Here is a 72,089-nt window from a genome sequence, read left to right as displayed (position 1 = left end):
GTGATTGGAGTAGCCAGCCGCTTCTTGGAACACTTTCCGATTCCCCTATATTACCATTGTACCAATAATAAGATTCTTTTGAGTATCACAAGTAAGGGCATGTGGCCTCCCTGGCTAAATATCCTGTTTCTGTCAATGCTGTCATCCTTATTAAGATAAATACTTCGTCTACATTTACTTCCAGGTCATAATTATAATTCATTGAACTAAAGGAATTATCTCAGGACATGTGTACATACCCAGTAATACCACACATCACGAGATTCATTTGATATATGGGAATTGCTGTTTCGAATTACCAGATTAATATGATTTTGTTTCTTTCAATTTAATCTTTCAGCACGACTGTGTGTGTGTGTGAGTGTGTGTGTGTGTTATAAACATTAGAAGGAGCGTGTACTTGTGTTTCTGGCTAAACCACTTGGAGTTTTCCATTATTTTCCACTGTTCTAGCATGTGATGCGACTGGTGTTAAGAAGAATAAAGAAAAAAACTATAGTAATGGGTTATTTTCTGGCGAATGTTGTCCTAAGTTCATAAACGCTGGAAAAGACAACACATTTGATGATAAACTGTTTGTCACAGACGGTGGTTTTCTCCCTATCCGTTTAAGATCCGTTTTTCTGCATATAGTTGTAGCACTTGCAAGCTTCATGTCATATAGCAACATATTGAGCAAATGAGGGAGCAACACATGCTACAGAGTAAGTGGGGAAATCTTCTGGTCTTTTAGTGAATGTAACTGCGCGAGGGTGCTTTCTGCAGCTAAACGTAATTGCCCTTTCATCTTTCCTATAACCCACCACGAAAAGAGGTAAAACATTCGAGTTAAGAGATACTATAGTCAACAGCTGTTCTTGGGATTGTATTTAGGTTGAATACTAACCTGAAATTGCTTACATCTTGACCTAAGTATAGCACCATCTCCAAATAACACCAAACCAAACATTTAACTTTTAGAGCAAACTCAGTTAAAAGTACAACTAAAACAAATAGTAAATACATTTAAAACTAAATAGGAAATGATGTAACGGAAAATGTATTCCCACTTCATTTCAAAAAGGTCTCCTTTTAGAGCTATTTTCTCAGAAAATATAAAAGTATAGGACGGAAACGAAATGTCAAATTTTATTCTATTGACAAGCTTTATTATTTGTACTGTACAGTAGAGTAATTTCTATTTATGAATTCTTATGCTTTTTCATTTTAAATAATTGTGATGCAAGGTAACAGTAAAAAAGTCAGAAACATATGTAGTAAGAAACACCTAAAATAGGGTCATATATTCTCGTTTTGATTTTATATTATGGGTAGTGCGGAAAAGATGCAATTGGTGGCACTAATGGATAAAAGTAGATCTGAAAAGGTAGGGGGACGCATTGACGTAACGCCGTTCTCTGTGCCTATTACTACACAATGTAATTTTGTAAGGGAGGAAGTAAGGGGACGCCATAGATATTTTCTCGAAGTGGGAGGACGACATTCCCGCGTGTTCCCCCTCACTTTTACACACAGAACTACAAGTATATCATAGGAAATCTGAAATATTTACGTGCATCAAATGGCGCGTTATTATGTATAAATTTCGTTTTTGTCACTGGGGGAGCAGCATTTACAACCCAAGAAAACGAACGAAAATAAAAACGAGTCATTTGAAACAGGTACATGCGTTGTACTTTAAGATTACTCTATTGAAACAGATTTCTGTATCTTTCTGATGCATTTCTTCTTCATGAGAGCGTCACTTGTGAAGGAGGTCTCCAGCTCTTTCTGAGCATGCTCGACTGGTTTTAGTGTTTTTGTGGAGCAGATTCTGATTTGTTATTGTGTGAGTGTGTTCGTTTCTTAACTATAGTGCTAATTGTTAAGAGAAACGGAGGTAAGTATATTAAAATATGACATTACTGTATTACGTAATTTGATTCTGATCTGAAATTTAGAAATGCTATTTATAATGATGAGTTAGTGTCAGGTAGTGGAAGTATATAGTTATTAAGACAAGTATCGTTAGCAAAACGAAAGTTGCAACAAGAAAAGAGATAAAGCCATAAGGGAAACGCAGAAGGAACTCGTTTCCTACACGAATCAACAAAGGACAAATATCTAGGTTAACTATAGTATATATATTCAAACGAAACTCACCTGCTTGTGATTCATTTTCAAGAATGAAAAAGATCACTTGACAATATCATCTTATCAATACACCAGTAATTCGTGGGCAGTGCATGCTAGTGACTCATGCTAGTTACTCATGTAATTTATATAAAAGTACGTATAAGTTTGAAAATAATATCAGCTTTAAAACAAAAATGGTGCTGGCTGCTAGGTTCTCACTAAAAATATCCAATGCATGCGTAATCTCCGGAGCATTGATAATAATAATAATAATAATATATAATAAATAATAATAATAATAATAATAATAATAATAATAATAATAATAATAATAATAATAATAAAAATAATACTTAATATTCTTATTAAGTGAAGGTTCATTATTTTTTAAAAATCTTCATTTAGCTAGCATAAGTTGGTATTCTGCAGCGTGGGCTCCGATTCTGGGTAGTTCAGTGGCCTGGGACCCCCAAAGTTAAAATGGCTCTCTAATGAGGACCCACAAATTGCTAAGTTGAAGTAGGTTCTCCTATTTGTACAGTACATGGTCATTCGTTTTTCTCTTCTACTAATGCATATCTTCCATAGGGCCCCCCAAAGGTATACATAAAACGGCGAACTTTTCCTGCAGATACTAATAATAGAGTACCTAAGGTCGTGGTATGGTCACGTAATTGTTATGTTTTTGGTAGAGTATCGGTCAAAAAAACCCGATTTCGTGGTATTGAAATAAGTATTGACAAAACATGGGTAAGCCTACTATTGAGCAAGAATAAATTGAAAGTTAACAACAGTAGCAGCATTAACCCTTATATATATCGTATATTTTTATACGTTAGGGTAGTATCTTCATTGTTCGATTAAAAAGTGCTAATAAAGCTTTTTATTTCGTTTTTTTTTTGTTTTGTTTTCTAAGCGTGAGAGCATTTTAAAACACGTTACGTATGGTTTCACACCTGTCTGATTCGGAACATAGAGTATGATGGCGTAGTAACTTAAAACAAAAGAATTTTTAGTTAGGCCTATTTTTATTATTTTTTTTGGGGGGGGGCTTATTTTGCACCTATTAAGATTGAAAATTTGCACACACATTCAGTACACCCTTTAGTATTTTTCAGATCTTGTCAGATCTCTGTATTAACACAGGGGGAGTCCAGAGATGCAACAATGTGTATATATATACGAATAGAATACAATACGAATACGATATACGGATGGTACCGTTTGAAAAGCTGTTCTATTCTGAAGAGAATGAGGTACTAACCATGATTCTAGAATAAATAAGGATGACTGATAAAATTTTTACCTCGCATCCTGTTGTATACGGGAATTTATGGCATTGTGGGCATATTCTTTTTTGGCGGGCTTACTTTTGCACCTAAAAGATTTAAATTTTGCACATGCATTCAGTGACGCGTTAGTATTTCGCAGATTTGTTTCAGATCTCTGTGCTGTCACGAGGGGGATAGAAAGGGGCAAAAAGGGTAAGAAAAAGGGATATTCTTAACAAATCCCTTTTTAGCGATTTGCCGCCTCAAATACACGATGAAGACATGTGAATGGTACCGTTAGAAAGTATCTTCAATTATGAAAAGAATGAGGTACGAACAATGATTCTAGGATAAACAGGGATGTCTCAGAAAATTTCCCGTTTTGTGCGGGATTTTGTGGTATTGTGGGGATATTCTTAGCACATAGGTTGATATTTTTGACCTTAGTTTTCTAAGTAGAAGCCTGAAATTTTATAGACATATTCAGTATGCCCTTAAAAGTTTTCAGTTGATTTTGTGATCTGTGCGTTAACACATGGAGGATGGGTCTAGAAGTGCTAAGAAAAACAAGGATATTTTTTTAAAACAAAAATCACATGTTTTGCGATTTTCCCCACCTCAGATACATGATGGAGACTTGCTACCGTTTGAAAGACTATTCTATTTTGAAGAGGATGAGGTATAGAACATGACCCTAGGATGTCTCAGAAAATTTTTATATTATATTCGGGTCTTTTTGAGTCATCTGGGCCACTGTAGGATTGTTCTTAGCTCATTGGTAAGTATTTTCTGCTGCCCTTACTATTCAAGATAAAAGCTTGAAATTTTGTACACACGTTTCGTACACCACTTAGAATTTTCAGTTGATTTTGAGATCTGTGTGTTAACACCGGATGTTCCAGAGGTTCCCAAAATAGAATAAAGGGATTTGTTCACTAAAAATCCTTATTTTCCCTCAAACTTTTCCTCTCATGATCATGATAGGGAAATGTGAATGATACCGTTTGAACACGGCGTATAGTAAGAAACGGAAATCTCACATGTAATTTCTGGCAACACTATCAGGTTAACTTTTCAGAAGCTAATAAGATTTTCTACTAGTGTTATGTTCTTCCAACAAATTCGATCTGATTATGAAATTTAAGCTGACTGATACTTCTTGTTAATTAAAATTCAGAGTTCCATGAATGGGAGATGAAAGAAACATGACCCAGCATGTCAGAAGACTACTGCTGATGTATCAGTAGAGACAAGATACAAACCCACAACAAAACATACTATAGGCTAAAATAGTAAGGTCTTAGTTATTGTTTCATTCTCAGATTTTCTTTATAGAACATGCATCGTGTACCTATGTAACATCCTATATTACTGAGAAAATAACCCTGATAGCGAAATTCTGATTTCAAATTTGAATTTAACATAGTGAATTACTATAGAATTACAGACGTTTATCCCAGAAGTAGCTATAACTTTTTTTTCAGAATATTGTAATTATACCAAATCACAAAACCACAGTTTCCTTATTTTTGTACCTAACTCTAAACGTTCACGTATTTGTCCGTTTGCAAAATATATCTTTAATAATTAAACATCGAAAAATGTAAGTGAACAATTCTTTCAAATGATTTTAAAATGAAACTTTGGGTGTCTTCCCGTTTAGCCTTTACCCGTTTCGCCTTATGCCTGTTTTCAGTACTTAAAGGAGCAGTTCGAGTTAAAAACAAGTTTGGTGCAATAGAAAGAGAAACAAAAAATAAGAGACCCATATTGTTTTATATCTTGATAGGCCGTCTCGTTCAGCTTCTGCAGGCATTTGTTTTTGATGAATCGTAAATGGTGACGTCATGGGTGGAATAGAAGAGACGTTGCAGTTGAGAATAAGATAAATCCTTTTTTTAAAAAAAACAGAAACAGAGTGAAATGTTCCTTGTATGTTATAAGGTCAAGACAGGTATAACAGGAAAAGAAGGTATAATAGGAAAAAAAACAAATAGGAATTCCCATTCCGCCTTAAGATAACATATTTATCGGTAGTCTATCAAAATGTTTTGAGCATATAAGGCGAAACAGGCATAAATTAGTATTCTAAAATACATTCATATAAAAACCAATAGAAAGATTCAGAGAACATAGACATACGAAGTTTGACTTATAATATAAAATAAAATCTAAGTTGGTAGCTTTCTATTTTATTTTTACGCTGTATAGTTTTTTGTTCCCTTCGGTATATTTGCTATCTGTAAGATTTTTCTAACTTTGACCCAAGCTCGTTTATTTTATCAAAGATAGTTTGGGGTTTTTGCTTTAGTAAAAATGGCAAAACTGCTCTTGTAGAGCAACCTATAAAAGAAAAACCTGTATAATAAATTGAGTTTTTTTCTCTTTTTTTTTGCCTTTTAAGAGCTATTGTTTGAAGGCCTTATATAATTTGTAACTACCTCGTAATTGTTGGAGAGTGTTTTACATGGATCTCATAAGTTGAGTGGCCTAAATTGTATATTGCACATCTGATATACAAAGTTGTCAAGGGTGTGAAAATGATAGAATAAGTTTAGAACACTACCAAAACTATGAAATTGAGGTTTATTGGTGTGATGCATGACAGAGTGAATATATTCCACTTTACATGAAAGCCTCTACTGCCATTTTGCAAGGTATCATGCTGAATTTTAATTAATTCAGTGAAATGGGAATTTTACGATCCGGTACTATTTTTGAAATATATTGTGATTTCGTAACGATAGTATGTGGTTTCCTCTTTGCTTCTTGCGTACTGAACGAAATTATGTTCATGAATTTACAATAACAAGTTTTTGTATATATTCTAGACATATGTGATCAAAATTTCGTTAAGAAAGAACATAGAAAACAATCTTGTTAATGTCTTTAGGAAATCACACTTTATTAAAAAAAAAATAGTAGCGTATCGTAAAATCCATATTTCCACCTTCCAATATGCCCTCAGAGGCTCTCATGAAATATTATAGAATATTTGCACTCTGTCGTACATCACACCAAAAAGCCTCGATTACAAAGGACCCCGCACTTTTCTTATGGAAAGTGGCTTTCGGCTAATGTTGTTGAAACTTCGCTGGTTGATAGTTCTTAACATGTGGATCAAAAGTCTCAATGGGCACAAAGACCGAAATCCACTCCTTCCCCCCAAAAAACCGCCTCCAAGTAGCTGGGGGGGATTGAACTGATTTCAGCATGTAAAACAGTTTGTTGTTTTAATCAACTCAACAAGGACCCCAAACAACCACATGTTAGACTATCAAACTACCCACTTGACACCGCCCTTTTCCCTCCACATCCCCCCCCGCGAATTACCTTACGGATGTTCCATATTACTGTAGTTTATAGTTGCGCGTATGTGTTGAAATATCTACAGTTTTGGTCTCACCGACGATATAATGAGTTTCACGTATCGCTGATTATGAATCTGAGGTGAGAGTTCTAGAATTCAAGATGGATGATCAATATGGCGGATCAAAAACACGAAACTCCTGAATGTAGCCACAAATAGCTGTTTACTAGGGTATTTTGGGTCGTTGGTTACGAATGTGAGGTCAAAATTCTTGAATTCAAGATTGCAGATCCAATATGGTGGATAAAAACTTCGAAGCCACAAATCGTAGTAGACTAGAGTGTTTTTAGATCGCTGTTTAAGTACGCAACATTCCTTGGTACTTCAGCCACCATGTAGAATTATTCTGCACCCTTGCCCTTTACTAAAACCCACCACAGATATCTTAATGCTGAACGGTGTTAAAATAATTAATCAATTATCTGTTCATTATTTTCATCATTTCGGTTTGCAGCATTTAATGTGGTACTTAGCAATGAGTCATCGGGATATCTAATATTCTGTAAATGTCGTGCATGGCCTAAATACCACAAGACACTTGCCACGTGCGCACATGTACCTAATGTACGAGCACCGCTTTGACATGTACAGTAGTAACCTTGAATAACATTTTGATCATAATCGTGGTCATTGTGTTAGTAGACAGAGGATACCGCGATGCAATTCCTTTACTGGAATATTTAGGAATTGATCATAGAATGCCCGCACTCCTACTACCACGTGAAAGACAACTATCAACAGAAGAAGCGAATACTTCTCGACTAGTTACTAAAAGTCGATGGATACTCGAGGCAAGAAAGGTGCATCTAAGATCTGTTTTTAAGCTTCTAGCACAAACGTTGAATCTGCAACATGCAAAGAAACTGAATAGTTTCTATCGCATAGCTGGAGCTATTTTGAACAGATACCATCCCGTTATTTTCATGCAAGATGCAACCATTGAATTAGCTAGAGAAATGAGAAATAGGTCAATCATTCCGAACGTTGTTAAAGCAAGAGCGGAGGTAGATAATCTTATTAGAAGGAACGGTCAATAGGTACCGCTGAATGATTAAGGCCTAATTGATTTCTCTGTACTTAACTTAAACTACTTACGAGATTTGACTGTAGGCACATATCAAGTAGATCTCTCATCCTCTTACGTCCAAGATAAACTAATACGAGATAAGGATGAGCAATTCCAGCTTGACGAAAACGTAACTGAACCGGGATTCCTGCGCATACGTCTCTACTCAATGTTCCGCAATGCAACTAAGCATCAAGTTTTCATAGCATATGTAGTCAATGATGAAGATGACCAGGATTATGATCAAAATGTTATTCAAGGTTACTACTGTACATGTCAAAGCGGTGCTTGTACATTAGGTACATGTGCGCACGTTGCAAGTGTCTTGTGGTATTTAGGCCATGCACGACATTTACAGAATATTAGATATCCCGATGACTCATTGCTAAGTACCACATTAAATGCTGCAAACCGAAATGATGAAAATAATGAACAGATAATTGATTAATTATTTTAACACCGTTCAGCATTAAGATATCTGTGGTGGGTTTTGGTAAAGGGCAAGGGTGCAGAATAATTCTACATGGTGGCTGAAGTACCAAGGAATGTTGCGTACTTAAACAGCGATCTAAAAACACTCTAGTCTACTACGATTTGTGGCTTCGACGTTTTTATCCACCATAACGACCCAAAATACCCTAGTAAACAGCTATTTGTGGCTACATTCAGGAGTTTCGTGTTTTTAATCCGCCATATTGATCATCCATCTTGAATTCTAGAACTCTCACCTCAGATTCGTAATCAGCGATACGTGAAACCCATTATATCGTCGGTGAGACCAAAACTGTAGGTATTTCAACACATACGCGCAACTATAAACTACAATAATATGGAACATCCGTAAGGTAATTCGCGGCGGGGGGATGTGGGGGTTGAGTTGATTTTGAGTTTAACGTCCCTTTTCAGCAGCGAGGCTATATGAGACGTGGACCTACTGATTAACGTGGAATCCGAACCACATGAGCTCCCGCCGGGAATCGAACCCGGGTCTCCCGCGCCAAAGGCGCGGGGAATGTGGGGGCAAAGGGCGGTGTCAAGTGGGGTAGTTTGATAGTCTAACATGTGGTTGTTTGGGGTCCTTGTTGAGTTGATTAAAGCAACAAATTGTTTTACATGCTGAAATCAGTTCAATCCCCCCAGCTACTTGGAGGCGTTTTTTTTTTGGGGGGGGGAAGGAGTGGATTTCGGTCTTTGTGCCCATTGAGACTTTTGATCCACATGTTAAGAACTATCAACCAGCGAAGTTTCAACAACATTAGCCGAAAGCCACTTTCCATAAGAAAAGTGCGGGGTCCTTTTTAGTGGTGTTCTAAGCTTCCACACCCTTGGAAATCCTGCACGTATTAAGGAATATGCAACCAGCGATACAAACCACTGTTTCAATTAATGTGAAGAGAAAGAAAAAATCGAGAGTGGGAAATGGAGATAGTCGCTCACTATTTTGAACTGAAACTTCAATTTAATAATTTTAGTAAATATGAAATAAAAAAATAAATAAATGAATTTTGGAAATTTTTGCTTCATATGTATGTTTTAGGATTAACTAATTTATATTGTACTCTCGAAGAGAAACACCAAAAGAAAAGTTAATGACCGTGTCTATAGCGACAAGTCCCAGTCACGACCCCTCTTCAGTTTTATTAGAAAGAGGAAAAGAAAGAGTGAGAAAGAAGAAAAGAAGGTAGGAGAAAGGAAGAGAAGAGGAAGAGGAAAAGGAAAAAGGAAGGAGGAACTAGAAATAAAGGATTACTGGATAATGATGGAAATATGGTAAAGAAAATTGAATAGTTATTAAAAAGGTGATTCATATTCGAATGTTATTACTTGAAGATCATTTCTAAAATAATTTTAAAGCTACACATGTTCCCTCATAGTACCCCGACCTGGATCTAGGCAACTGCACAAGTGGGAGTTACCCTAACCCAGCCCAGGTGACGGGAAGTTTTAATTTAATCGCTTACCTGTTATTTCCAAACGTTAAATAACCTTTTATCCAGTATCTAAATATCTATGGTAGAGATCAAACACACATTTGAACTAGCCAAGAAGAAAACATGTTAATGTATATATTTTCCACAAATAGAAGTTTCTGAGATTTCTGAAAAGGTTGTCGTTATTCAGGCTCATCCTGTTATTTTGGCTTTTCTCCCAGAGCCGATTTAGACTACTTTATAATTAGTTCCATCTTTCATGACTTCCATCATACATTAATACATACAACATGCTAATTCGCATTTATTATAAACACTATCATAGTAAATCAATATTAAATGCTACCACTTAAAGACTAAATTTATCATTCATTCACACACACGCACATACATACAGGACAGGGTATCGACATGGGTGAAAATAGTTCAAAGAAACCATCTAACTACAATGGGCGAACATTTATTACATCTCTGAAGAAATTAATTATAGTTTGTTTTACTAAAATAGTTAAAATATTTATGTACTGCATACAGTAGATAGACACTAATAAGTATTACTTTATATCTATTGTTTGTTTTCTAAGCACTTACAGTCTCTTAACCTTGATGCATATATTATGTGAGAAGTACGCAGATAATTTTAAAGAATAAAAATTCTAATGTTTTCCTAACCCCGTTTCCGAACCTATGGCACATGATTATACTCTACAATGGACAAAATAGCAGATGGACGTTTCTACGCCCCCGTGATAAAACAATGCATCTATGTCTGAATATATAAATAAAGTTATTATAATAATGGAAAAGACTTTAACAAAATATAACCTACTTGCTTAATACGGCGTTGGAACACCTTTATAGTGTATTCGTAGCGTGCGCAGTATTTGATCAAGGGGGCGCAACAAGCTCCTAAGTTCATGTCACTTCCGATGTTTGCATAGATAGTTTCATATGTTAAATATTTACTTTTGAGTTAATATCTTGCTTAAAAAGGGACGAGTTAAAAGTCAGAAATCACCATCTTCTCTACATCACTGCCTGTAGAAGCCCTACACTTTGTGTTTGTCGCAAAATTGAGGCATATAGCTCAGAAAATATTCCCATAGGATATTATGTCATACCTTATACAAGTCAGCACGCATGCAGTGAGGAAGATCTACACTGGAAGGAGATCTATACGAAAATTTTATTTCGTAGATTTTTAATAATGAAGATTGAAAAAGTTGGAAAGGTTTTCATGTTAATTTGTATATATCTGAAACAATGCGTAATAAATGTGTTTTAGCATGTTCACACATAGTCAGCTTATAATTGTACGTCGTTTCTTTCAAAAACATTTCTAGTATAGTGTGCACTTTGTCACTTAAAATGAACATACAATTTGAAAAACACCAACCTTAATATTGTGTCTCAAACCAGAATAGAACCCCAGTGGAAATAGTCAGTGTTAATAAAGGTACAATGTATTGCATAATAACTTTTCAACCCGAAATTTTTATTTTCGGGAGCTGATATAGGTAGACGTTGAACTTACAAGTTTTGATTGTTTTATATATTAAAAAATAGATTACATAAAATTCACAAAATGCTGGTACGTCGTCGGGTAACCTATTTTTACTTATTTGAGATTGTTACGAAATACAATTAAAGTACTTTAAGTAGTCAGTAATGAACAGTTGCCTTGAGGAGTGAAGAAATATTGCCTCCTTTAAAGTAAACTACTGACTAGTATACTCAGATGATCTAAATATAATACGCAAAAGAATAGAATCTGGTAAGAACCATATGTGAGTAAGAATAAAAAAATATCATTTCAATTCCTTTTCTGATACATAATACTGTGTTGTCACTAACAGATAAAAGATCCAAAGAGGAATGAAAGATGAAGGAGAATGTTGAATGGCAAAAATAGGCTTACTACATAAACATCTAGTTTGGTCAGTAATTAGCCACTAATCAACCAAAGCGGATCCGCTATACACATATAGATTCTGAAAAAAAAAAAAAACATCCTAATGGCAGAACAACGTACTTCTCTGCGGCCTATGCAGTTCGTAAGATCAAAAAACAATATTAATTCTTCAATAGTTTTCTAAGGATAAGATTTCTTAGAGTACTATTAAAAGAAGTACTCTTATAGGGCAATTTAAATACATCCCTAGATAGTAGAGCATGAGCACATAGATACCGATCTGAGGGATTCAAGTAAATTGTTTCAGATTTCTGGTCGTCTGTGAAAAGCTGCTGCATGATTTGCTCGTACAAGCGGCCAGAAGTTGTGATGATGAGCATCAGTTTCTTCACTTCGATATGTTTGATATTATCGAGTTTGCGAAGGTCGGACTGCTTGTGTAAAACACAAATAATGAATTCAGAGTTCGATCAACTCCTCTTCGTAGGATTTGTATTTTAAAGTAATGGCAGAAATAGTATTTGAAGTTTAAAATGTCGAAAAGCATTAAGGCGTTGCTTAAGGAAGCATAACTAGAGACATTATTAAACTAATCATGCCAATAAGTATTATAGGTTTTAATGAGAGGAGATGGCCTAGGTTGCTGCGGAACTAATAATAACAAATGTAACTAAAAACTAGTACTATAACTGTTATTATTATTATTAATTGTAGTTGTTGTTTATAAAGTTCTCTTGACAGTTGAAAGATGGGTAGTGACACGTTGTACGTTAATTAATTTTGAAATTGTTTATTTCAATGAATATTTTGTTTCTCAAGAAGTACCGTAGACCGTAGATCTGTGGTGATCCACGGCGTGGTTTCGGGTCTACGATAGGGAACATACTAATTTTCCAGTTACATCTAGAAGATATATATAAAATATATTCACTAGTAATGTAACTTTGTTTCGTTTCAAATAGTTTTTCAATGATCTTTTTATACTAGGGTACAAATGATTATTTCTTGAATGAATACTTTGTTTTAAACAGAAAATTATAAAGTAGTAGTATACAAAATTAGATTCTTTAGGTTTGTAAAGTCATTTGTGAGAAATTACTTCTATATCTCACATAACTTAATAATAAGATACGTATTGAAAAGGAATAGGAACACATCTATTGTTAAATATTCAACTTAGAGTATTTGGTGCTGAAAAAGTGATTTTGTTTAAAGTTTAGTGTCTTATGGTTATGTCCTTTAGCCTAAAATAGACAGATTATTATGAAAATGAATGATGGTGAATTTAATTTTCTATTTTCTTCTACCGGGAATCGAGTCCGGCGTCACATACACAAAGTACACACGTACTAGCAACTAAATCAACAGAGAAGGTTCATTATTGGGTATCAAATTCAAAGATAAAAATATATTATTTCTTTTCTCTCCCTCAGAAGTATGAAGTAAAGGACCGCTGTAGCGTAGTAGGTAAGATGTTCCGAGACACGAAGTTCTTATCCAACCCTCGTCCCAAGGCGAGCTCTAAGGTTCACTAACACTAAGTATTTGTGAAGTGAGTCCCTATAGCAACCTGGGTAAGTACCAAGAGAGTGATTCTAACATATCACCATGCACTGAAATGTACTGAAATTAAGAAAGGTGTACGCCTTAACATTCACATAACCCATTAGACCTGTTCCGTATGGGCTTATCCTTTACTTTTCACATGCAGAGTGGAAAGTATGAAATGGTCACCCAATAAAACGTTTGTACAATACTGACAGAGTTTCCAAATAATTATCCATGATAAAGCGGAATAGCTGTAATATGTGTTCTGTGCTGCAAATTTTCTTCTTGAAAAGGAGAATACAAACTCCAGACCGGCATGGATCAATATAAATCATGCACGTTGGTTCACTTAAAGTTTAGCACCGGTTTCAGCATCGATGCTATACTATACTTGGAACTATAACTTAACGTAAAATCCGAATCAGAATAATGCGCTCAAAGTTTCCAATGCTCTCCCACCAAGAATCGAACTCAAAACTCCGTGCGCCAATGGCACTAGCCACTGAATCACAATAGATAATAATAATAATAATAATAACAGTAATAGTAATGAGAACTTCTTAATTTTATTCTATTACCATATACCTTCGGTGTTAGCGGTCCTGGGTTTGATTCCTGGTGAGGTCACTCGATCGAAAAAGTGTAACACGCTTTTTCAGGCCAGACACCCTGAATGAGTTTTTTCTGGGTTTTCCTCATTCACACCTTTCAAATGCCGGGGTGGTACCTAACTTATATGTCTCAGGCCGCTACCTTCCTTCCCCAATCCTTTCTTTCTTCCCTTTCCCCGGATTGTGTGCTCGCCGAGGGACGTCATCTCTCAAATCGTGAAGGGCCAAATGGCCTTTGATGCTCAAAGCCCAGAAATCTAATATCCTATCCTTCTATTACCACATACATATCTTGGGATTCAAGTGTGCCCACTACATAATATTAAATCTTATCGCTACCTTTTCAATCATAGGCAACATTCAAGACAAAATGCAATATATATCCGTATAATAATTAAAAGATGGTAAACTTTATGTATATTTGAATTATTTATAGAGCTTCTTATCGATTATTATTTTTTGTAGAAAAAGTATGATTGTATGTAATTTCGTTTTTGCACTTTTAAGTTTCATATTCCTATAATACATTTACAACAAAAAAGTAACTCCATTAGCACATGTAATTGTAAAGCTTAACACTATAAAGCAATATCATTATTAATCCTGTCTTTCCATACGTTGTGCAGAGACTCTATGATTAAGCTTGTTTCTCAATCGATGGTCAGCAACTTCTTGGCACGTGATCAAAACTGCCGGAAGGACGGGCTAGAGGTCTGCACGGGCCGGAATTTTTTACTCTGGCCCGGCCCGGACAGTGAACTTATAATATGAGGCCCTACCCGATTCCGAAATATGTTTTAGCCTTTAGACCTTAGCCCGGGGCGAGCCTGTGTGATAATCAAATGAGCCCTAAATAAACTCGAATTACAGAAACTTAATAATTAACGCAAAGTCGTATCTTTATTTACAACAATTAGAAGTTTAATTTTGCAGTCCATTTTTGCAGTGCTTATTTTTCACTGATACTGTACATATTCTTCCTTTTGCAATTTTGTAATATTTTCGACATCCATTGTGTAGCAATTCAATTTCAGCAATACCGGTATTTGATTTCTCTTTTTACAAGAGAAAATGGAAATACTATATTTTTTGTGGAGAGTTTGTGAAAGAAATGTTTAAGATATCAGAAAAAGAAAGACATATTAACACAAAAACTAAAATGTTACTAACATTGTCTCAAAGAAAATGAAAAGTAAGACAACTTATTCTGAATGCTTTTGTTCCTTGAATTCAATGTAAGAAACTATTTTCACTCTTAGATAAGCTAAACTTTTGTTTTTTTTCTGTTACTTTTAGTTTTGCTCTCCACTGCACAATTAGTTTTATTCTCAATTGCAGATTGATAATCAGAATTTTAATATGGGCGTCTCAAGTTACAAATGTGGTTAAAATTGTCCACAAGAAATAATCCGATAAAAATCGTTTACAGTATATTACCAAAGTTGGGCCCAAAAAAGGCCCGAGAAATATGGTGTTATATTAAAAAATTTATGGCCCGTGCCCGATCAGAGCCCGAACTGATCTATGCTTTGTGTGTCCCTCCGGCCTAAGGATCGGGTTGTGCCTAAGCCCGCGGGCACAGCCCAAGCCTGTGCAGATCTCTACGTTGTACATGTGTTTCATTGTCCTTTCTCGAAACATGAGTAAAACAACGAAACGCTCAAAATATCAAATCTAATGGTGCCTGGATTAAAGAAATTAAATAAGATTATGGTTGAACTCGTTTGTGTGTGTATGTTTTAAATCCTTATACACTACCGAGTATATGAAAGACTGAACCTATTATTAACGTAGGCCCTCGTTTGATTCTGGTGCTTTGACAGTTTCACAAACTATCACGCAAGATTAATCCTTATAGTATAGGCTGTTTCGCACCAGAGTATCTTGGCCTACAAAACAAATGGAGTACAAACTACACCACAAGCTCTGGCAAAGGTAACTAAATAATTTAAACGAACGGGACTCACAGGTAATAAAAGATAAGGAAGGAAATATAAATAAATAATGGAAAGAAGGGAAACTAGCTAAATTCAAATTAATCAGAAAAATTGAGCTTATCGATGCTTAATTAAATTCGGTTATAAATCAAGAAACGATTTGAACGTTGACAATCGTACTACGATGGTAATAAATTTCTCACGCGAAACAAGAATATTTTGGTAATATATCTACTAGTTAGGAATACAAAGCAGAAACTGGGTACAGTTTGCTAAGGATAGAAGTCAGCGAAGAGATTTGGTGAACGCGGCATTGAACCATAGGCCATAGAGTTAATTAGCTAGTTAGTAAATTTATCTACTAATGTATTAATAGTACATAGGCTAGAAAAGTACATTTCCTCTCTCTATATTCATTAAAAACTAGTTTTAAAGTTAATAACTAAACTGATTTGGTTTCGATTTTTTGTAAAGCGTAGAAAACTGTAGATTCTCTACTTCTACCAAAGTAAATTAAAATTAAAATTAATCTTACAATTCCGAATGTACCAAAAAAAGAGAGATGTAATAGGAATTTTCAGACTTACGACTGATATTGAATAAAAATATGATTGAGTTCGAAATATGGAGGGATGTACAGTGGCTAAGGGGTAGAGGGCTTATCTCTGGTGCGTAGGGTCGCTGGTTTGATTCCCGGCTAACAAAATAAATAGTGAACAAAATTTTGGTCTTAGCGTACGCGCTTTTGGGCCTTTGGTGTGGGAGAAACCTGTTCGATTCCGGGCGGGAGATCATGTGTTTCGGATTCCACGTTAATCAGTAGGTCCCGTCTCATATAGCCTCGATGCTGAAAGGGACGTTAAACTGAAAATCAACTCAACTCAACTGAAAATTTTGATCGTGTGGGTTTCTCGGGTACTATCGCTTCTTCCCAGTTTCTCATTTTACAACTTCTTCCTTCATTTACACTCATTATCCCTTAGCCTAATCGGCATACACGTGCGACGTTGAAATGAAAGTGAAAACGTTGGAATTGTAGAAGGAGAAATTAGTAGATGTTTTATTTTATCTGTTTAAGTTAACTTAAATAGAGAGTTTTCTTTTCTTTTTTTTTTTTTTTAAAAAAACATATATACCACACGTGCGATTGTGAAACAAACAGTGCTTTAAAGGTGATTTTGACATTGTGTTAAGTACTTTGGTTTTGAAGTACTTTAAGGCTCAAAAAAATTTTCATAATTATTTTATCTTACAAATAATAATTAATTAAGTTCCACAGGTGAAATGATTTCTTAACATTTTCAGAAGCTACACTTATGTTGTAACCACAACTTGACATTTTGGTGCTAATATTTCATAACAATTTACAGGAAAAAAAAATGTCGCAACTGAATATTATTTAAGTGATCACCTAAGAAATTAAATTATGAAATATCTGTACTGACAAATTATAAACAAGTATTAAGAAACAACATATACTTATATTTAAGATTTACTACTTAAGTTACTCGATAACAATTGTGGTTTCTTTTCCTAAATTATTTCTACGGTTTTAGTTTATTAAAAAAGAATGTTTTACAACCAATATGCTGTAGCTCTAAGAATGTAACTGACAGTGTTTTCTTGTAACCTGAACACACGGAGTCACTATCGAGTATACTTTCAGGTATAAGTGATTTACGCACAGTTTGACATTAACAAACAGCAGGTAAGCGTATTCCCACTCAGTGGCGGATCTAGGCCAGGGCCCAGTTTTTTGAGTGACAACAATAATTTAGGCTATTATTTATATATTTCTGAAAGTTTATAGTAAACTCATGACATACCTATCATAGTCTGAATTCTGACTGCCCCTCCCCAATTTTTACATTCTAAATTCGCCACTGTTCCCACTTAAATTACTAGATGCTATAAGAAACATTCAAACCCTCATGATTCAATACAGGATTCAGTAATGGCAGTATATATTGACCAATTCCAATAAAATTTTAAATAATGCTGACCAATTAAAACTGGTTGAACCTAATAAATGACGACAACATTATGTCATTTCAAAGTTGAAGAGAATGTTCTTCCTAGTTCTTTCTGTGTTAAAATTGTTTCTAGGAAATAACAAACATGACAATTTATGCTACATTTTCAAACGCTTAAGTCGGTATACTAGATTAAAACGATATCATTCATTATTTTATCTGTACTATCAGGCCCGTATTTATATTTTGTGCGCCCCTGTGCTCTGAATAATTTGCCGCCCTCTCTTCCCCAGCACAAACTTATGTCTCAAACAAGGAAACAAGCCATGATTTTGCAAATGTACCAGCTCTTGTTGAGTACAAGTTTATTTATTAGAAGTTACAAAAGTTACAATGTAATTTCAAATGGCCTGATTCTCTCACTGATGATTATGATGTGGTGTTCTGCTTGAAGGTAGGTGTTTGACCTTAAGGTTTCTATGCAAAGTGAACCAATGGTAGTTCGCCATTGCCTTCCATGGGTTGATGATGAGGTTGATGACGTACTAAGGACGGAACCTACAGCTTAACTTGGGATCCGAACCACTTATGTCCCCACCGAGAATCGAACCCGAGAACTATAGCTTAACCACTCATCCAATGGGGGCACGTTCTCTCAGTACTGGCATGTAATTTGTTCATGTAGGTTTTAATTTATTGTCCGGAGAAAATGCATTCTGTTGATTATTAATCAACGCTTATGTCACTTTTATGTTTCATGATTTCACTTGAATTATGATTGAATTACTTAAATATTTACTCTTATCATTGTAATAGTAAAATGTGGAGTTAGAAAACTAGGTAGTTTTTGACATTGTTTACTTTCACCTTATCACATAATTAAAGATTACAGTGAATTTATTAAAAAAGTATTTTATAAAACTTTATATGTAAAAAAATATATTAGTTTATATAATGAGTGTGGATTCTTTCGTACGTTTTTAACCTACTCGCGCAAATAAGAGAAACTCTTTTCAAATTTTTTTGAAAATCAACTTTTTCTCCTGTATGCATTTTCTTTTCTTATGTTTTAGGTTATTAGAGTAATAGAAATTTTTTTCTCCTGTATTTGTTTCCTCATGTTAGATTACCCAAATAATAATAATAATAATAATAATAATAATAATAATAATAATAATAATAATAATAATAATAATAATAATAATAATAATAATAACTCTTCGCAAAGTATTTGCAAAGATACTGTTTGCAAATAGTGGAAATGGAAGAGAAGCGACACCCAAGTTCACACACACATAGACACAGAGTATCCTATTGGAGATCTAATGGGGGCGTCATTTCGAAACTGAGATTCGCTGACATCCAGTGGTGGACGTCACTGCGAGACAGCAATAATTATTGGTAATAACTGATAAGAAAAATATTTGTTTACATTATTCACTGTCGGTAATGGTTTAATAGCATTTCAATAAGCTGTCTCTCTGTCTGTAGCGCTTTTCAGATAGAAACATGAAATTTGAGTATGTTTTAAAGCTATCAGAGAAATAATCCAAATGACCTATTCCAGGTCTCTAGGTCACACTTGAGCTGAGTTAGGTCTATGGGGGTGCTAGGTCATCTGCGGACTGAGATGAAAATTTCACTGTGGAACAATTTCACCAACCGGTCCCTTTCAAAAGAAAGTAGCCAATATTTCTTTTATCTAATAATAATTTTTATATTTTTAAATTGGTCATTTATAGGGGAACGTGGGGCATAATGGGGAAGCTAAGATGTTATCTTTTCTAAATTGGTAACCAATATATCAATTGCAGTAATTTTTTTGCGGTAGACACGTTGAACGTTTGTTGTAATATTTCAAAAATCAAATCCTTTCAAAAATATTGTTTTCGACCTTTTTGCTTAGCTTATTCCAAAAATGGCTCTTTTCCCCATTATGCCCCCTACATGGGGCATAATGGAACATTGGATTTCAGTCAACCCCATTATGCCCCTACCCCATACTGCCCCGTACACTATTACATGTATAATATCCAGCTCTAATATAGACTTATCATTATAAAACAACAATATATGATTACTATTATACAACACAACTTGAATTTTATGTAATATTTATTAGACTCAATAACCAAATATAACAAAAGATAAGTTGTAATGCGCCCCTATTCTCTATCTGTTCGGGATGCATTACATATTATTTATTTCTTATATTATTAGTTACTTGTTCAATTTTATCTGTTTAACGTTTAATATTTTTAGTTTGAATTGAATGTAGGTAATATGTCTGCTAATCTGCAACTAAAGATACTTTGAGTAGAAAACAAAGCAAATTATAAATTGATATATATACTTCCATGATGTTTCTGAGGATTTAGCAAGCGAGTTTATGTGTGAGATTTGAAATTTTTCGAAGGGTAAGCAAAAAGCTTGCGAAACAGAAGGAATTATTCTAGAAAAAAATAAGTGATTTACCTTATACAATATTATAAATACAGTTTGTGTCGAAGATAATTATAAAAATCATGCAGCATTAAGAAATTTTAGGTTGGGAGAGATCTATTTCTCTCTCCCATGTTCTTCTGCCACCAACATTATTAATCAATCATGAATCAACCAAATTAACATTAAATAAGAAAATGTACTTCTTCTAAATTACAAGTTTTATTATGGGACAAATGCATCTAGGTTACAGTTATTTCCAAATTTAAATTTGATATGCACAGGTCAGGAAAAAGTAAACTCAAGGAAGTAAGGGAGGTACTAGAAAAGTAAAATATATGTGTATATGTGTTTTACTATTATTATCTGCAAGTAATAGAATGAGATATAGACGGTCGTCTTTGTCAGGATGAAATTTAGGATATAATGGAGTTTTCTCTGCTGTTGGTATTGCTGCTACAATTGAATCCTGAAAAAAAAGGAAAATACTTTATTAAATATAATCAAAGGATGTAAGAAGATAGAATAAACAAAATACTACTTCCTAAATAAAAGATGGATGTAAATATTACATAAAACAAGAAGGAGTAAACTAAAAGAAAATATAAATAATATAGAATAATGGTTAATATAATTAATTAAGTTATAAAGATAAAAGATGAGCAGTAATACTTACCTGTGGAGGAATAACACCTCAGTTGCACCGAAACATCCTGTAAAGAAAGAATGTAAGTTAATCATAACTACAAAACACATATATTAAAAAGCCAAACTACTCTATTAAGAAAAAGCTAATGTAAAATTTAAATAAGTGAACTATGTTTTATTACTTGTACTCGCTAATGTTTTCCGTATTTTATATCTTTCCATTATCTCGTGTAAACAAGATTGTAACCTTTAATGTTCTGGATTAGAATAATTTAATATATTTCTTGACAATCATTTTAGTTTAGGATAATTTGAAGTATTGATTGATGTAAATTGATTTATGTTACGTGAGGTTTTAATGAATACTCACTTTGCGTTGTGATTGATTGTTTCCTTTTACAACTCCCATCGTTACCGCGAACCGAGAATTTTCCCCATTTTAGGAAAATGGGGTGGTGTATCCACTGGGCCACAGATGCTCACTTCTTCGCGGATGTAGACTAAGCACGAAGGACGACATTGCATCTTAAATTTTGACAGTTGCGCATACCCTAGATATCGGCAGCTGAAGATTAAATATTTTGTGATTGGGTTGCATATATGATGGATCTAGAAAACACCATACAGATTGACGCGCGTCTGCACCACATAAGTAAGACATCGGATGCTGGCCGGAGCAGAAGTGTTACAAAGTACTCTTTTTTAAAAAAAGAAATGCTGATAATTACTTCAAAAAGTATAAGGTACATTCTGAATTGGGCATTATGGAGAAAAAGAAAAAAATCTGATCATTGGGAATTGTACTACAAAGTTTATGTAGATTACATCGAATTATTGTCAGTTAAATCTTAATATTTCCTGACATCAAATCAACATAAACAAATTTTGAAATTGAGCATGAAAAACTTAAAGAAAACTGTGTATTCGAACTTTATATATAAATTTACACGATGAAATCAAAAATAGACAGGTATACAGTACAACTATTAAGTCTGAAGTAGATGTGAAACATTGGTAGAATCATGCTTTTTCTAACAGAATTTACAATAGTATTCAATTTCATCGTCATCGCTAACAACCCCGGCACACGAATTGTGGGCCCACTGATGACATCTCGTGCATGAAATCCAGCCCTCATTAGATTTGGACCAAAGGTTGCCACAATGAAGACAAGTTGCGTCATTGTCTTCTTCATCGGATGAGCTTGATGACTCTTTAACTAGTTTCCTTTTTCGACCATTCTTTGGTAGGTCTTTGTTTGAGGTTGGTTGCGCTATAGTACGTTCTTTTCGATACACCTTTGATTGTTTGGAATTCGCTTGAGATAATTGAAGTTCCTTTTTGTACGAAGATGCAGTTAATATGGCTGTTTTACCCTTTTTATGGGTTGTATGTTTTGTTTCTTGCTTAATTTTTGGAATAGCTATTATGTTTTGAGGCGAAGCAGAAGGAAAACTTGATGTTGATGGAGTTTGTTCTTTGTAAGAGCATCCGGGAATTTCTGCGTCAATCGAAGATTCAGATGTATTAGACTGTGTGCTTTGTGCGTGTGGTTTGAAGAGGGATTTGCTTGTTGCAGTTAGTGTAGGGTTTTCATTTCCTACTGACTCAGTGACGTTTATGCCTATGTCTGTTGCACCTGCAGGTAGAAAGTCTTCATCTGTAAACACGTTCATGTCCAAAGGCCAAATCCCAGCTTTCTTGGAAGCGTTAATTGCGTTTAGCATTGATGCTGCTCGCATAAATGCAGGGCCAAAGAGTTGAGATATGACTTGGAGCGTAACAACTTTTGGGTAATTGGTTCTAATCCATTTTTTAACCTCATCTTCATAGACTTGCTGAGTGGCCTCATAAAGCCGACGTCAAGTTGTTGAAGTCGGTGAGAGAAATGAGGAGGCAGACAAAGCAAAACTACCCCATTTTCTCTTCTCATGTCCTGTCAATTAAGTCTAAGTTTTTAGTGTGGGCGCTATGATCATCCAGAAGAAGAAGAAATGGTTTATTTGTAGACGCTCCTGAAAACATTAGGAATTTCTTGAACTATTTTTGAAAGAGTTCTTTTGTAATCCATTCAGTAGCACTAACTTCTGCCCATGATCCAGGTGAAAGGCCCATCTCAAATTCCTGCTGCATCCTTGCTCTAGGATAAATCATCATAGGTGGCATGTAAGCTCCAGCAGCTGAACAACAAATTACTGCAGTAACTGTTTCTCCTCTCTCTGTTGAAGTTACAGCTCCAACTTGAAGTTTCCCTTTTTCTGCGACAACCCTTGTATGTCCTTTAGGATTCACGGTTATTCCGATTTCATCTACATTATAAATATTTTCTGCAGAGAGATGATGTTCATGAATGACTCCAGCCAAAAGCTAAAAAAACTTGGAAACAGCTAACTTGTTGAACCCCATTGCGCGAGCTCCCGATGTAGATTCTGGTTTACGAAATGTTATTTCAGGGTGACGCTTAATAAATCCTTTTAACCAGTCAATTCCAGCCTTTTTCTTCTTTGTTGAAAGGAAATTGTTGAATTTTGTTTCTTTCTGCCAATTGAAACGCTAATTCTCTCAGTTCATTGCCAATTCATCAAAAAGTCGCCTCTCCATTTTCACTAAATAATCTACTAACTCACACTCCTGTTCATAGGTAAAAACAGGCTTGAAATGTCCCATTTGTTTCTGGAAACACTCAGGGTTTTACTCGTTCCTTGTTACAACGCCGCTCCAGCGTAGTCTGGGGAAAGTTGAACTGCCGGAAAGCTTTATAATATCTCATTTCACCACGTATTACACTCTCGATGGCCGCCTTTATATTTTCTTCCTCCCAACTTTGCCTCGTTGATTTCCTTTTATATGTGCGAACCATCCTAAAATGACAGCAAACAAGAGCTTATGCAATTCCAGCATTAACAAGAAATGTTTCGAGCTGGATAGTAAACTACACAATCGATATTTACAGGGCATAATGGGGTAATGGGGCAAAATTGTGTGATTGCAATACCGTTTTGTCCCACCCCGTTTTGCCTCAGATGAGTTGTACTGCTAAATCAACGAGTATCTCTGTTATAACCTACAATCCGTAAACCTCAAAAACACACAACAAACACAGAAGAAATATTCTTTCAACATACCAATAGTTTAAAAGTGTGCAATAAATACCGGTAACTTGCCTTACCTTGAGAAAGGAAAAAGCCCAATGGTTATATGCCAAAGCACGAAAACAAAGAACTGACACATAACACTGTTCCTTTTCAACTGGTAAGAACGCTACTCAAGGGAGAAAGCCCTTCGTCCTTGAGAGTCTTGTTTAGGCATTTATCGGTAGATTGCAGTAAATTACAGTTCGAAAAATACCGATAACCCGTTATGCCCCACGTTCCCCTAAATTGAGGAATATACGCTCTTGTTAATGAAACTTTACATGCCTTTAATAAAATAAGAGCTGATAAAAAAAGATATCACTTCTGTAGTATGATTCTCATTTGCTGTTTATCACCTGACAATATAACGTGTAATGCCATTGTCAATGAATGACTTTTCTTTAGCCACAAAACGGAAATTTAGGAAAATACTTGTTATACCGATTACATTACACTATCAACGTAAATATACTGTGTGAGGCAATACATGTATGAAAGACACGAACAGTGACTATCTAAAGAAGATTTACTTATAGCGACAACACGATGGCATAAAAAATATTTTACGATTCACACTAATACATTCAATGCAGAAGCACTTAAATTGTGTTTTCGATAGACTGAATGTTTTAAGTTTATTTTTATAATATTACACTGATATACAGATACAATGCTATTTAACTTTTGTGATGATTCCATAAGCCCCATATCGCACTAAAACGTTGAGAAAATCCTGTTTTATATTAACTTGTGCTTTATGCACAACGTATAACACTGCGTTATCCTGCTTTTGGAGAATATAGCTCTTTTTTCAGGTTGTAGTCGCACGTAAGTAAATGTCTTACAACACGTTGTAATAAACAAATCTTTTATATGGAGTGCGTAACGCATTTCTTCCTATTTTTACTTTTACCCTGGACAATTTTCCTATCAGTTTGAAACTCTGCATCATGCAAATTGTACCAGACCAGTTTTTGAGAAGCTACTATCGATAATCTGGTGTTTTTATATTTATGACATCGCTTTTCCTCTGACTTTAAGTACGAAAAGACGAAATAATGTTTTTCATTCCTCGGTTACTAGGCAACGAGTTCTGTCTATTCTTTGAATTAAGCAACTGAATACTACCGCCCCTACTGACGATAACCATATTTACACTATGGAAATAAAACATAGGAATTTGTAAAATGTCTTCTGCTCGGAACTACGATGAAATAATGGCTATATTAGATTGACGAAATAATGTTTTTCATTCCTCGGTTACTAGGCAACGAGTTCTGTCTATTCTTTGAATTAAGCAACTGAATACTACCGCCCCTACTGACGATAACCATATTTACACTATGGAAATAAAACATAGGAATTTGTAAAATGTCTTCTGCTCGGAACTACGATGAAATAATGGCTATATTAGATTTTACATACATCTATGAGTGTCCATATGGTTTATCTCGCTTGTGTAGTTGCTCTCAGGTACAAAATACTCTTTTACTATCCTGGATTTCGAAAAAGAAATTCGTCTGGAGTTTGCTCCCACTATTCTGAATGATGAAAAATAATTAACTGCTGTGATTCACCAAAAAAATCTTTTTTTTTAATTATATAAGAAAATACTTATCTTGTTTCTTGTAACTGCAACCTTCACAATATTAATCCAAACCCCACGTTGAACATTTCGGTAACGCTTGCAAAAGAAACTTGTGGTAGAGGAATGCTGGAAAGTTACTTCGAGTGATGTCCAAAGTACATCTCACACACAAGGGAACAATCATTTCCCTGCACTTTCATTTCTATTTGATGCTTAAACAGCAAGTAACTAGTAATTTCCACACTTGTACACAAATTTACAGACAGCCTTTTACCGAAACTCCATGTTCTAAGGGTTTCGTCGTTACCATTCCACGTTTACCTTTTTTCCACTGACTCGAGATAAAATTTCGGTCTAGACACATAACTCTTTATTATTATTATTATTATTATTATTATTATTATTATTATTATTATTATTATTATTAGTAGTAGTAGTAGTAGTAGTAGTAGTAGTAGTAGTAGTAGTAGTAGTAGTAGTAGTAGTATATCACATACCTTGCGTGAGTGTTATGCAAAATTAGGAACATTGTTATATTTCGAAATTGGAGGTCTATTATCTCAGAAAAGGAATCAATTTTTGAATTGGAAATTAAGAAATTATATATCTGATTGTTCAATAGGCTTACATTTTTAAAATCTTTTACAGATATAACCTACATCTTTTGATTTGGTCATAGTATACTGTCTGAAAATCTTTTGGATCTACCGGCCACTGTGGAAAGCTTAAAGCTCAACTACTCCACTATGGCCAGTCCGACCGTGTGCAAAGTCCCTATAAGAATAACATTGGGGCATTTTAAAAATAATCGAAAATATTATAAATTCAACCAATATTAGAGTTGAATTCATAGTTTTAGTGGTTGTTAAAATGAATAGCGACAGTTTTAATCGAATTCAGCTTCAAGGTCAATCCAATTCACTTCCCAGCGAAGGAGCAAGATTTTAAAAGTAATCATAAACAACAGATTTTAGTGTTGAATTGGTAGTTTTCTAGGTCGCTGAGTTTAACAGTATCAATTTTCATGATGTGCAAGTTCATCTTCACCCTTTGGGGTAGAGGTGGGAGAGGATAACATTTAAAAAATAATCAAATAAGGTAGCTAATTAGTAACTACTGTAATTAGAGCGAATTAAACACATTAACATATTTTCTCGCGCTTGCCAGGAACTCTGCGGATTGCTTGTTTTAAATATTACTTTATTGTGAATCTTAAGAAAAAAATACCTTCCCCTAAATTCACGTTAAATTACCTTTTGAGCACAGAATAGCATTTACCTAAATACGAGCCAGTGAACTATATAAAACAGTAAAAGTGACTCACTTATACTAGACGAAACCAAAATACTATAGAAATTTGCACAGAAAATCATTTTGTCTAGAAATCACGGGATAGGATTCTTTTCTTTTTTGTAAATAAGAATCCTAAGGGTGTATACTTTTGTCAGTAATAGAATGAAGAAAATACAATTTCTAGTTGAATGTTCCACTCAAGGCCGAGGCTATGGGAGAGGGAGACGGTAATGAGCATAATGAATTAAATGATGTAATGAAGAAAACAAGAGAACCATTAGAAAACACGGTGTTTGTCCACTACAGTGACCGTCTGGGGATGAGTTCGTACCAGGGACCAAAACGCAGCAGATGAAAATGTTCTATCATTTATTCATCAAGGCCTCTTTAGATAAGACTTTACTAACACAAGAATCCCTGAAGTTAGTGAGATGGAACATGAATTGCTAATTAATAGTAACTCAACAACTGTTGCAGCACGCTTAAAGATTACGCTCTTAAAGAAAGGAAAAAGAGCAATCTCTACTTTCGGAACCATAAACTATCCGACCGTCTATTTTGAAGTGTCCAAGATGATAATTCGCTTATACGACATAGCACGTTTAGAATTCAGCATATTACGAGTAATTCTTAATTAAGCAAAATTGAACACATGTTTCAGCGTTTCCTACAGGAGAAAGTAGGGACATTTATGGAATATATAAGTTCTGGTTTTATATTGATTAAACTGGGATGAAGCATTACTCCTATTAGTATTTCTATCATCTATATCGAAGGCTTATAAGGTGGGCGGAGGGGTATTTGGGTTAATGTGGTGAATGGATAAATATGATGTATCAAATAATGAAATGTCATATCAGATAGCTTATCTTGTAATAGGAAGTTTCCGGATTGGATTTGTAGTACAGCCTTGTTTTCGTTCCTCTGCTTGTCTGTGGATACGTCAACAGTATTGCCATTGTATTTAAAAATATACAAATTTAGATTACAGACTCCATTTTTAAATTTTTACTACACATACACTTTTCATAACGACACAAATGTAAATTTTTCTACATAGTGATACTTAACATGATAATTCTTAATACACAAGATAATCGATTTATATGTAAAAAAAATGCTACCGTACTGTAAATATTATAAATGTACCAGTATAGGTGGACCCTTAGATAGCAAAATTCACATTTGAAGTTCTTACTGGATGAAGAACTTAGGAAAACGTATTAGAAATCTGAAGTTTGTAGAAACTATAACTTTAACGTCCTTCCTTATTGTTTTGATTTTTAATTAATTTCTAGAACAGTCCTCTAATGTAAAAATATTAATACATACATCGAGATCGGATAAATATTCAAGAATGTCAATCTTACTTTGAATTCACTATAAACTTCTGACTAGTAAAATATCCTTTTCTTTTCGAAGTCTAATCATTTTCTGGCAATATATAAAAATACACATCTTGCGACTATTGCATGTGGACATCGAGAATAAAGAGAAAAATTGTTACTAACGTACGTTTTCTCTTGTGTTAAAGTTACAATAAATATACGACGGTAACAAAGTATCTTGTGTATGTGAAATAGTTTCTATTCTTATCTCCTAACTCGTACTATATTCTGTAAGTTAATAGTAACAATAACACACTTATAAGCACAAAAATGAATGTCACATTATACGATTGTAACGAAAGAAGATTTTCATTCTTTCTTCTTCTTTTTCTTTTAGTTGAGTAAATTTATGCACATTCTTGACCTAAAACAGGATTCATGTACCGTACGAAATATACTTAATATACGTAACTTGAACATACAACTTTTCTTGAAATTCGATAATAAACAAATATCCGCAATGTAACTGTCGCAGCACGGCGTTGTTTAAAATGAGTTCCTATCTGTGGAGACTGTGACTTATATCAATACTTGTTACAATATCCTACTCAGACATGTCTTCTTACCGAAACCTAGATTACCTTCCGGATTGTAAGCCCAAAAAAGTTTAGCCTAGATTCCTATGTCCCTTGGGTTTGGTTACAAGAGAAAACTATTTTTCTTTCGTTCTGTTATGGAGTAACCATGCGAATTATTTAATAGAATTGAAAGATCTGAATCTTTTTGCGAAGTAAATATACAAATAACATGTAGAGAACAATCATAGAATGTTGCAAAATAAACATAGAAACAGAAAGTGACATAACGCATGATGTCAGATTCTAGGCGGTAGAGGGTACACCATCAATAGAACAACAGTAACAGAAACAAAAGAAGTAGACTCACAAGGAAATCACATAGATCTATCTTCAAACGTTGGTAACACTGTACATCACGACTTCACAGGTATGGTTTTACTCGTAATTAGATTTTCTACATGTTATAATTTGTGTTTCGAGCCACTTAACAAAACATTATTTTGTGCTCAGTTGGCAACACTGTGTTACATATAATGCTATTGAGCATGTCTGTGGGTACAATGTTTCCCAATTATACTGTTGTGTCAATGTTATTTGGATTACTTTAATCATTTTGAAGTTCTTCCTGTGTTTGCATAGCTATCTTCAAATGAGCTAGCTAGCGTTTGCATAGCTATCTTCGTGTAACGTGGGTTCCTGTCACCACGGCATGGCGCGTCCTCAGGTTGCGGATCGAGGAGAAGGCCTCTAGATATAGAGGTTAGCTGCGAATATACTGAATAAGCAGTCGCGGACAGACGACTAGGAGTGGTCCTCCAGCTTGGGTTTGGGTAAGGCTAACACCCTCATCCTGTAAAAAAAGGTACTTGTTCAGAAACATTCACAAAAGCCTCGGACAAGGACTGATAACTTGGCACGACATCAGCAAAAGAAAATGGACATGAGATTTGGAACATGGAATATTAGAAGTCTTTATAGGCCAGGCGCGTTAAAATCTATAACGAGTGAGTTAGAGAAATACAGGATGGATTTAGTAGGAGTTCAGGAAGTTAGGTGGGAAGGAAATGGATCTGAGAATTCCGGAAATTTTACGTTCTTTTACGGGGAAGGAAATAAAAATCACCAGTTAGGAACAGGGTTTTTCGTTCACAAACGAATATTACCAGCAATTAAACGGGTTGAATTTGTTACTGACAGACTTTCTTTTATTACTCTTAAGGGACGGTGGTGTGATATTATTGTTTTAAATGTACATGCTCCAACTGAGGATAAGGGTGACGATATAAAAGACAGTTTTTACGAAGAAGTGGAACGGATATTTGACCAACTCCCGCGATACCATATGAAGATTCTATTAGGGGATTTCAATGCGAAGGTAGGAAGAGAGGATATTTTCAAACCGATTATAGGGAACGAAAGTTTGCATAAGGAAAGTAATGACAACGGTGTTAGACTCGTGAACTTCGCAACATCCAAAAACCTAATCGTGAAGAGTACAAAATTCCCACATCGCGACGTTCATAAATATACTTGGACATCACCAGACGGAAAAACACATAATCAAATTGATCACGTTTTAGTACATAGAAGAAGACAATCTAGCATAATTGACGTCCGGTCGTTTAGAGGGGCTGATTGTGACACTGATCACTACCTGGTAGCAGCGATAATACGGGAGAGATTATCGTTGAATAAAGGTAATACTCAATGTCCGAAAACGGAGAGATTGAATTTAAAGAAATTAGAAGAGAGCCAGGTAAGAGAGGAATACCAGATTGAAGTTTCGAATAGATTCTCTGTTTTAGAAGTCTCGGAGTGCACTAGTGTTGAGGATGCTTGGATTAAAATTAGAGATAGCATTAAAAGTGCAGCAATAGAAAAATTGGGACACGCGGAAATACGTAGGAACAAACCATGGTTCGACCAAGAATGCATTAAACTAGCAGAGAAGAGAAAACAGGCAAAATTACGGTGGCTACAAAATCCGAATGAAACAACTACACAAAATTTCGCAGATATCAGGCGGGAAACTTCCAAAACTTTTAGAACAAAGAAACGGGACTTTTTGAAAGCTAAAATTAAGGAACTTGAAGATAATAGTAAAAATAAAAATATTCGGGACATGTATAAGGGGATCAGCGAATTTAAGAAAGGCTATCAACCTCGTGCTTATATATTAAAGAAATCTGACGGGACAGTTCTCACTGATACGGATAGCCTCTTAAATAGATGGAAAGATTTCTTTGACGATTTGCTGAACACGCAGCCAAAAACTAATGTGCGTGGAGAAAAGGAGATACACACCGCAGAACCGTATATTGCAGAACCCAATCGAATAGAAGTGGAAGCCGCTATAAAGAAATTAAAGAAACACAAATCTCCAGGGGTAGATGAAATTCCGGCTGAATTAATTTTAGCTGGAGGCGAAAAATTGCGGAACAAGATACACAAACTCATTCTCCTTATCTGGAACAAGGAAGAATTGCCACAAGAGTGGAAAGAGTCAATAATTGTTCCAATTCACAAGAAAGGCGACAAAACTGACTGTAATAATTATCGAGGCATTTCTCTTCTGTCAACATCCTATAAAATCCTTTCAAATATTCTGTTAGCTAGATTGAGCCCATACACAGATGAAATTATTGGAGATTATCAGTGCGGATTTAGACGAAATCGATCAACTATCGACCGAATATTTACCATTCGCCAAATACTCGAAAAGAAGTGGGAATACAATACCCCGGTACATCAACTATTTATTGATTTTAGAAAGTCTTACGACTCGGTTAGGAGAGAAACATTATACAACGTTCTTACAGAGCTTGGAATACCGAGAAAGCTAATTAGATTAATTAAGACATGTTTAAGTGAATCCCAAAGTAAAGTCCGGGTAGGAAAATTTTTGTCCACGAGCTCCCACGTCGAAAATGGCCTGAAACAAGGAGATGCGTTGTCGCCATTATTATTTAACTTTGTACTGGAATACGCCATAAGGAAAATCAAAGATAGCAACCAGGGCCTAGAGTTGAACGGCATTCACCAGGTTATGGCATATGCTGATGATGTAAATTTAATAGGGGATGATAGTAGAACAGTAGAAATAAATGCAAAGATATTATTAAACGCTTGCAGGGACATGGGTTTAGAAGTAAATGCAGAGAAAACTAAATACATGGAAGTGCGTCGGAACCGTAATACGGCAAATTGTGAAGGCGTTAAAATATTAATTAATACTTTTGATAAAGTGGATACTTTCAAATATTTAGGGTCAATATTAACAGACGAAAATCATATTCACGAAGAAATTAAATGTCGACTAAAAGCAGGGAATTCGTGTTACTATTCGGTTCAAAATCTCTTGTCGTCGCGAATTCTGTCGAGGAATTTGAAGCTTAAAATATATAAAACGATAATCATGTCTGTTGTTCTGTATGGTTGCGAAACATGGTCGCTTACTCTGAGGGAAGAACATAGACTGAAAGTATTTGAGAACAGGATCCTGAGAAGAATATTCGGACCCAAGAGGAACGAGAATGGGGAATGGCGAAAGCTTCATAATGAGGAACTACATAGTTTATACGGTTTACCCAACATTGTTAGGGTCGTCAAGTCTAGGAGGCTTAGGCGGGCAGGTCATGTAGCTAGAATGGAAGAAAGTAGAAACGCTTTCAAAGTCTTGACTGGTAGACCCATAGGAAAACGACCATTAGGAAGACCTAGGCGCAGATGGGAGGATAATATTAAGATGGATCTCGCAGAGATAGGAATACAAAGTAGAAACTGGATCCAATTAGCTAAGGATAGAAGTCAGTGGAGAGCTTTTGTGAACGCGGTACTGAACCTCCGGGTTCCATACGCCATAGAGTGAGTGAGTGAGTTAGTTAGTTATCTTGAAATGATTCTAGATCCCTTTCCTCTGTATCTTCTGTGTTTTGCGTGTCGGCACGTAAAACTTTGGATTTCTCACTTTTCTCCACGCCTCTATCGATTGCGCATAGTTTGATTGGACAATGCTACTATCAATATAAGATGTTCCCTTATCAGCATCAGGTGTTTTTGATGTAGCCGATGGCTTTATGAAGCTGTATGTCACTGTTCATTTTGATACGGGTTCAGATTATGTCTACAAAAAGTACTTATTTGTTAAAATAAAGAATATGTTTTCTTCTTTTTACGAGAAGCATCTATGTATGAACATAAGAAATTTTTATCACAATTATGTAATATACTCGTTGGCGTCGCAGCACATTAGCTTTTGGGGGGACAGACTACCGGGTGTACTGGGAAGTATGGAATACCTCTAAAAAGGGAAGACGCGGGTTATGTAATGCCCAAGAAAAGAGGGAGTCCTTCCCAGGAAAATTAAAAAAAAGTCTTCGTACATTACAATTTAAAGAATATTTCAGTCAAAAAGCAAACAAAAACTTTAACATTGTTGGTTGGGTTTTATTTTCCCATTTGATTTTTTTTTTGAAAATGTGATACTAAAAAAATAAAAAAATACACACACTACAGTTTTTCTATTCAAAAAATTCAACTGAGTTCTTCTCATTAAATTTAACCTTGTTTTACAATTTTAGTTACACTTAAATGACACCAAGTATCTGTGAAAAAAATAAAATAATGATAAAAGGTAGTGTGAAGTGAATATTCAGAAACAATACACTTTTGAAAACAGGTTTTATTCCTGTAAGCCTACGTACAACTATTGTAAATGAGGATCAACAATGTATAGTTAAAAAATAGTTTTTGAAGGCAAATCAACCTCGCCTCGTTGCCTGCTATCTAAACAAAAAAAAGTTAGTACTTTTACAGTTTACACCAGCTTCACCTTCATAGGGATAAAAACTAACTGCCTTTTTTACAATTAGAAACAAACTTTTGTTACTTTTTCATAACCACTTAGTCTAATATTGTTTTATGAACGAAGCAAACTGCTATATGGTTGAGTCCCTTTTTCGTCATAGTTAACCTATGATACTTGAAATATTAAGGGGGCAGGCGATAACCGTTTAACAAATATTGTGGGAACACGTCCCCGCTGTCCCCTGTAGGATTGACGCCCGTGAATATACTATAAACAAACTCTCAGCTCCTTCCGCTTTTGTCTCTAATTTACACTAAGCAACGTGCAAACAAATTCATCCTAGAAAGTAATTCTTTAGTATTTCGCGCATGGAACAGCCATTACATTGTATGAGCACTACCAGAAGTGTCCGTTCTGAGCATGGGAAGAATAAAATTTAATAAATATGAAATCAGAATTTGAATATTGCAGAAATTGTTCCTTTTATCAATTTGGATTGAGAATGATCAAAAATGCTAAATCGCGTACTTTTAAATGAACATATTACTTACCGAACACATTATGCTCTACTTAAATAAATCACGATGGTACAGACTTCCAGGTTAAAGAAAAATATGAATAATTGAGAAGATTCCCCTTTTTCCTTTTTAGAAGTCGAGTGCTCATATATTCCATTACTCTTAGTTAAGAGTTTTTATATCGAATTTCGCACTTCGATCTTTAGCGAATCTTCTGATTAGTCACTCTCTGAATAACGGACTTACAATTTGGCTATTATTTATTTTTAACTTTAGGAGGATTAAACACATATTTAATTATTTTCAATTAAGAGTTTATTTACCGAATTTCATACCTCCAACTTAAATATATCCTTACATTCAAATCTTCCAGAAAAAAGAGGAAATAAAGGGAAACTCGTATATAGAAATGACCCTTTTTAAGAGCAGGTTTTATTGAGACGCTGAATTTCACACCTCCAACTTAAGCAAATTTTCACATTTGACACTTTCTGAATAAAGAAAAAAAATGAATATTCTAGAAACGATGCCTAGCATGAAAGTTTTCGAAAACGTAGAAACACGTCTTTCTAAAAAAAAAAAAAAAAAAAAAAAAAAAAGTTTAGTGAAGAGTGTAGCTATATACCGAGTTTCACTTCTTGACATATACAATTCTCGACCTCTTAAATACATCTTTCAATAAATTCTTCTTATTGTATCTCTTGATTTCGGTAAAAGATAGATATTCTGTCCCAAGTGTACGTTTCTTTCTATAGTATGGCTGGGCCGATGATAAGGCAGTCACTTCTACTCTCGAGTAAAGCATATAGTTACCAAAATAACCACTATAGGCACAATCTGTCCCGATATCTGGGGTTCCAACTACTTACACGTTGTCAATGTAACAGTCATTTATTTTCTACTTGTTTGGCAAAAAGCAGTCGCCTGCTATTTGACTCAATGTGTAAACGATGTTATCAAGTGAAGATCCAAAGAAGATTTCTGACTAAAACTCGCCCTAAACATATCAATTATTTTAAAACACAATGTTACTATGGATTAAAAGAGCATTTTACTATATTTTCGGAGCGTGATATAATGCAGTGCTTTTATTCTTTTTATAAAACCATTCGGACACCTATTCGAAAGTGTAGTAAGAAAAACCAATGCACATTAAAAGTCTGCACTGACCAGAATTTTTAGCCCGGGCCCGGCCCGCCTGTGAAATTGTGATGCGAGGTCCGACACGAATCCGAAATATGTTTTAGCATTTAGGCAAGAGCATGTGTAATAATCAAATGAGCCCGAAATAAGACCGAATTAGAGAAACTTAATAATTAGCGCAAAGTGATTTTTATTTATAACAATTAGAGATTTAGTTTTGCGGTTGTGCTTTAAAAGTTCTTCAGAAAAAAGGGTCCAATAAATGTCGCTGTACACTCAGAGAAAAATCCGTTCTCCGCACAGCGGTATATTGTACAAATACACAGTATCCTCTTGCTCACTACAGAAATCAGTACGGAGCATACGTTATCCGTATGCTACATAAGCACTGCCCTTAGATGTTATATCACGCCGTTGCAGGATGTCTGACATCTAACAGTTTTCCGTACTTATGTTACCTTCGTCGGCTATATGTTATATACGTCCATTTGTATGTGAGATCCTGACCGCCTACATTGTTCCATACAGAAAGTACGTATAGATGGAACACTTATACAGAAAGTATTATAAAACATGCGTTTTCAGTTGTACGTTTGCTGTACGTTAAGTGTATAAACTACAAGAATTGCGCATGTAACTTATCTATTTAAGTACGCCACCTACAATTTCTTTTCTCGGTGCAGTATATTTGCAAAGTTAGGACCGAAAAGGTCAGAGAAATCCAAATTGATAGGGTAAGAACTCCGAATAGAGACCCTAAAAGTTAAGATGCTATATATTGGTTAATTATAGCATAAACAAACACTGTTGTTACTTTAATATATTCTGTGGAATGTCTATTGCAAACTATTGCAATACATAAAAGTATAGCAATAAAAAATTACATTGAAAAATGTGACCAAAGTTGCTACACTCTCACTTTTATGAGGGGTACCTAATAAGAGACCCAGGCTTTTTGTGTACTCTTAAAAGAGTTCTTGTATTAATTCACCATTCAACACTGCCAAATAATGTGATAGCGCAAAAATATAAAACAACACACTTTCAATCTAACTCACTTTTTCAGTTTTAGAATACTGTAAAATTTTACACTTTTTGTGCGCATAAACTGCAACGACTTTTCATAACTTCTTTTAATGTTCAAATATGTACCAAATGAGAATAAATGTGTTCGAAATGACAGTACAATGCCAACGAAACCACTGGCTCTATGCACAGGACAAGGTCTAAGAGACTACTTTGTGAATACAGAAATGTCGATACAAATGAGCTCCTAACGTAAAACCCAATATTACTATACAGGTCACATTATGAGATCGGTCTCATATATTGAACAAGTTAAGAGTCTCATAATAAGACATTCGACCGATAAACAAATGACTAACGCCATCTTAAATATAAGTGGAAGAAAATCAGTAACTCATTACATGTTGCAATACGTATATTCACTGGTATAAACGAAAGTAAAGATAGAATGAATATCAATTTACCTTCACCATTTTCAGCCCCTGATGTGTGCACGTTAAGTAAACTTTGTAGAGGCACAATTTCTTCCAGCTTCCACTATACTAACAACTCTCCACATAACAAGCTCACGTGACTTCCGGTGCTGTGATGGGCTATTACCTTTTGTTTTTGCTCGCTTCTACTAGATTCCAGCTCTTGCTTCACAAGATAGGTAGGAGTCTCAACTTAGATGCCTATCCTCATATTAGGGATTATTACCCTATATGTTATGAAGGCGCGAGTCCGGTCCACGGGCCAGGTCGGGATCGGCCCGAGCCCGTGCAGACCTCTAATGCACATAAACACAGAGTGCCAATAATATAAAGACATAATAAATACTTAAGGCTTCTTATACCTCATACAATACATGTCGGTACTTGCATGTTAAAAAAGCTCTTAATCTCGACAGAATGAAGAAATAGTATATTTAATTGTGCTAGACGAAAGAGATCCTACTGTATGCTAACATGCTATGTCTAGGTCAAAATAAACACTTCTAGTAAGTAAAATAAACAGTGGCGGCTAATGTTAGTGTTGCAGCGTTGCGCAACGACCAAAGTATTTCAAGAAAAAATATTATTAGCAATAGTAGTAAAGAACAGAAAAAATACTTTCTAATACTCCCATATATACTTGAGATAACATTTTTTTACTTCTGTAACTGTCCGTTTCATTAATCCGTTTTAAAAAGCGAAAAATAATCCGTCACTGAGTCTCTAATTTATATTGTGTTGCAGCGAGCATACCGCGACCAGATTCCTTCAGTGCGGGAATTGGAACGAATGTTAAGTCTCCTTTCCCCTATCTCAGAAGTTAAAGGGTCTGGTCGTTGCAGTGCTTCTGCAACACAGCACGGTTTTCAGTGAATGAGAAGCTTTTTCGCGCTAAATAAGCTTTCTGAATTTTATTTCACTAGTAATAACAAATGAAATTTTTTTTATGCATTCATATTTTTAAATTACGGTACTTATACTGAAGCAAATTAATATAATAACTATAAAAAAGTGATAGCAGAATTACAAAATAAGAAAGAAAATATGTAGTAGAGCAGAAATCAAATGAAAGTGGATCCGCATTTACAAGTTAATTCTTAGCTTATATAGATAATGAAGGTCTCTTCTACAGTAATTTGTGAACCAAATATTAATAAGTCAATATGCAGAATTCCCGCCCCCCTCTGTGGATAGTATTTTAGTATATACATATTTCTTTCATAAAATAAGTATATTTTATACTCTTGATAAAACTGTATGGTGGGGAACGCCACATTTAATTTGGGAGTAGTTAGCAATGCTGAGAGTCGTAGCCACGAGGGGGTTCCACCGGGTCCGGACCTCCGAAAAATTTCGAAACTTGACTAACATTTGTAGACTTTTCTAACGAAGTATACTTGTTTAACAGAGAAATGATTGATGTGCGCTAAATATTTTATTTTACACCTCATCATGTACTCTTTCTTTTCTAATAGAAATAATCATTAAAAAAAAAATATAGGCGACAGTAATTAAGAATTACTTACCTTTTCGGGTACAGTATAAGACAGGTTCGTTATTACGTAGACGTATTGGACCTTCCTCAAATACTTTGGACCCCTCCCAGCTAACATGTTCCTATATCTGGCGGGTTTCAAGGTTGCTTTCCAGAACGTTGATAAAAATTGTTTCGCCTCATGTGGAAGTATATAGTGTTTATCGTGCATTGCGTAACAACCAAAACGGATGATTTGGAATGTAGTTTTTTTCTTTTACGCATATGTGTGTGGGTGTGTATTGATATATGAATAGGGTTGCCAACTCTGTAAAATAAAAAAAAACGGAACTTCCTCAAAATTCTCTATGATATAGGTCTCAGCGTGAAGTATCTCTGGTCGGGCCTATCCATGGAAACGAAATTCACTATCGTGAACAAAAGTGCATTAACATATATATTTTTTATGTCCTTAGAACATTCACTAATAAGCTTAATAGATACATTGTGCTATAAATGAGAAACTGGAATTGATCAATCAGCATTGATCATTTTTTTATATTTACCAGTAAGTACCATTTCTTTAAAATTATCGAAACAGATGAACAAAAGTATAATAATCTTTAGGTGACAATTTTGGATTTGGAAAATGAAATTCACTCTTTAAACATATAGTCTCTATTTCAACTATAGGGAATTGCTTTAAAAAGTCCTTTTCCACTCTTAATAAACGCATAAAATTCCTTGAAAGTAAATTTTAAATTTTCTTTCATACAGTCCCTGTTATCTTTCTAAAACTGTCTAAACAGCTGAACAAAATATATTAATCGTTGATAGATGTGAAAGGTAAAAGTTTTGAGTGTACAGAATGACAGCTACTTTTCAATATCTATACTTCGAACTAGATACAAATTGAAAAAAAAAAAAAAACGGTTATAAAGGAGCTGCTGAGAAGTTCGTACCCGTTACCGGCTTTAATCAAAATAACAGCAATTTTTCCGGCCAGGTCAATGAAAAGCCGGCCAGTTGACAGCCCTATGTATGAATATGTAACATTCGCAATGAATATACCAGTATCTCTTTGGTATAAGCTGTTTTGGTTATTAGTTATTAGATTTAATTTTATTGTGTGTGCTTTAATTCTGTACATAACCTACAAATTCTGAATGAATTGCATACCATGACTTCTGTAAATAACTTACAAAAAAATTGCCCAGCTTTCAACCCAGGAAAAACTTACAATTAAGGCTTAGACAAAACAAGCAAAGTGCAATTCAGGAGAGTGTTCGAAAAAAAAAGTTTAAATTTACAGGACATCTTATGGCAGTAATGTTGTATGCACTAGATACATTTCCACAATTTATTTTCAATTTGGGGGCGCGGTGGCTCAGTGGTAGAATGTTCACCTCTGGTGCTTGGAGTCCCGTGTTCGATCCCAGCCCCCGCCAAGTGAACTTTGTGGTGGACAAACACCGTGCTCGTGGGTTTTCTCGGGGTACTCCCGTTTCCTCCCACTTTCTTCATTCCACCATTTCACTCATCTCTCATTATCACCGTCTCCTTTAGCCTAACCGGCATAACGGGGACGTAAAACTTACAGATTTTTATTTTCAATTTTTCTAGATAAATTGTGAATAAAGCGTATTCAATGTACATTTTTTATAACATTAATCTCTGCTACGAACTCTCTTCAGTCTACACTGAAGAGGAATTCGGATCACTGTCAGGGACTGAGTTTGCTAGAATGAATTGTTCTCAATAATCTAGAAAAAAATATTTAGTGAATCTACAAAGCTTCTGAAATTAATATTAACTGTACTTATGGCGTCAGTAAAAGAAGATAAGTTTTTTTTTACATCAAAAAGTATTGACACTTTGAAGAAATTGAATGTCCGAAGAAAGGTTATCACCATTGGTTATGCTTTCCATCGAAAAAGACTTGACAATAAGAATACTAGAGTTCAACCAGCAGTGACGACGCCAGAGGGGGGGAAGGGGGCGAGCGCCCCTTAGTAGCTACTTCTGCCCCCCTGACTGCCACCTAGACTGCCCCCCAGACTTCTACAATCTTTAAACATTCTACATGTGGTATTTTATATCAGTATCATAACCAATTTCATTGTCAAATTGTAGTCTACTTTCCATGCATTTACTATGTGGTAGACTAGTCCTCAGGCTTTCTTCTTTGAGCGTCTAGGTATGCACACATATTTCTGTTTTCTAACTTAGCGCCTTTTGAGGTAAATTTTAGCTATACTTCTTTCTTACGACTTTTAATTATTGTACCTAGCGAACAATAGTAGATTTGGTCGACTTGTTTTCTTCTCATTGGATCAACTTCGATTGGAAACAAAAGAAAGGTAACACCAGTTCCGTAACTTGTTTGTATTTATCCAGGTTTGAAGTTTTCAGTTTCATATTTTGTTTTATTTAAAGGTTCTATACTTCTTTTTTCTGAAACATTATTTTCGGCTTTCAATATTCAGAGGATGTGCTTATATAACATTGGGAACTTTGAGAACCCATTATGTCGAGAGCTTGAGCATACCCAATTCATTCTGAATTATGCTACCGACGAGTTCCAAAGAAATGCTCAGAATCTGTGACACAAGTTTCGCTCAGACGGTAAAAACTGAGAAAGCGGGGTGCAGTCAGACCTCAGACTATAATAAGTATATCGTGAGTTTACTATACACTTTAAACAATATATAAATAATAGCTTAAATTATTTTTGTCACTCAAAAACTAGTGTGGCCCAGGCCCTTCGGCCCTGAGCTATATCCACTACTGGCTGAAATGCTGCAATTTTTAAGAATAATGTCACAAATTGCATCCATGATTTCGGGAAGAGTTATTGCTTTCAATCATCCTGGATGTAAAGCATAATTGGTTGAGAAATCGCCGTGTTTATACTAAGCCATTTCTTTCTCCACCACTGTATATAACGGAGGAGAGTCCCGTAGTGTTTCACTGATTTCCTAATTAATTTACTTCCGTGACTTTCCTTGGTGGAACAAAAATGTTATAACAGTTAGGATCTGGATGTTCGTGAAATTATGTGTTTGGGCACACATAATCACTTCAGAGGCCTGATAAAAAATAAGAATTTCATTATTAATATGAAAATTTGTATTTGTACATACAGAGATATGGTTTTCTAAACTACGGTTTCATTTTTCTACCTAGTACCTACACTCCTTCTGGATTGGACTAGAGAGAGAGAGAGAGAGAGGATATAGTACTAGACGAATGTGTTACTTGTAGCATACGCGAAAGTAATTCAATTTATGTTTAGGCTTCAAACGTTTCATTGAAAAATATTGCATGTGCAGACGTTACTAATTTGTTAGTTACAAATTTTACTTGAAATAAGTTTAATTTATAATCATATAGGTCTCATATGAAAACAGCAACGAAATACACAATGTAATGTAAAATAAGTCAAACGTAATAAATATGTCATTTTTGTATGGCAAATAGCTGCCTCCCTGAAAATGTATCTGCCCATCCTTTGCCCCCCCTAAGAACTTAAAGCTGGCGTCGTCACTCTCAACCAGCATGTATTAAGCAGATTTGTTCCAATCAAAGAGAGAAGAGTGAACATACTAATTAAATAAGGTGATTAATCGGATTAAATGTTCTGCATTTTTTATTTTTTAAAAACAGAATTTTATTTAATTTCACATGTCACATAGCATTTGCATCTAAAGTTATTCTGATTAGTCAATGAGTCAACTTTATATCTTCTGTCTCCGATCGTTCGTACTGCAACACCCGAAAGCACAATCCACCGGCCGCCACTGAAAAGAAATAACAACTAAAAGACCATCCTTTAACGTGTTTTAACTGTCACAATTATTCCAAACTTAGTGTGGAAATTACCGGAAGGATGAGAGAAATCTCTCTTTTTAATTAATAATAATGATTTTTATTATACGGTATATTTCCCACAGGAGCTCTACAAATTAAGAACGTTTCAGATATTAAATAGTAATTATATTTTTTTAAAAAAAACATCATGTCGTTGAATAAAACAAAAAAAAAATAATGTACTTACTCACAATTTAATTATTAAAAATACCGAGAAAACTCCTTGAGCATTTTAACCAAACCAAATCAGTATTTTATCATCTAGGTTGTAGTCAGATAATAAAATTGGACCGCGTGTCATGAAAGCAGAACTCTCCCGGTTTTATTAATTGGGGGTATTAGGAACAACTTTGATTAGGAAATATGAATGGTCCTTAACATGTTTGATTAATGGATATACATGGTTTTCAGGAAACTAACTATCAAGTGTCTGGTCTTTTAGAATAATAAAATAGGATAGTTGATGTTTCTCAAAATATTAATGGGAAATTTTGTGTTGAAACTGTTGGTTGAAGAACAATGGGCATTTCCACTGATTTTTTTATTGCTCTAGTAAACTTCAGAGCTAGCGGATTAAGAAGAACACTTCCTTTCGCTCATGCGATGATTCAAACTGATTGGAATTTGCGATTGAATTCCGATCTGCTACTCGTGCGCTTAAAACAATGATCACCATGATTGTACGTCACAGGTCGGTACAGGGGAAAAGATCTGCGCCACTCATAGGGAAACGGCTTAGCGAAAGATACGATGCATGTTTTTCAAATGTGTACGACGTTTCTAATAACACAAAGAATAAGAAAAGTAACAGAATTTAAGGTTTCTTTGAAAAGAAAGGTGTTTGTTTATTTAGTTATTATCAAATATTTGAATATACTTGTAGTTCAAAGTTGTAGTGTACTAATTTACTATATTATTGACAATGTTTCCAGCCTAAGGTAATAAAGTAATTAATATTCTCATATTTCGGTCACCAGCCAATCTTACGAAGCGAATTTTATTCACTCTTAAGAAAAAGTCAAGAATACAAAAACAGTTATTTGATAGTAGAGTGCTAATTTCTTATATGCAAGTTCGTCCTGGATTCGATAGTTATGCGCTCAGGGAAAAGCTCAAGTAAATTTATACATGAAAACATATTTCCCTAAGTTAAAATAACCTAAATTCTTTACTGAGTTCAACAGAGGGACGCACAAACTTACAATGATAATCATGTCCATGAGCATTCTGAGAATTTACCAGTGCTATTATCGAACTACTTTATATATTAGCAATATTATTTCACCATAATATCTTCGCCAGTACTGTCGTTTCCTTTAGCCCATGGAACATACTCGTACTTTGTTTATGTTAGTCCATGTGAACATTAACAGATTGACTGAAATGCTTTGAACACCTGAGTTAATAACTAAACTAATAAATTAACAAATATGGCCTAACAGTAATGATAACAAACCACTGTTGCCACACTTGGTACAATTGTACCAAATTCAGCTCTTTTTGTCATTCATCGGCCCGTTGGTACCACGCTGGCATTTTCAGCCCTTTTTGTGGAAAAGTTGGTACTATTCTACCCAATTCAGCACCATTTAACAAATACTTGTCACATTTACAAAAGTGTCAGTAAGACTTTCCCTACATATCTTTCTTTTGCTGTCTTTTAGGGAAGGTTATAGTACCCTGTACGACGGAACGCGGACATCCGTTAGTGATGGTAGGTAGCCAGCTTGGAATTCTCATCTCGTACCTGAATCGGTTTTACATTTTTTTTTTTACAAATGTCAGTTTACTTACCTTATATTCTTCTTACATTCTATTATTCTCTTTCGGTCGTGAAATGAGCAAGAATAAGGAGCAATAATTTATATTTTAATATTTTATTATAACGTACTATTTACACACAAACTCGATGATTGATTTGTTTCTAGTTTTATATTTTTTCATACACTGAGAAAAAAATTGTAGCTGGCGTACTTAAAAAGCTAGGTTACATGCGTAATTCCTGTAGTTTTTGGACTTAACGTACAGCAGAAGTGTAACTGAAAACATATGTTTTAAACCACTTTCCGTATAAATGTTCTATACGTACTTTCCATATGAAACAATATAGGCGGTCAGAATCTCACATACAAGTGGACGTACTTTCCATATGAAACAGTATAGGCGGTCAGAATCTCACATACAAGTGGACGTATATAACATATAGCTGAGGAATGTAACGTAAGTATATGGATGTGATATACGGAAAATTGTTAGATGTTAGGTATCCTGCAACGGTATGATGTAACATCTAAGGGCAGTGCGTATGTAGCATATGGATAACGTATGGTCCATACTGATTTCTGTAGTAAACAAGAGGATTCCGTATATTTGTACAATATAACGCTGTCCGGAGAATGGATTTTTCTCAGTGTATATGGTCATAATACTTTTTTGGTTTATTGATCACTGAAATAAAGGCGCGTTTGATTTCCTTACAATACATACCGAAAATGATAGCTATTTTCCCTTTTAATTTGCGGCCTCTGTTAAACTTCCTACGTGCGATGAAAGTTTCATCTACTTCCACGGTCGTTCGGGTTACTCCTATTTGGATGTTTTTTTAAAAAAGAGTACTTTCTTGGTTTGCACTCTTGGAAAAGGAGGTGGGAGTGTTCTAGAACTTCACCTCTTTTTGTTTCGTCTTATAGAGCCATGTATTACCATCAGCGCAAATTTGTCTTCAACATTGGGGGGAACGGGTAAGACCCATATTATCTATCTATCTATCTATCTATCTATCTATCTATATATATATATATATATGTATATATATATATATATATATATATATATATGTATATGTATATATATATATATGTATATGTATATATATATATATATGTATATGTATATATATATATGTATATATATATATATATATATATATATATATATATATATATATATATATATATATATATATATATATATATATATATATGTATATATATATAAACGATGTTCAAAATATTTATGAAGTTGAAAAACAATGCTGTGAAGGATCAGGGGAGCAGAATTGTATTGTGGCGTATTTAGGGGGCTATCGTGCTCAAGATTCCCCCGAAATAAATTTGTTTGTTTTTCGCATTCCAAGTACAACAATAATCCTTCTTACAATTTCTAAGAATACCATTGACTTTCCACTCTCTTATGCTCTTTGTTCAGAAATGTATTTGTCACATTTCATTCCATGTAAGAACTGCGTCTTTTTTCTTTATTTCATCCTTTCTACTGTTTTGTTTCTTTTTTTTGTTGTTACTTTCGTTTCGCCTATCATACTTTTGACCGTTGTCAGTTCTGATTCAAGTCGGCCGTCATCAATAACACCAAAACTGTGAAGAGTTGATAAGCGAAACTGATGTTCCACATCAACTTGCGCGGATATCATGACGCTGACTTGAGTTATTATAGCAAAGGAAAAATTATATCATTTAGTTATTTTAAAAAGAAGGAAATGTTTAAATTAAAGAAAATCAAAACGGAGGGAAAATTATCCCGGGAAATTAGGTAGGCCAAGAGGATGCTTCCTTTTTCTTGTATAAATAGAATAAAGGGTTAGCTTAACTCTTAATTCTTTGTATCATATCATATAGGATTTATCGGTCTGCAATTCTTGCCATTAAAACTTCAATTTATGCATAAATTAAAACAAATTTAATTCTCAATTCTCGCTGAGGAAAAATCCTTGAATTTGGTGTGGAAGAAATAGAACTGTTTTTATTTTTTAAAAAAATACCTGCAACCAGATTTATATAGGGAAAAAGTGAACCTTGTCTTAGTAGAATATAAACTTTTGTTTTCTTCATTAACATTGAGTCAGACACTGAAAAAAAATACAGTCAAAACCTAATTACGGATTCCCAAATTTGCTTCCAATTGTCACAATTTGTGGAGTTCTACCTGTGAGTACTGCTTCATGTGACAGAAGCTTCAGCAGTCCAAACAGAGTTAAGACTGCCTACAGGAATTCACTGAAGACTGACACACTGGATGATTTCCTGACAATTTCCATCAGTGGTCCTTCCCTTAAGGACTTTGGTCAGAAAACTGCAATCGACAACTGGCACTTCAGTGCAGATAAAGAGCGTTACACAAACGTGAAGTTTTACTGTAAGATTTCTTTTAAACATGTATATCAATTGTCCAATTCAAAATTGATTAACCTGAATCTATTGATTGTCTGGTTTTGAAATTTTATGCCCTGATGTAATCTCTTTCTTTATCAAACCAAAGGCTGTGTGTGTGGGGGGTCACAATTTGTACGTGAGGGATACGTGGCGACTATAATTTTTGGAATGGCGAGTGCGCCTGACTGAAATTTTGCGCCCTGCCAAAACTATGAAGAAAGAAAAACAAATATGTATGACGCAACAATACTCTTATTTGAGCAAAATGATGATAATCTCGGTAGCATTACAGGAATCGTTACAGAAATCTGACGCATGTCATATAATCTTTAGTTAACAGATGTAACCCTAAGATTATGGAGAAAAATATTCCAGCAATTGAATTATTTTCTTTGCTTACGAAGCATAAGCAGATGCCTAGGCTGATACAACAAATAGATGAAATTGCGCATTTACTGAAAAGATGGGATCTACTGACATAGGGTAGCTCATATACCCTTCGTGTGCTAGGGCCTAGGGGAGTGGAGGAGATAAGATTTCACATCAAGTTACGTCACGCACAGTCGCGCACCTTCATTTTCATTAAAAATGGAAAAGCCAAGAGAAATCAATTTCATTTCACTTTCCTTTGTGGCAGTCGGACACAAATCATCACACTTATCTACAAAAAGCACTTTTCAATTCAGATTATTGGGGGAGCGTCAGTTCCAATGTTGGGGGGATATTTCCCTTCCTTTTCCCGAGATTTGTGCCCGTACGTACAGCTGAGACAATTTTCCAGCATGAGGAGAGGAGCATATTCTCCTCTGGCATTTATTGCAATTTGTACCCAAGAAGCGGAAGTGGAATTAATGCATATTGATGAGACTACTAAACGCACTACAGACGAAGTTCAATTTGAAATACTACAGAATACGATTCTTTTTTAAAAAAATGGAAAATGCAAGATAAATCAATTTTATCTTACATTCCTTTGTGGCAGTCGGACACAAATCATCACATTTATCCCCAAAAGCACTTTTCACGTCTGATTATCGGGGGCAGTCCTCCCAGATCCAAGATTCGGGGGTGATGTCCCCCTCATCCCCGCGAGATTTGGGCCAGTGTGTATTACGCTGGTATAAAATAATGAATTCAGCCCTTTTTGTTTCAATTTGGTACTATTTTTCAGCCCACTCCAGAGCTAGGACTGTGGCAACACTGTAACAAACTAATTACATTGATTTAGTAACTAACTAGTTACTGAATAAAATAAAATAAAATTTCTACTTTAATGTTCCACGAATATGCCTTATAGGGAAATGGAGAGGGTGAGAGTGAATGATTATTAAAGAATGGATGGAATGGTCATGTGAGAGGAAACGTCAGAGTCGCCAGAAAGACCACAGACACGATGGGTGTCCACCACAAACTAATATGGCCTGAGTTCGAACCATAAACTTCTCATACTAGATGTGAGCGCTGTGTCCTTTGATAATGAATGTTTGTGATATGTTATGACTAGTAATGAGCACAATACTTTGTTCCAGTGAGTGAATCAATATAAGAAAACTCAATCTACTGGACGAAACTTAACAAAAGGCTGAACTCTTCAAACGTTTGCTTTCATGATTTTTTTTACTTGTAGACTTCGGAACACAAAACGCAATACTGTCACGATATAATTTTTTGGAAATGTACCACTATATACCAAATATTAATCCCCTCAGAGCTTAGAGCAGGCCCGTAGCCAGCCCAAAAATGTAGGGGGGTTTGGTAGAAGTTACGGGAGCCCAATCCAACCATGTTGTAGTTCATCACCATATTATAGTTTATTTGCAAGCCTGCCGTGAAAATTTTAGGGGGCCAGCATGCTGTGCTCCCCGTGGATATGGGCCTGGTTGAGGGCGAGAAAGATTATAAATAAACTTATATTTGTATATTTCGTACAATATTTCGTGTTAGCTTATTGCAAAGAAAAAGTTGGAGTTTCAAAGTAACAACATATGTAATACACAATGAATTTCTGTCAAAATTCCTCTTGTTTAGGCTCGAAACATCCTGGACGCCACGTAGTCAAGGCGTTTGAAAATAGGAGTCTGGCTACTAAATAAGTTAAATCCAAAATTAAATTTATGTAGGCCCATGTATGAAATTGTATTATTATGGTATCTAGGTTTGAGAAGGAGCGCCTAGGACACAAGAAAAATTTTCGAGCACTTAGCTTGTTTACTACGACGGTCTTTCGGCAACCTAACTATTTGTCTGCCTCTATTTGCTACAGCTTTCTTATCTTCAAACCACAGCGGTCACCAGAAAAGCATTTCGCTTGTAGAAATATAGTAAAAAAAAAGTAACGAGCTATATAATAGGGTTCTTATAGCATAAAGATAAGAATAGTAGCAATGGTCGAGGGTGAACAATTGCTAATATGCACAATAAACTGTAGAAGAAATGAAACTATGTAATAGGATACGATTTTTTAAGGGATTAAGAGCATTTTGGTGCAGAAAGTGCTTATTGGTTCTCGTAGTATAATAGCATGGAGATTCACGACTAATCTTCAAAATAAAGAAAAGCTATAATATGGTGGCCCAGATATTCTCAATGTGCGCTTGACATATTTTGAACTGATATAGTACTTAGACTCCTAGGGCCTTATGCAGAGTCGTTTTGACGTATGATTAGCGTCATACTACAGGCCCGACTACTAAAGGAAACATGTTAGTCGAACACTTTAGTATGACAGTAATCAAGTGTCAGAACGACTCTGCATAAGGCACCTATTTTTTTTTTGTGTAATACAATATTAAAGTAATCTTGCTTAAGTGTACAAGTATCTAAACTATTTGTAATTATAGAACATTATAAAAGACCTTTACTATATTTCAAGCTAGGAAAATGTGCCTCCTATTAACACGTTACGTGTATACGGTGCCTTCCACGAATAACACTAAGCTCGTCTCCTGAAGAAACCAAGGCAGGTAGAAACATGAAATCTTTCGTATCCTTCAAGGGGCATAAAAGACAACATTATGCTGATAAGTACACGCTAGCGACATGTACTTCCAAAAACTGGTGTCTATACGTTATTAGCTTTCGAGCGAGGTACTACACGGTGGGGGTTGCTATTTAAAAGTTAGTAATTACCCCCCCCCCCCGCAAGTCTCTCTTGGCGTATTCTCCTAACAAGCATAATGTTGTCTTTTATGTCCCTTGAAGGTTACAGAAGGTTTCATGTTTCTATCTGCCATGGTTTCTTTAGGAGAATGCCTAACTGTTATGCGTGGAACGTACTTCGACCGTAGTTACAGATGGCAACCATGTTGGATAGGGACACGCTAGCAACATGTAATTTTTTAAATTGGTCTCTACACGTGCTTGCCTTTCAAACGAGATATCACACGATCGGGGTGCTATTGAAAATTTTGTAGTTACTCCCTGTAACCCCCTTGAGCGCATTCTATGGGGGATCTCCATTCCAGCATAATGTTGTATTTTATGTCCCTTGAAGGTTACAAAAGGTTACATGCTTCTATCTGCCTTGGTTTCTTCAGGAAACGGGCCTTAGTGCTATTCGTGGAACGCACTGTATACAGTGTGTATTATTTATTTTGAGAGGACACCGTACAAAAAGCATTGCATTTCCTCGTCTGTCACCAAAGGTCAGACAACGGGTGTTGGTAGAACTGGTTCAAACTTTGCATACAAACAATAGTTGTGTGATATACGGGGCTACGGCAAATGAGGATAATCCATGTAACGATGTGATTTTGGTGACCTCTGGAGGTCATAGGGTTGGTTGTAGAGAGTTAACCCCATGTAAACAATTGACCGGGGGTCCTTAGCTACAAGATATCCAAAAAATATCCAAATCGGACAGAGTAGGAAATGCAATGCTTTTTGTACGGTGTGACATTTGGTGATCTCTTTAGGTCACAGAGTTGGTCATAGGGGGTTGGCCCCATATGAACAATTGACCAAGCGGTCATCGTCTACAACATATCCAAAAAGCACCGAGTTTAGACAGAGTAGAAAATGCAATGCTTTTTGTACGGTGTGACACTTAGTGACCTCTGTAAGTCACAGGGTTCGTCATATGGTGTTGGCGCCACATCAACAGTTGACCAGAGGGTCCTCATGTACAACACATTGAAAATTCACTGAAATATGACAGACTAGGTAGTGCAATACTTTTTCTATGGTGTTCTTTATTTGTAGTTTGTAGTAGGAAACTGTAATATGGAAAGATTTCCTAAAGCTTCCGATGCGACTCAGCGAGTGATATAAAGTTGTGACGTCACGCCAAAACCCCTGACTGTGTTGTCGCGACGTAAGGAGCTGATTTTTGCTTTGTTTGAAGCGTTGTATCTCCGTAATGAAGAGATATTTTTTTGAGATTTTTAGTGTGTGTTATATTGAAGAGTAGTTCTATACGATGATGTCTTTAAATTACAACCTTTGGTCAGAAAGGCAACGTTAGTGCACGTTGGTGCACTAAGAACTAACGTTAGTACTATCAGCGTTTATGAGCTATTGAAGATTTTTGGTGGGAGCCAATTTCATATGAACTTAGCCCCCCACCCATCTTTATGAAGACAGATTTTCACAAAACGTAGCGCATCGTTAGTGCATCATTGGTGCACCTAAAGACATAAGCACTACCGTTAGTGCGACTATATTTTGAGATTTATTCAAGATTTTTGGCGGGTGGCCAACTTCAAAGATATTAAATTCTATACAAATTGGAGCAAAAACATTGGGTAAACGGCAATTGTTAGCACATAGTATATAAAGTTAATCAACAGCGTCCTTTTAGTTTAACGACCCACGACTATGTTCCTAGGCTAAAGGTGATGGAAATAATGAGTTGGATGATAATGGTGGAATGAGATGGTAGAACCCCCAAGAAAACTGTCACACTTAGTCTTTGTTCGTTACAAGTTTGCTGATGATCACTTAATGATGAAGCCGTTCTTCGTTTCTACTATTTGTGATACCTCAGAGCGTGGTCGATATTTCAGAATTTGTTGAAGAAGCAGTTTCGAATTCCGGTACTTAGGATTGTAGTTTTCAAGAAAATAGCTGTAAACTTCCGCTTGCAGCTTTGGAGGAGGTAGAGGAGGAAATTCCTCTTCGTCAATGATGAGACGGTCATCGTCTGAACTAGAGATGCTGTGGGCATCTGTATGGTGTTTCTTGGATGATGGCGATCTTTACGACGGTACTGGGCTGCTAAGAGGTGAGCGAGATCGATCTGGACGTATTTCAGCTTTAGGCATTTTCTTACTAGGTTTCCGCTTTTCTGTTTTCGTAGAGATAGTAGATGGTCGGGAAGCTGATGGTCCTGAAGCCTGTCCGGTATCCATAGCCAGATACCATAAGCGATAAGAAGTTTTATACTGCTAACGGTGAAGTGATGGAAGCGAAACGAAGTAATAAGAAATCATGAACAAAAATACACAATAATAGAGTACTTCAGCATGTTTCCACTTGGGTAAAACCCTCGATCTCTCGTAACCTTTCGCCCGAACCTGAATTCCTTCCACACCTTCCACACGTACGCAAAGAAGACAGTCTAGACTTGTTACGAAAGAGTATTGAATATTATGTGTATTATATATATATATATATATATATATATATATATATATATATATATATATATATACAAAATAAGGAGAGAGCATACAAGTAACCAATGACTTTAAAAAGCACTTGGTTCATTTAAATTGTTTCCAGAAGAGGAAATGTAATGTAATTTCAGCCGAATGTGTATTAAAAACTTCCAAAATTAAAAATAAAAAAGAAACAAACAGGATTAGGTTCCGTAAACGAACTTTCAAGAAAATGAAAGCTAAAAATGAAAGTGAAAATGTCAAAATACAATAATAAAATAAGGAACTGCATACAGGTGAAAAGCCAAAAAGCAGGATATATAAACGATAGAAATGGTTTAATTAGGCAGTCCTTTGACAGTCGCTCCATCATTTAGGACAACTTAGAGTCAACCATCAGAACCTCATCAGGATGGACCTCAGCCTGTAAAGCTATAACCTTCTGTAACTACTTATTAATTATGCCGAGAAACAACGCATAAGAAGTTCGTGCGTGGTCTTCCTCCATGACAGGCATTTTTGTTAAATCTGTAATTTCTATATTATTGTCATGGCCTTTTTTTATTTACTACATATTATTGTCATAACCTTTTCTTTATGTAACTACCTCTGTTAAATTATCAAAATACATCAAAAATAGTATTATCCTACTACCGAGTATAGCAATAAGCTATCTCCCATAATCACTTATTCCAAATAGTAAACAAAAACCATTATTTTAAGTTACGAAATAATTATTACTACTCGCGGGTTGGAAATCAACTCGCAAGGCAGCATAATGGATTTGTGAGGGATGTAGGACAAACGAAATGATTGTGTGCGGAATACTGTTTGGTTGTTTTCTATTGTTCTCATGCTTCAAGCCAATGTTTGTTTTGTTTGTTTTTTTCTTTTGAAAGTTTACAGGATATTCGTGTGTCAGTATGATAAATACGGTTATAAATGTGTAACCGAAATTATGAAAACATTTCAATAAATGCCTGACAATCTTTCCTTTTGCTGTCAAATATTACTTACTGTTCGACTTTACACCATACCGACAAAGCTGTGGACTATTATGCAGAAAAGCAAACGCTAGAAAGCCGGGGTTCAAAGGACAAATTTTAATGTTTTCTAAGTATGTGCACACTCTGTTAAAATACTTTTCATTTATTTTATTTTATTATGAAACATATCCAGAGGATATAGCTTTTTAGATTAACATAATAATGGAGCATAGTTCCTGCAGAAATCCCCACATCACTCAGATTTCACTCCATTATGGATGAATGTGTGTGTTATGGTCCAATGTATATCCTAACATAACTCGGGATGGCCTGGATCAGTTTCAGGCAACTCGCTACACAGTTGGGATATAGCCTAAACGTCTAAGTGGTTAAGACACTCATATAATTCCTTTTGGAGTGAAAAGGGGGTTTGAGTATAGAAGTAATCGGTAACGACATATATTAGTGATGAATTCATAATTTTCGGTGTCATTAGGTTGACTGATCCATGTGAAATGATTTTTGGAATATAGTTGTTACCCACCTCTTTACCATGTCACTTTGTCTAAAGGGAGTATTTTATGGGGATAAGGTGTCTCGATTTTTCTTTTTGTTCGCGGAAGGTGAGACTCTTATGGAGCTTTATCATTGTCCTCTCGTCAAAATATGTATCGGTGGGAAGAAAGAGGTTCAAAAAGTTCAATAAAATTATTCTCCCCGTGCGAATAACAGGCATTTCTGGTCATAAAAGTAATTTCTAAATCTAAAACGATATTGGAAGCACACAGGAACTACCCCCACATCACATACTCTTCTGAAGTTCACTTTTACATGGATGTTTGACTTCATGAGTAAAGAACAATTTACATGACTAAGGAAGTTTTGTTTCATTACTTAGTCTGTCAATGTTATGTTGATCTTAAACCAAATAAAATATCTAATATTCTATTTACTAATACTTTTATTTATAGGAATATGAAGAATGTTCGAGAATATATCCTAACAACTTCGGTTCACGGTTTGGCTTACACAACAAAAGGAAATTCGCAGAGATGGGAAAGGTGTGTGTCTAATTTTTAAGATATAAACTTAAACACATTTACTTTTGGTGTAGGAAATAAAAGTTATATATTTTTAACAGACTCTGCTATTTAGCACTATTTACATATGTGTTAGAAGAATGTGTAACTAATTACTGTATATAATCTAGAGATTCCGTGATCTGAATAAGTTATATTATTCTTTCCATCCCTCTTGATATGTCACTTTCCTTACTTTTTCAGTTATAAAGTTTGAATACTCTACAGAAATGTGCTATTCTTTGTAGTGTGATTTTTCCAAAACGTGCCACTCTTGGGCCTCTACTTAGGTCAGCCTATAGCTGTAAGTTGTTGCATATTTAATGCATGCACCTCAATCACTCAATTGGCTGCAGAAGTTAGGTTAAGCATGATATTTTCCAGTGTTTACTTAAGCACTAGGAACGAATATGTGATACATTTCATAATAATGTGAAACACAATTTTTCATGAATTATACTCTTTTCATTGGAGAAAAAGTAGCATACATGTATCTGCCCTGATACATCAATGTTGGTTTGAGCATCATTTGGGGTGATGAAGAAATTTTATGTTCAAGTGCGTTTGTGGCAATTAATGATTGTTCCCTGTAAAATACTTATAATAGACACGCAACTTGCGACCATGTAGTACTCTTATGTTCAATTCTATTCCATTCAAATGATTGATCTTAGTAGGATGGATTCTTTCTTCAATAACAATCAATAGTTAACTTTATAAGCAGTTTTAGCGGTATATAACTCAAATATCGAACTTAGAAATATCTTCTTTTGGCGATGTATTATAATATATGCAGTGCAATATATAATAGTTATCTGCTCAAATATGAAAATTCATTGAAACTTTTCTTTGCAGTAGCAACTATTTTAACGAGTCTTACACTACTGTGCACATGGTGACTATAGGAACAAATATATAGACTGGTTTAATTAAAATTCATGTTGTACGTCCATTTGCATTCATTAAGAGTTTTCGTGTGTTTTGTTTCAGTCATTTCATTCATTTCATGTTAATTAATTAGAAAATTTCTTGAAGTACTTTTCTTTCTTTACCTTAAATAGTAAGGAGAAAGGCTCCTAAGAAATCCTGTTAGTAACAGAATTAATTACCGAGTTACGAGATTTGAAACGATCAGAAGAATTGAAAAAAAAACATATTAACTCTAAAATAATTCTGAATATATTATTAGGAATCAAATTCTACTGGAGTAAGTTCTACGGGAAGGAGCTGGTGCTAATTATCTGGGTGACTCACTCGCATATCTGATAGACAACGTACGCCATGAGTGTGTGATATAAGGATTATGTGATACTGCATGGGATGCTGTACGTATTGTAAGTAAATACATAGCAGTCCACCATCTTTATACGTACTTGTACTGCTGCTAATAACATAAACTGTTCCATCTCCTCTTCTGACAAATTACATGTCAGAAGGAGCGTGAAATTCACGAAATTAACAGAATACTTGATCCATTTTGTCCTTCTACGTGGAGTCAGAACTTTAACTGCTGATCATTACAGTGCTAAAATTCGTGAAATGCACCGCAAATATGCTCACAAGTATCCACCAAATCTCAAAATATACAGGGTGGCTTAGTTTAATCTTTCCACGGAAATATTTCGAAAATGGTTAAACATAAATAAACTGAACAAAAACTCAAATACGAAATACCATGGGGTAAATCGAATGGTGATGTCGCTGTGCCCCACAGGGCTGCTCTTCAAGGGGGCTCGGGGCAAATTTAAAATTTTGAATGGAAACCTGGAGCGAGTGACACCTCGTTCGATAGACCTTCAGACGCTAAACATTGTTGTGACAAAAGATTTTTCATATCGGTTGCCGTATTCAAAATGGCAGCTAAGACATGTTGCCTCAGAGATGGTGTCTTTCGCCCCATGTTTATATCTAAAATTTTAAAGTTGGGCCCCGGACATCCTTGAAGAGTGGCCCTTGAGATTACCACGATATCAACATTTGATTTCCCTCCATAGTGTTTCCTATTTGAGTTATTGTTCAGTTAATTTATGTTCAACCGTTTTCGAGATATTTCCTTGGAAAGATTAAAATGGGCCACCCTGAATAGTACACTTACGTTACACAACAATGCCAGCACCACTGTCGTTAACGTACGTTGGAGACGCTCTATGACTTGCAGTATGAAACCCTTCCTTGTACACTGTATTATTCTGATACCTCTTCTGCGAACTAACATATCTTCTGACATCTCGAACTCATGTTCAGATGAGGAACCATCCCTGCTGATCGGTTAGTGTAAGATCTTGAGGATTTCTTCGCAATGCAAATGTCACACATTTTTTGCCACGTATTCCGATTCTAGGTGAGGAATGGAAAAACTTTCGGCTGCAGACTGCAACTACTTTGAATAACAAAGAATTTCATTTCTTTGAAAATGACGCTCTTGAGGCTTCATTTTATTCACACCCACCTAATAAATGGCTTACACATTAATTCTGAATTTCAAATAAATTTTGGCTTTTTCGGTTTGAAATAAGATACACGAGGAAAGTATTCGTGATATTTTTCTACTTTATAGTCAAGATATTAATAAATGATAGTAATAAAAATGCGGTCAAAGGTTTAAGATGTATTCATAATGAATCGAATTAAACCTAAGAAAATGCCAAATCTACACCAAAAATGCACAATAAGATAAGGAAATAAATTAAAAGAGTGATGATTCTTCTTTTAAATTATAGTAGGATAATTACAATTAATTTACCAGTCCCTTTCCCCCCAAGATAAATAAAAATACCTGGGGATATGCAGGCGACCAGAAATGAACTGGAATGCTTTAAGAGACGCGGTACACTATACAATCTACGTGATTTCATTTATGATTTAATGCATATATAGAGAAAATAAATGTTATACTTGAATAAATATTCATCCTTTAGAGTGCTGGATTCAGGTATGTAAAGACCATTAAAGAATGAAGCATCTACCTAATAACGATTTATTTAATTTCGCAGGTTATTTTGGAAGATAAGTTTTGGAGTTTGTTTTCTAATAGCAGCATATTTGATTTTTTCTGCATTGAAGAACTTTCAAGATGATCCAACTTACATCTCCTTACAGCGACCTTGGAAAGATCTTAAGATTCCAATGTGTGCATTTACACTTTGTCACGTTGACACAAGGCCTTTACTGAATAAGAATGAAAATGATATATTCAGGTAAATAAACTATGGTCAATTAACAAACTAGTATACTGTCCAGTATAGTAGTACTGGAAATTTGCACATGAAAAGAGACGAACTATAGAAATAAAACGTTTTACATACTTTGATATGTGACGTGTCAATACATAAATATTATGATATATAATTGCATTTAAATTGCTGGAAATCTGATCGGAATAAGTGAGTTAAACGTGTTGTGAGGAATGTGAACTTAAAGTTAGATGAACCTATATGCTCCTCAAAAGATATAATTAAATTAACTACATCTTTGTCAAATGTAGATTTTACATAAATTTATTTATCGCATGTATTTCTTGTGTGTCATTGTCATCTATGAATTGATTTCAGTTGTGATTATTTTTAATTGTACTGTTATGGTTTTAAACTATCCATTTTACATTGTTCTTCAGGTTCAGTTTACTTTAGGACTGCCCTAAGATACGGGACCTTATAGTTTTACATCAGATTTATTTATGTGTATAGATGTCGTACTTTATTTGTTACTAAGTACTGGCTAGATTTAAACCAAATTTGGAAAGGAAAAAGTCATTATCTAAAAAATAATTATCGCTTTGTTTGGTGGCCGAACTCCAATAGTGACAGGCTTCTATTAGCTAAGTTTACGCTGTGGCACTATATTCCTCCAGAACTACTTGTTGGCTCTGGAAGAATTTTTTTTTGATATGTAGCAGAAATGCACACTCTCACTCATTTTGCCTTCATGAGGGACGCTCTAATCCTCATTTCGGTGGATGATTGGGAGGAAAAATGACAGCGAGGAAGTAGACAAGGGCGAGGTTATATGCATAAAACATATTTGAGTGTGAAGGTGAGTGAGAGCAAAATTGAGGAAATGGAATAATGGTATTGTGAATTTGAGTTAGTAAAAATGCCCATCTCCGAAATGAATTCCCGATGGATGTTTTTTCGAATATTGCCTGTTAGGAAAGTGATTGAAATAGCACTTTCGTGTAAACTTCAAATAGAACATCAACTTGTTTTGCCTGAACAGATATTATTTGATCATAAAGCATCAATAACCATAGTGTGTTAATATACTAGAAGGGTGACAGGGTGCAGTGTAGAAGAACATTTTGATTCTTCAGCAACTAGAATTTGTTGAAGTGTGTGGAGATGGAAGATAGAAAACGAGTGAAACAAAGCCATTTTAATAACTTATAATCATAATATACATAGATCAAGCATTTCAAACGATGTGCAATTTGTTCATTGTAATAAACATTTTCTTAGCCAAAGGGGCTTATCCATTCACACAGGCAAATGTCATCACGTGATACGCAAGAGTAAGGGCAGTAACATGAAACTTCAACAGCCTACCAACTATATTTCGAAGTTATTATCCTTGGATTTCAATGACAACTCTTCCGAACTTTTATCCAAAATGATCGATCTTATGTTTCATTTGAAAGCTAATGTTTCGGTTCATCGTTGTGTCCCTCGCGGTGCTCGTTCATCGGTAGCTGATTCTCTATGTGACATTATTCGTGATATCAAAAATACCAATAATGTTGAATCTTGGATCGACCTTCTAGTTTTCCCTTACGCAGTGCTTTGCATCCCACCGCGTTCTGAGAAAGTAAGTAATCTCACCTCTTGGATGAAGCTAAGAGTCAGAAACTGGAGGGAACATCATCGTGAAGTATTAACGAAGCAGCATCGAGGGACCAACGAACCTCGAAAACAACAAAAGTCCGGTACAACCACTACCAAGAGCATCGAACAAAAATTAGCAGATGGTGATATACGTGGCGCTATCAGACTACTGATATCCGATGACACTGTCGCTACGCCAGATACGTCAATACTACATGCTCTCAGAGAAAAACATCCAGCCCATGCTCATTCATTCATCAATCCCAAACCACCTGAGGACTCAACTACAGGAACTAAAATCTCTTCCATCGAATTATTAAAGGCCATAAAAATTCTTCCTCTCTGGTTCGGCAGGCGGAATGGATAATATCCGTCCCTCAATCTTAAAAGATCTACTTATAAATCAAGACTTTGCTTCACGGGAACGCTTAATCATATCCATTTGTGAATTTATGCTTTTAATTATATCTGGGAAAGTGCCGACCATTTTACGACCAATATTTTTGATGCTTCACTTTTAACAGTAAAGAAGAAAAGCGGTGGAATTCGCCCGAGAGGTGTTGGCAATGTTTGGAGACGCTTATCAGCAAAAATTATCTGCTTCCGGATACGAGATTCATTAATTAATATACTATCACCACACCAACTAGGGGTCTGTATACCATTCGTAGCAGAATCAGCCGTATATGCTGCCAGAATGTACTACTCATCTTCCCATATTGAAGTGAAAGCATTTTTGAAAATTGACAACGTCTTTAACGAACTCAATTGTTGCCTAATGTTACAGTCTGTTAAAACTAACTTTCCAACTTACTATCCATACATCTACCAATGCTACTACGAACCAAGCAATCTTTTTATAAGTGATAACATAATTCACTCACAATGTGGAGTACAGCAAGGCGACCCACTTGGGCCAGCACTGTTCGCCCTAACCATCCATCACATTATTAAGGATATTAACAAAAATTTAAATATCTGGTACTTAGATGACGGTACCATAGCTGGAAATATAGACGTAGTACTACGACCTTTTAATACAATTCGTCTAGAAGCTTCATCTATTGGATTGTTTCTTAACTCTTCCAAATGTGAAGTGAGTTTTCTGAGCGCCAGAGTTGATGAAGTCCATGACCTTTATGAAAGGTTTAACGAAGTAGCACATGGTATCAAACTCTGATCACCTACAAATGCGGAACTTTTAGACACTGCCATGTCTACCGAATCAAGGAGCAAAATTTTATTGGACAAGATATCAAAATTAGAATTCTTCTTTTATCAATTATCAAAACTCTCTGCACACTCCGCTTATTATTTCCTACGAGCTTCACTCTCCTTTCCAAGATTACTATATTTCATCCGTTGCTCAACTTCTTGGCAAGATGAAAAATTACTTGACGAATTTGAATTCACTCTTAGAACAGGACTGTAATCCATTCTAAATTGTTCTTTGAAAGACAGTTCATGGTTACAAACTTCCTTGCCAGTTGCAAATGGAGGCATTGGGATCCGTCGAGCCATGGATATCGCCATACCTTCTTTCCTCCCATCATTCTATGGCTCTCTAGAACTAATTGAATCTCTTCTTCAACAGGAGGTTGACTTACACTCAATTCGAGATGTACAAAAATGCATCGATAAATGGACTAGTCTGGTTGGAATGGATCCCCCACCTAACGTCAAAAGACATGTTCAGTCAGTTTGGGATGAACCTATAGTAAAGTTTCGGTAATCTTCACTCCTATCATCAACTAATAACCCAGACGACAAAGCCAGGCTGTTAGCTGTCTCCTCCTCCAAAAACGGAGCATGGCTTTAAGCCCTACCTTCTCACACACTCGTCCTACACCTTTCTACCGAGACCTTTCGTATTGCTACAGCTCTGCGCTTAGATGCTAATATCTGTGAGCCTTACTACTGTCCTACTTGCAACGCATATGTTGATAATAAAGGATTACATGGTCTTTCATGTAAAAAAAGTGCAGGAAGACAATCTCGACATCATATTGTAAACGACATCATTTGTAGAACCCTCGTATCAGCGGGACTTCCTTCAATAAAAGAACCAAATGGTTGTTGCTGCTCTGATGGTAAAAGGCCTGATGGCATGACCTTAGTACCGTGGAAAAATGGAAAAGCACTAGTCTGGGATTTCACATGTTCCCTATACGTTTGTTCCTTCCAACTTACCCCATTCTTCAATTCAGGCAGGTTTCGTCGCCGCTGACAGAGAATCAGACAAAAGACTAAAACACTCAAAATTATTGGACAAATGTTGGTTTGTAACAGTAGCAATGGAAACCAGTGGGGCTTGGGGTCACGAAGGATCTAATTTCATTAATGGAGTTGGTCGTCGAATAGCAATCAAAACTGGTGATCCCAGAGCTACTGCATTCCTTTTCCAACGTATCAGCATCGCCATCCAGCGCGGTAATATGTCGTCGATCTCAGGCACAGTACCTCCTGGTAAAGAACTGGACGAGATTTTTCTTCTATAACCCACAATAAGACGGAAGTAGAGACATTCTAGGAGGCTGACAACCACTTTGACGATGTTCATGTAGAATGTTTTGAATCGAGTTTGGTTAAACAAATTCTTGGAAGTCATAGCTAATAATGGTAACTTTGGGAGTGGAAGCAACATTACCTACAGATTTTACTTTGTTCCTCAAAATCGTTAACGACCCGAGAGACATCGTTGTCAAGCTGTCCGATGTTTATTTTGGAACAAATATGGTGGCTTTATAACAATATTGTTTTTATTTGTACTAAATACTGAATAAATTTCAACAGTAAAATAAATAATAATAATAAAAATGGACAATTTATTTTCTTCAACCAAAAAAATACCACTCATATCTTACTTAAAACAGTTTATGAAACACTGATTATCTAAACCTTTCTTGATGTTGATAGAATCGCATACTTTGTTTCTTGAAATATCTACTTATTCATGCTGATAGCACATTTTTATCAGGAGCAAGTAAAAATGGCTCGAAGGAGAATTTAAAGTCACCGAATCTATAAGTCTGCAATTCTTTGAAAATAATCCTCATGACCTGTCAGTATAACAACAGCTGCAGTGGCAGTTCAGTTACACTGTGAACTTGCATAAGGACAAAGTGAAAATGGGATCTCCAGAGTGCATCATGAGGGTATGTATACTATACAAGTTCAAGCTGGAGTCAAACGCTACTGCAGCGAGACGGAAGATACGCCATGCATTTAGTGAGGGTGTCGTGACAGCACAGACAGAACTGTGCTGGTTTAACAAGTTTTATGACGGTGAGAAACAGTCGAAGGCGCACCACGTGCTGGAAGACCAACACAAGTACAAAATGAACATCTTCAGGCAGCAGTTGAGTTGAATAGTAGTCAGACATGTGAGGCATTGAGACTGCAATTTAGTGTGAGTAAATAAATCATTTCTCCTTAAATTTGGGGAACGTTACAACTTAGGTTGGTGTGTCCCACACCATTGGACTTCGGGCAGGAAGGTAATGCGAAGATACTTGTCTCCTTCTTTGCTGTCTCGTCTGAGAAAGGAGTATTTTTTGGGCAGGTTCTTCACTTGTGATGAGAAGCTGATCCTATAAGAAGCTCCATGGCGCCGTCATCTTTAGACATCATCCCATGAACCGGTTCCAAAACAGCCGAAACCAGCACTGCAACAGAAGAAGATCCTCCTGTGTGTTAGGTGGACTGTTCGCGGCATCGTGCATCGGGAACTTCTACCAGCTGGTCAGAGAATCAATGCAACTGTGTACTGTCAGCAGTTGAGGGGTGTTCATGAAAAGCTCGAAACTCAGGAGCCCACAATTCTCAATCGCAAACGGGTCTCCCTGTTGCAGGACGACGATAAGTCCCACGTCGATAGGATGAAACGGAACACCATTCTACGTCTTGGATGGGAAATATTATTGCATCCGCCATACTCTTCGGACACTGCACCATCTTATTACCACTTGTTTCATTTCCTGGACAATCCTTTTGGAAGACGCGTTCAAATCGCTAGTAGTGGTGCAATATGCACTTAATACCTTTTTCGCTTCACGACCCACCAAGTTCTAGGGCGATAGAATCCATGCAATTTCAGAACGCTGGCAGAAGGTTGTCGATGCTGATGGGGATTATTTTTGATCTTCCAGCTACGTTTTAAGTGTAAAACGTGGTGGGTGGAAAAGCGAGAGAACGTTTAAATTTGGGAAATCCGTAGGAAATTTGGTGTGAAGCCAAGGGTTAAAAGTAAGAAATTAAAATCGCCGACAGACGTAATACCTGAATTGCCAGTAATAACATCATTACAAAACAAACATTTCGATAGATAATAGAAAGTGTTTTTCTGCCATGGATTTTATGTCCAAAAATAAGTTTTATCTTCATCCTTAATTCTCAGTTGAAACCCAAAGTGTTAGAAGCAAACAACAAACGACAACATCCTGTTATCATACTAATGTACAGATACAAAAACCGATAAAACATACCCGGAATTGTCTTTAGGAACTGATGTGATGTTCCACGAACTGGTGCCATATATATTCATAAGTATCTCTTTATAGCAGCATTGGAAAAAAACAAAATACTTCCGATATTAAGGATAATAGCTATTAAATACGAACAGTACTTGATAGAGATTATGTCGAAGTGTGCATCCATGACCCCCTTTCTTATCGGAAATATTACGACAAGCCACAGCTAATTACTGTGGGACAACATGATTCAGATTCAGAAAATGAATGGAAAAAATTAAGAATGATTGTCTGCAACCTTTGTTTGTTTCTTAAAGATGCGATTGTAATAAGACTTGATCCCTACTAGATCTTTTGGTGTGTGTTATTAAATTTTTATTTAATTATTTACAGGTATGACTAAGGTAATAGTGAAAAGTGAACCAATACATTATTTATATATACCTATTAGGGTGGAGCGTTTTGCAGTTTTGTTGGAAATTTGATGACGTAAATGACGCTAGTGCGGAAAAGGTGCCATTAGTGGCACTAACCTTACTGATTTTTTAAAATTTTTTGGACAATGCCTTATCCTGCCACAACGGACTTAAAGTTTTTTAAGTGTTTGGTTAGGCAACACGCACAACATCAATGACAGAAAAGCTGCTTTTGATCGTTTATAGTTACCTGATAGCTATAATAGAATTATTTTATTGAAAGAAACTTGTAGCAATGCCAGTAAATAATTTCAAAATGTTCATGAGTCAAAGTACAGCCATATTAGCTCAGTTGTTGGTATTAATGTCCAGATTTTGTTTGGAATGCCACGTTAACGATGATTATAGGCATAGCTTTTGATATAAGACGATTTGTTTTTGGCAACTCTTCGCTTCTTATATACACCGACAGCAAATGCGATCTAGCAGCAGGGTACACAACTTCGTGGTTGCTTACTTTGGCCACGCTCTTCGAGCGTCGTCGCAATGTCTGGCTCCGTCCAGAACATTCGCGCACCTCCCACTCGCCTCGTTGGCTCCAGAACCTACGCCGACATTTCTAGAATATTCTCGCTGGAAGTTCAAAGGTGGTATAAATATGGCGTACTTCGGGCAACCAATCCAACAGGCCAATTTATTGCAGCTTAAGCTTTAATGGTTTTAGTTCGGTACTGTTTTGTTAAGACAGAGAGTTAGTGCATTGTACGTAAAGTTGCAGTCTTCTTAGTGCGATACGATTCAGAGACATTTTGTATACTTTGGTTTCGAAGTTCGGAAACAATGGAAAGCAAGATGAAGAAAAAGCCTCATAGCAGACCAACGCGGGAAAGTGTGAAAAGAGGCTTATTTGGCACTATAAGTGAAATGAGTGAAGTGCAATTACCCACGTACGCTAACGTTATGCGACGTTATCATTGGTTTCGAAGTGGTTTAAGTGGTGACGAAAGTGTAAATAAATTACCAGTGACAGACATTTGTAAACTAGATGGACAAAGAGTTGTGCGTATTTGGCGTAAAACAAACATTCCTGTGGTTTCAGAAAACAGGGTTTTTGACATGCTGAACACATTTTATAATAAGTGTCGCACCAAGGAAAAACATTTCAGCCGACAAGGACAAGAATCAACACTTCGTGCAGGTTTTGTTGTACACGTGGAAAAGACTCTTTTTGATAATGCGTCTTGCAAATGTAAAACCGCCAAAGATTGTATCTGTCAGGGGACACGCTAGATTCCAAAACGAGAATTCAAGTTTCTTTTAGCCCAGAGAACACCACGGAAAATGAGCATTGGTAACATTGACGTCCGAACAAGCAAATCTCTGTCAAAGATGTTTTCCCGTAAATTGAGCAGATTTAAGGGGAAGACAACCAAGAAAGTCGATGGAAGTGTTGAAGCAAGTCCACCAACTAGTGGGATTAGGCATAGACATAGGTCAAATATACTGGCGTCGTCAGGGGAATTCAGCAAAGCTGTTGAATCTGCAAGCACGTCGGGATCTGGCTTCGAGGCGCGACCAAGAAGGAAGCATAGCCTAAAGCACATCTGCCTTCAAAATACAGCGGACGCAGCGTTAGAACTGGAGCTTCAGACAGACAGATTACTTTGATCGGTTCTGCCGTGCTTCAGGACGGCAACGGCTTCAGACCTATAACGCCAGAGGACAAAAATCTTGTTGTTAACAGATCTAAGGTACGAAGAGGAAAAGATAAACAGGGTGAAAAGATCCACAAAGAATATGCTCACCTAGGCCGGGCGATTACAAGTATCTACTTGATCAAACTCTTGAGCATGAAAAAAGTTAACAGCAAAGTATGAAGACGAGAGCATATCACAGTTCTATCGGAGCCCGGTTCAGAATACTTGGGTCATGTCACACCTAAGTCAGGCACTGGCAAGGATATTGCCGACTCTATATTGGAGCTTTTAGAGGAGAACCAGTACTACGTGTTAAGTCTTGAGGCAGTCGGCTGCAGTGATGAAGCCATGAACGCACGATGGGACAACGGCGTGATAAGTGAGACACAAGGATCCCTAGGGAAGGAACTACAGCATCTCATTGCCATTTCAACACCTGGTTACAGAATTGGATGGTGGGACGACCGGACAAAACGCTTTCTCCAGCCAAATCGGAAAGAAATTAAAGAATTGTGAACGTTCACCGATCGTCCCCTTTACATCCAATCCCGTTGAATGGGTGTGTGAAATGAAAAAAAAAAAAAAAAACATGGTTTAAGCAGCGATCAGAATTATCTCTTTAAAATTTGTAAAGCTGTTGCTACAGCAATGTGTACTGCCGATCTAGCAAACAGAAAATCAGGACCATTGACACATTCACGATGGCTTACATTGGCCTGTAGGATGCTTCGCCACTACATTAGTACTGATAAACTTAGCTCAAGTTTGTGTCTACTTTGCAAGTACATTGTTAAAGTATACGCTCCGACTGGTTTCGAATACGGGGAAATCCTTCGTGCGAAATGGGAGCCATTCATCTGTTTAGCATAGTTAAACTATCACGTTTTCAGCCAGAAAATCTACAACACATAGTTCATTCCGTTCTACAAACGGATACTACACTCATCATGAAAACCTGCTGATAGCGATGACAGCAGATGAAAATCCTCATATTCCAATGTTAGGCTGGAGATGGATAAAAAGTGCCGCAACGAGAAGGCTCCGAGATCAAGCCGCCCACCTGAGTTCATTGCTCCGAAATTAAACTTTACAGCTGAAAATTACTAAGACATGTTTAATTGGCCTAAATGTGTAGCAGAGAAGCCAATCACACGAAATATTATTGATCAGCAGCTTGAAGAAAACATCTGAACTTCTGCTACTCTAACATCATTCCTTGCCATAGTCAAGCTATGGAACGCACAGTGAAGCTGGTGTCCGAAGCAGCGTCGAAAAAGTGAGGCCAGAACGCAAGAGATATCTACGTTAGACCCAAACTGAAGTCTAGAACAAGAATGACCCGCTTCTAGAATAAGAAGAACTACGTGACCCAAGGTCAAGTGTGAACGTATGTCTACTGGCTGGGTGGGTGGTCGGAACTCGATGTGCCACCACCTCCCCGTGACGAGTTCTGGGTTATTTTGCGTACACAGCAAAATAAGCGAAGAGTTGCACAAAAAAATCTTGTTATATCAAGGGCTATGCCTTTAATCATCGTTAACGTGGCACTGCAAACAAAATCTGGACATTAATTCCAACAAGTGAGGTATGTGGCTTTGAATCATAAACATTTTAAAACTATTTACTGACATTGCTACATTTTTTTAAATAAAATAATTGTATTATAGCCACCAGGTAAGTCTAAAGACGACCACAAGTAACTTTTCTGTCATAGGTGTTGTGCGTGTTGCCTAACTACACAATTAAAAAAACTTTAAGTCTGTTGGCTCAAGTAAAGGGGTTGTCCAAAAAAAGTTTAAAAAAATCACTAAGGTCGGTGCCACTAATGGCACCTTTTCCGCACTAGCCGTCATCGAATTTCCAACAAAAGTGCAAAACGCTCAACCCTAATACCTATATTATAGCGTTACACCTTTCAAACGCAGGAAATTTTCTCATCGTTTCTACGATCTTACGAATATATCTTTCTCCTGCTTTATAATTACCAAACCTTAGTAAGTTTTCTAGGGTGTATATATTTTCCCCTAAAAAAAAGAAAAGAAACATATTTTGTATTCCAATGGTTCAACAAAGAAGATACCTACATCTTCAAGAGAAATCGAGCTACGTACCAAATAAGATTATACATGAAATTGAATGTTGTCCAGACCACTTGTGTGAATGATCTAATTCTAGACATTTAGCCAAATAAAAAAATAAATTAATTAACACTATTATGTATTTTCCAATATTCAAATAAGTGTAACAATTTGATGTTATATATTTCGCGCTGTAAATCTTCAACACAGAGAGGTAAATGAGAGAAAAAATAAATACAAAACTACACAAAGTGGGCCAAGTAGTATTTTGATATAATTGCAGTTTTTCTGGAGTATTGTGATAGAAAATTGCTATATTTTTTTTAAAAAAAATACTATTTAATTTCTGTGAATACTTTTGGCTTTCAATCCTCGAATTCCATTTTAGAACTGAATGCTGAGACATGGAATTGACTTAGCATGATGCTCACTTACACTCACGAACTCAAATGTTTTAACATCACCTTCATTCACATTCACCCACACTCAAAATCCTTACTTACACTCATTCACTCTCAACTTCTAAATCACACAAAGTTGCCTTCACCTTCATTCATACACAACTACACTCACTTGTCCCCACCCTCAAAAATTATGGTTATCGAAAGAAAAATTGAGACTCGAGATTGAACGGTTTATTCACCCCATTTCCTGCCCAAAACTGATTTTTGAATATCTTGTCTCTCCGTTCGTACATTTCGTAGGTACCACGTTGATTATCGAATTTGTACCACGGCTGGCTATAGAGTCCGCGCTGATTTAGTGGCTAGCGCGGGTGAATATTGTGTACATGCTCTCAGATTCCATTCCTGGTATATAAGAAATTTTAACTTTGCATATAAGAATTTTTAACTTTGTTCGATACTTCTGTGTTTGTGTCCCTTCTGAGTTAAGTAGAAAGTGCAATGGCAAGAAGTGAAATTAGGAAAGTGGAGGAAAAGTAAATAGAAATATTAGGTTATTCCGTAAAATTTAAAAAAAGTTTCAGTGGTTCACACGTACGCCTATGATAAACATCGTGTGCGTTAGTTTCCTCGGGGTTCTTCCGTTTCATCCCACTTTCTTCATTTCGCCATTTCATTTATTTCTAATCATCATCGTCTCCTTCAACCTAAAGGGCACAAGTGGGACGTAAAAGTCAACATTTAATTTCAGTCTTGCATCTGAAACAAATTTAAGTCTTAAGGTTTAATACAAGATAAATTCTGTAGGTGAAATTCAAATTTTCTTCGTATTTTCGAAAATAAGAGTGGCTATAAAGGTTGATAATAAAACTACTTTTTAAAACAGCCCCAGTGATCTTTATATTTCATATACCATGGTTTTATTCTCAGTCCTATTCTGTGGTCAATGTTACTTTTTCAGGAAAAATCTAGAAGAGTCATTTTATTCTTGTTGTGAATATTTTCAGACAAGTATTTCAAAACTGATTCGTTTGCTCTTGTATATTTTTCATAAATAAAGGAAAGACACTCATTTTTAGCTGGCAATTTGAAAACGATTTCTAATATGGACACTTGTTTCCTACGAAACTTCTTCTCGGTTTCAAGATGTATCGAGCAATGTATCACTCGACCCAATTGCCAATTTACATCAGGTGAATGGGATCCTTGCTTCGACCCTACCTCCCGCCAAGTTAACTTTGTGGTGGAAAAACACCGTGTACGTGGGTTTTCTTATGTTCTCCTGTTTCTTCACACTTTCTTCATTCACCCTTTCATTCATTTCTCATTATCTCCTTTAGCCTAGCCAGCATAAACATGCGACGTAAAACTTAAAAAGAAAAAAAGATGTCCAATTTGCCATTTTACATTTCCAATATGGCTCAAGAGGACCTTGAGGATATTTGCTCTTCAAAACACTGTATCAGTCTCTCTGCTTTATTAAATTATAGTTCTTATTACTTTGCTCCTACGAATAGTACTTGACTGGAATTTGGCGTGTAACACTGACCTTATCTCTCTCTTGCACCACAATCTATATATATACAGTATATACAGTATATACAGTATATATATATATATATATATATATATATATATATATATATATATATATATATATATATATATATAGCGAGAGAGAGAGAGAGAGTTGTCACTTATATATGTCTAGGTATAAATGAAGTATTACCATACTTATTTCAGAAAGATGCATATTTCGATCCATGTCGTTAGGATCCCACGGTTAGCTATTTCCAGTTGTCAGAATGTGGGTACGTTGCACTGTTAATTCTATGTACCACGCATCCCAGGTAGTAGCAGTGTGATCTTTGCTTGAGTCACCAGGTTTTAATTATCTAAAGTGATTATTACGATAAAAATTGGGAGTTTGTTTAATACTATTTTTCGATACTTTTACGTAAGAGCTATCAATTTTTTTGGAAATGGTCACACACAGTGAAGTAAATTCTGTCACAAATTATAGTTAGCTGCAAAAGAATAAATATGTTTAATCCCACTTAACACAATTTTGTGTTGCATCTTGTGATGAGTTTGGTTATCGCCAAAGGGTAGTAAATGGTAAGTAAAATACCAACAATCAAAATGTAAATAAAAATACTCTAAACAGAGTAAAGATTTGGCTAGATTATCTTATTAACAAGTGTAAATGAGAAGTGTCCGGTGCTGTGCCTTCAGTTGTAGCTCAGAATACTCATTAAATGAACGCAACCAGTTGCGAATGAAACTTATGCACAACATGGTACTTAACTGAGAAATTGTGGTTGAATTTAAATAAAATTCTAATGTTTCTAATTTTGAAAAATGGCTAGTTGTGGAAAATAGGCGAGAGAGTAAAAGAATGTAATTAAGAAATAAAGGAAGAGCACTAGCCTGACATTCCGTTATGACTGGTGTCGTCCTGGTCATCTGAATGATGAAAGGTTTTTCCTAGAGGAGCCTAGATGCTCTGAATCAGCCAACAACGGGACCTCAATTCTGCTGGATTGCTACTGGCGTCGAACTCTCTCTGCGATACGTTTCTGCGATGATATTCTTCTACACCTTCATGCCACAACTCTGCTGTCAAACTCGAAACGTGTCTACGGCGATGAAACGGCAGAATGGTATTCTTGGAACATGGAGTCGGTGGTCCTACAATGGTGGGATCTGGAATTTACTTTTATGAAAACGAAATCTTTATAGGAAGCACCAACACAGAAACACCTTTGACTTATTATCAGGATTTTCATTTTTAAACACACTGGCCCATTTATTTTACGGTACGAGGACCGTTGACGCGCACGATATTCGCGATCGGCGGATCCGATGACTTGGATAATGATAAATGTTTATGGGAGATATTTCATTTCCACTGCTGAATAAAAATGAGTTTGTGTGACGTTTTTATTTTTGGAGTACAGTAGATTTTTTATGAGTTTTTTTATTTACTTTAAATTTAAAAGATGTTAACTACGAGTGTACGACGAAAATACGTTGTTTATGTCACAATATTACAACTATTAAAAATATACAAATTTGTCTTTGCACCATTAGAAAAAAAGATTTAGTTAAATTTAAACTAATTTTACAAATATTTTTATTTTTGTGTCTCTTGGTGTGTTTTTCTTTGACGAGAGCAAGATTTCTTTACGTTTTAGCTTTTTGGAGTTTTGAAAATGCTTTGATGCATGGCTTGAGGCTTTACATTGTTGCCAATTAAGTAGCGTAAGAATACACTAGCAAATGAAAATATAGTTCATAGAAAACATTAAATTTTTGCTTCATTGTTTTACTAATAATGTATAATAGATAATCCATAGGTTAATTGAAACCACTATAAAGGCATTGATAATTCTAATAAATCATGCAATTAATGATTATAACTAAATTTTACATTATCACGTAAAATCTGTTGTCATCACATGACTTTTTGCTGCGTGGGTGTGGAGCATGAGAGTAGCGAAATTTTTTGCCTTTTTTGGGCTGACGGGAGCAGGCATGGATGTTTGGAAAAGTGAGGCACCTTTTGGGTGACAAATTCCTATGCTTCGTTTTCTTCCAGATGTTAGCTGATTGCGTTTTATTTCTAAGAATCGGAGTTGAGGAATACGAGGGTTGATTTAAAAGTTTATGTTTATCTATACTGTTACAAGTTTACCTCATTATCACTAGTTTTATTGTAGAAACAATCTAGAGAATCGCTCGTGATATATGGTACAATCCGTTTGAATACCAAAACGAACTTTTAGTTTTATTACTGCTACAAAACTTCGTAGTAGAAACGAGTAACATACACTATGGTAACTCAGTTAAAAGCTTTTCAGCCAATAGGTAAAAGCACCCATCAACAAATGTATGACATGAGAATAATTTAGATGCAACTTATTATTTGAAATAAATTAAACAGTAGAATAGTAAAACAGTATGAAATTTGTTTGTAGCTTCTTAAACATTCGGGAAGTGTAGTTTTAATAAATCTCAATATGTATCGCTTACGTATAGAATATTAATATCGACATATTTAGAAAAGAGCATGATCGCCAGCACTAACACAGTTACGTTAGAAATCACTCATTACAAACCTTGGGAGTGTTGTATGTCAGGCACGTAGCCAAGAGGGGGGTCCGGGGGGTCCGGACCCCCCTCTTCGAGACCAGAAATGAAAAAATTAAGGGAGGATAAAACAAAATGAAATGAAGGATCAGCGTTAAAAATTAAAAAGAAAACTACAGGAAGCTTTTGCTTACTCTTTCTTATGAGGAGATTTGCATTACTTGCAATA

General features: G+C 35.6%; 1 long non-coding RNA gene across 1 annotated transcript; it reads left to right on the top strand.

The window, feature by feature from the left end:
- Positions 1 to 20,062: 20,062 nt before the first annotated feature.
- LOC145663696 (uncharacterized) lies at positions 20,063 to 57,285 on the top strand. The gene is made up of 3 exons (XR_014127232.1): positions 20,063 to 20,151; positions 53,780 to 53,869; positions 56,881 to 57,285. It is a non-coding gene; the product is annotated as an uncharacterized LOC145663696 (long non-coding RNA).
- Positions 57,286 to 72,089: the final 14,804 nt, after the last annotated feature.

Source organism: Thermobia domestica, chromosome 11 (genome assembly GCF_964235325.1).
Source record: "Thermobia domestica chromosome 11, izTheDome1.hap1.1, whole genome shotgun sequence".
Classification (NCBI taxonomy): domain Eukaryota; kingdom Metazoa; phylum Arthropoda; class Insecta; order Zygentoma; family Lepismatidae; genus Thermobia; species Thermobia domestica.
Note: the sequence above shows the minus strand (reverse complement) of the source record. Positions and strands in the feature narration are given on the sequence as shown.